The 72089-nt window shown below is 29.0% G+C and overlaps 7 protein-coding genes across 24 annotated transcripts in view; 4 read left to right on the forward strand and 3 right to left on the reverse strand.

The window, feature by feature from the left end:
* The window catches only part of LOC106687979 (sphingomyelin phosphodiesterase), a 117790-nt gene extending 105778 nt beyond the window's left edge, over window positions 1–12012 (forward strand). For 5 of the 7 annotated variants that reach the window (XM_067045853.1, XM_067045850.1, XM_067045851.1 and 2 more), the window contains 9 exons: window positions 1–109; window positions 349–521; window positions 2040–2231; window positions 2755–2925; window positions 3328–3520; window positions 4510–4694; window positions 6426–6611; window positions 9752–9861; window positions 11347–12012. The exon at window positions 1–109 is cut by the window's left edge and continues 119 nt beyond it. In XM_067045853.1, the coding sequence (XP_066901954.1) occupies window positions 1–109; window positions 349–521; window positions 2040–2231; window positions 2755–2925; window positions 3328–3520; window positions 4510–4694; window positions 6426–6611; window positions 9752–9861; window positions 11347–11360 (1333 nt within the window). In that variant the 3' untranslated portion in view covers window positions 11361–12012. The remainder of the gene's footprint in view (window positions 110–348; window positions 522–2039; window positions 2232–2754; window positions 2926–3327; window positions 3521–4509; window positions 4695–6425; window positions 6612–9751; window positions 9862–11346) is intronic. The other 2 variants (XM_014432214.3, XM_014432215.3) reach the window with 2 other exon arrangements.
* Window positions 12013–14005: 1993 nt separating this feature from the next.
* On the reverse strand, window positions 14006–25339 carry LOC106687986 (F-box only protein 5). The gene is made up of 4 exons (XM_014432230.3): window positions 24949–25339; window positions 21634–22521; window positions 18579–18716; window positions 14006–14787 (listed from the first exon to the last, which is right to left on the reverse strand). The coding sequence occupies exons 2-4, from the start codon at window positions 22519–22521 to the stop codon at window positions 14542–14544; spliced, it is 1272 nt and encodes a 423-aa protein (XP_014287716.1). The 5' UTR covers window positions 24949–25339; the 3' UTR covers window positions 14006–14541.
* A 144-nt stretch (window positions 25340–25483) lies between these two features.
* LOC106687987 (tumor protein D54) lies at window positions 25484–40533 on the forward strand. 7 transcript variants are annotated; one of them, XM_014432236.3, is made up of 6 exons: window positions 25484–25689; window positions 29276–29385; window positions 30254–30402; window positions 32862–32921; window positions 35972–36134; window positions 39822–40533. In XM_014432236.3, exons 1-6 carry the CDS (start codon window positions 25671–25673, stop codon window positions 39954–39956), a joined length of 636 nt encoding a protein of 211 aa, XP_014287722.1. In that variant the 5' UTR covers window positions 25484–25670; the 3' UTR covers window positions 39957–40533. The 7 variants fall into 7 exon arrangements, with proteins under 7 accessions (XP_014287722.1, XP_014287723.1, XP_014287718.1 ...); XM_014432237.3 differs by lacking the exon at window positions 25484–25689 and adding an exon at window positions 27955–28078; XM_014432232.3 differs by lacking the exon at window positions 25484–25689 and adding an exon at window positions 28085–28730.
* A 3364-nt stretch (window positions 40534–43897) lies between these two features.
* Window positions 43898–51764, forward strand: Rpn13 (regulatory particle non-ATPase 13). Of its 2 annotated transcripts, none has more exons than XM_014432240.3 (8): window positions 43898–44189; window positions 44263–44379; window positions 46269–46368; window positions 46440–46545; window positions 48512–48648; window positions 49245–49394; window positions 50071–50216; window positions 51380–51764. In XM_014432240.3, the coding sequence occupies exons 1-8, from the start codon at window positions 43986–43988 to the stop codon at window positions 51614–51616; spliced, it is 1197 nt and encodes a 398-aa protein (XP_014287726.1). In that variant the 5' UTR covers window positions 43898–43985; the 3' UTR covers window positions 51617–51764. The 2 variants fall into 2 exon arrangements, with proteins under 2 accessions (XP_014287726.1, XP_014287725.1); XM_014432239.3 differs by having other exon boundaries at window positions 43899–44189; window positions 50059–50216.
* A 7926-nt stretch (window positions 51765–59690) lies between these two features.
* Window positions 59691–72089, forward strand: part of AGO1 (protein argonaute-2) — a 45309-nt gene continuing 32910 nt past the window's right edge. For 2 of the 5 annotated variants that reach the window (XM_014432218.3, XM_024358540.2), the window contains exons 1-3: window positions 59691–60056; window positions 60840–61037; window positions 61939–62023. In XM_014432218.3, the coding sequence (XP_014287704.1) occupies window positions 61945–62023 (79 nt within the window). In that variant the 5' untranslated portion in view covers window positions 59691–60056; window positions 60840–61037; window positions 61939–61944. Of the gene's footprint in view, window positions 60057–60839; window positions 61038–61938; window positions 62024–70931; window positions 71071–72089 lie in introns of those variants that run through there. The other 3 variants (XM_067045856.1, XM_067045857.1, XM_014432219.3) reach the window with 2 other exon arrangements.
* LOC106687983 (uncharacterized) lies at window positions 61176–61512 on the reverse strand. Its single transcript, XM_014432221.3, has one exon. The coding sequence runs from the start codon at window positions 61510–61512 to the stop codon at window positions 61321–61323; it is 192 nt and encodes a 63-aa protein (XP_014287707.1). The 3' UTR covers window positions 61176–61320.
* mRpL53 (mitochondrial ribosomal protein L53) lies at window positions 61477–62268 on the reverse strand. The gene is made up of 3 exons (XM_014432220.3): window positions 62067–62268; window positions 61793–61905; window positions 61477–61703 (listed from the first exon to the last, which is right to left on the reverse strand). The coding sequence occupies exons 1-3, from the start codon at window positions 62210–62212 to the stop codon at window positions 61519–61521; spliced, it is 444 nt and encodes a 147-aa protein (XP_014287706.1). The 5' UTR covers window positions 62213–62268; the 3' UTR covers window positions 61477–61518.

Raw genomic sequence — 72089 nt, forward strand, 5'->3', positions numbered from 1 at the left:
TCCCCAGAGCCCGGGAGCAGCAGCTGGTCGTTGGGGAGATTATAGGAAGTGCGATACTCCTAAAAGGACCGTCGATAACATGCTAACTCATATCACTGCTACTCACCCAGTAAGTAGAAACTGTGATATTAGCTAAACTGAGCTTAGAAATTGTATCCTAATTTAAGACTTTACATTAACATCTGTACTCATGTTTTCAATGCACATTTTAAATTTATTTATAATTAAATAATCTTACCAATGTTGAATATAGTTGTCATTGACCCAAAAAAGTCACATCCAAATTTAATTTAATTACATATAAACATTTCTATTTCTAATCATCATAAAATTAACTATAATTTCCAGGATATAGATTACATATTATGGACAGGAGACCTTCCTCCCCATGATGTATGGAATCAAACAAGAGAAGAAAACTTGATGATTTTAAAAGAAACAGTAAATCAGATGATTACATTATTTCCCGGGATACCAATCTTTCCTGCCCTCGGTAATCATGAGGCTGCTCCTGTTAACAGGTACACATTTTAGATTTACACTGTTTGTTCCTGTTACAATTTAAAAATAAACCTATTAGTTGTTCGTTCAGTTTCCACTTGAATCAGTCAATATTTATTTCATGGCAGCCCCAAGAAATGAATCTTGACATTCCCTCTCTGAATCTTTTGGGTCATAGGTCTTTGATGGAAGACATACCAAAAAAAATTTAATTATGCTTCAAATGACCATCTGAAATGTATTGAGAAACTTACTCATAAAATAAGAATATAAACTTCATAATACCATACCTTTACTAATACTCGTTAACTCCTTCTTTCGGTTTTCCTTGGTGCTTTCAAAAAGTTAAAAGGCTGGCCTCAGAACAAAAAAACGTTTTAAACATTTTTGTACAGTGAACCAAAAATTCTTTGAAATATAACCCTTGGAGATCAACACACCGCTGCCAGTATTTTTATCATTGTTTATAGACACCCTGTAAATATTATTGTCATGGTGAAGAACCTGATTGTCTTTGATCTCTTAGCATACTTGATCCTTCAAATGGTGAAGCAATCCAGTCCAGAAATAATCGTTGCATAGATAAACCTATGGAGAAAAATGCTTTTTTGGACTCGGAAAAGTCTAAAGCTGCTCATTGAAAATTTGACCCAATTACAATACTCTCATTATCTAGGTGCTAAGAAAAGTAAAAAAAAAAAGCTCTAGATTATGGGAGTTATTTGTGCCTAGACAACAAATCTTCAGTCAGAAATAGGCTAGGACAAGATGGCAGGAGTTTCACAAACATTTTTGCTGAGACATCCTTTTAGAGTAAAATCTGTATGAACATTCAAACCTATAGCCAGAGATTTAAGAAGAGTGCTTATATTGCTTTGCAGTAGTGCTCTGTTATCTGGTTAAATATAATATCCCTCTACTGCTAACAACCCCAAAAGGCAGGAGAAGGTAAAGAATAAATAAATTCAGATCTATTTTGGTATTATTAATGAATATTAGTTATATATGAGATATATTTTGGAATGAATTATAAATATTAGTTTGCTTATTTGTTGTTATAGAATCATATCAAATACCATTGAAAAAAAAAAGTCAAGTGTTTGTCTTAACACGATATATCATTACTTAAGTTTTTATATCCAATAAATCTGAAGAAATCTTTATTAAACAAAATCGTATCATTCCAGGGACATCTCGAAAGAGTTCATGAATTAAAAAAAAGTATATATCCTATTAAATTTTGGTTGAGACAAAGTATCTCTTTAGAATGTTGGGTTAATTTTTTTTTTTTTTAATTGAATAAAAATCGTATTTCTTGATTTATGAGGTGTCATGCCCGAAGCGACAATATCATGGTTTATTCCATACTAAAAAAAAATAAGAAATGGAAAACTCCCATTTTTGTTTTATGGTATTCTCATTTTTCTCAAAGATCTTCATAATTTATATATATTGTGTCCTTTCATTGTTTGTTATATACATATATATATTATATTTCATTTTAAATTGATAAATATTTTATTTAATTTTTTTTTTAGTTTTCCACCTCCTTTTATTCAGAATGAATATGCTATAAATTGGCTGTATGATGAGCTGGATACTCAGTGGCGTAAATGGTTACCAAGCAGTGTATCTCGGACTGTCAGGCGTGGTGCATTCTATTCTGTTCTAGTTAGGCCTGGCTTCAGAATCATATCACTCAATATGAACTACTGTAACAACAAGAACTGGTAAGAACCAATTAATCCTTAAAGATTTAGGAAATAAGAAAACAATTTTTGTTGCTTCCATTGATGCTTTCCACTGAACCAAATAGAAAACCATAAAAATTTAAGCAAAACCAATATCACAATAAAAATATTAAATTAAAAAAAAAATGCTCATTACACTTTTTCGTAAATTCACTTTCTTTTTTTTCCATTAGAAGTCATTTACTTATTTTGTTAAGTCCATAATGTCACTGTTTTTGTTATTAATTTTACTTTTATCTTTTATTAAGTATTATTATTTTAATCTATTTATTTTATCTTAATTTTTTTATATTTACATCATTGTAAATAGTTGGGGGGGGTCTTTTGTTTGATACTATACCCCCCCATAAGAGGCACATTTTTTTTTTTTTAACTATTGTGCCTCTTACATTAACCATGTAAGCCCCACCAGGTCGATCTAGTATTAAATAAATAAATAAAAAATGTTCATTATGAATAATCTTAAAAAATGATTTTTTGTTTAATTTCTTTATTTAAATAGGTGGTTGCTGCTAAACAGTACAGATCCTGCCAAAGAACTACAGTGGTTCATTTACGAACTACAGAGTGCTGAGTTCAGTGGAGAGAAAGTTCATGTCATTGGTCATATTCCTCCTGGTCACAGTGACTGCTTGCGTGTCTGGAGCAGGAATTACTATACTATCATTAATAGGTATCATTTATCAATATATATACAAATAAACTAAATCATAATCAATTTATTTTTCTGGCTTTTATTATACACCAAAATGATGCGAAGATGAATTATGTACATCAACACAGTAACCTCATTTTACCGTTTACCTTTACTCAGAAGTAAAGTTTTCCAAGTTGAAATATCCTTTTAACTTCATTTCATAAATCTTTTGGCTAAAGATCATTCCTTCTTCTGTTTTCTTATTCATGAAATGTCAACTCTTCAGTTTAAGATCTTGGCAAGGCTTGCTAAACTTTATAAAATTATTTACGTTCAGTGTAGGTTTTTGTTGCTGTTATTTGTATGGAACGGTTTACCAAATGCCACTTTATTTCCTATTATCAGCATTTTAATCCTGTTTTTTTCTTTACATTTCAGATATGAAAATACAATAACATCCCAATTTTTTGGTCATACCCACTATGATGAATTTGAAGTATTTTATGATAAGGAGGACATGAGTCGTGCAATAAGTATTGCTTATGTAGGACCGTCAGTAACACCTTACTTTGACCTTAACCCGGGATACAGGATATATTATGTTGATGGAGATCATGAACAAACAACAAGGGTAATATTATAATTTATTTATGATTTACGATTCATTCAGGTGACATTGAATAATGGCCCATCAATTTTACCCTAAATTCTCCAATTCCACTACATAACCCTTGTGGAATGGTGTCAAAACTGGATAATTAAAATAAATTCCATTAGATTGTCTGAAGATAGTCAATAAAGGTACAACATAGTTGATAAAACTATTTAATGTTAACCAACATTTCGCCCCACTTTGCTGGGCTTCATCAGGGCTGATGCAATAAGGTCGAAGACTGTGAATGCCCTGACGAAGGCACAGAGTGGGCCAAAACGTTTAATAATATTAAATAGTTTTCTTTTACTATTTGTACCTTTATTGACCGCCACCTGGACTGTTTTCCTACAATCTACTTCATACAGTCAACTTTCTTCTTCCATTAAAATAAATCCCACCAAATCACCTCTACCTATGACTTACAGCCCCTACATTATCCTTTAATAATACTCCTCTTATCCCTGTCGAACAGATACGCTATGTAGGACATCTGGACTAACAACTAACTTGGAATCCTTATACAATACTGAAGAGACTGAAAACTGCTCGTAGAGTCCATTATTACTAGACAAACAGTCTAAACTAATAATTAATTACAAGAGACTCATTTTCATGACAATATTAAGGCCTATTTGAACTTATGGAGTTTAGCTTTGAAGCTCCACTAAACCATCAAATTCTTCTTGTATCCATTCCTTAAAACCCACAGTCCTTTGTAGAAACCTTAATGCTCCTTTGTCACTAATAATATCATCCATAAGGACCTCAATATTCCATATATTGCCTATTTGGCCATAACCCGAAATCAATCCTTCCATAATAAACTCCCTAACCACTCAAATCCACTGGTTTCCTCCACTTTAATACCTGATAATCCTCCTTGGCATCTGAAAACAAGAAGACCTCCAGACCTGACATTTGAAAGTTGTGGGCAAAAATAATAGCAGTAATAAACTTTGTTTCAGGCTGTTGTAGACCACGAAACATGGGTCATGAACTTGCGGGAAGCCAATCTTTATGATTACCCTATTTGGTACAAGGAATACAGCACTCGTCAAGCTTACCAGATGCCTTCTCTCACTCCACAAGAATGGGATAATTATCTTTACAAACTTGCAGAGAATGATACTGTTTTTAATACTTACTACAGGTAAATATTTCATCAACATACAATCATAAAAAGGAACATAATCATTACATAAAATGGTATGGGAGGTAGGGGTTAAAAGGCACCTTGGCTAGCCCCATTAAAGCGATAAAAATAAAAGAAACTTAATATCAAACTTTTTTAATATTGTATTTTGAATAATTTAACACAATAAAATGATCAAAATATTAATATATTGTTATATTTAAGATTTATTTAAAACGAACAAAAGGAAATTTAAGATTTTTCTATTTATTCTCAGATCTAAAATATAGCTTTGAAGATGACAAGGTTAAATGAAAAAATCAATTACTAAATAGATATGAGAATTTTATTGAATCTCAGGGCTGGTTTTCTAGACAATTAGAACACAATGACACTTGACTAAATTAATATCTACTTTTACAAATATATTTAAATTCTAGGTAGAGCAAACTAATCAATTGCATAATCTTCTTTTGATGATTGATAGTTCTTGATGTCTTCTTTCCCAAAATGCTAAATATAACAGTCAAACAAAGGATTCCAGTCACCTCCGCTTCCAGGAGATGTCCTCTCACCAAGCGATCCAAACAAAGAGTACCTTATTTTTCTTGGATGATTTTTGATGTCTTCTTTTTTTCTTGAAGTCTACCACTGACGTCTCCAGAAAGAGGTAGCGCCTCTTTCTGGAGACGTCCTCGTTTCCCAGACAGTCCAATACCCCCACTGTCCAAACAAACACTTATTATCGACTTATATTTTTTCTTAAACCTACTGTAATTACAATCATGATAGGAAGATAAATAAAGTTGAAAATATTTGAATCTGCTCAACATGACACCGATTCTCCCGATTTCAGAATGGTACCACCATCTTGTCTTTTTTAACACTGTCTTTCACTCCATATTTGTCTGAATAAAATTGGTTAGCTTGCTTTTTAATTCAATAACATAAGTGAACAATATAAACTGTTAGCTTGCTTTTTAATTCAATACAACAAACAAACAATACTGAAAGGATACGTAAAATAAATCATACTAAAAACCATTTATATATAAAAAATAACTATTTACTCAAAAAGAGGATATTGCAATATATAAACTAGAAAAAAAGATCTAAATAAAACTTATGACTATTACAAAATTAATAATCAGGTTAAACAAAAGAAAAGAAAAATTAAATAAACCTGATTCCGATCAAATATATATAAATATTCTTCTTAAAATTAAAATATAAAATTGAGCAAACTGACTAAATTTAGTATTTATAGTGTCATTAGTGAAGTAAAAATAAAGAAAACAAAAGTCTTCTTAGTATCACCTTGGGTGACTGTAAGATGGGTAGATGCTTCTTGTCCACGTAGAGGATGAACCAAGGTTAAAGACAGTCCGTCTACCTTGTCCACGTAGAGGATGAGCCAAAATCGTAGAAGTCCATTCGCTTAAAGTGATTAGGAGAAGATGAAGTCGGCCAGACTAAGCCTCATTGTGTGGTGAAAAATAGGACTATCTATTCTCTGTAAGCAAAATTAGCCGTAGTAGCCTGGCAGATAAGCACCATATTGTATACGTGAATTTTACATTTACATTATATAAAGAATGTTATAAAATATTTATTATAAGATGTTGGTCGCAACATGGGTCAATACAAAATAATTCATTTTGTTTGTTTATATTATTTTATAGTTTTATTTACCAAGAAAAAAATCAAAATGTTTAGAAAATCAAATACAGTTGAAATTTTTTTTACCAGGTATTACTGGAAAAGTTCACCAGTGAAACCGCCATGTGATGGTGAATGTAAAAAGCGGATGATATGCGATCTGAGGTCAGGAAAATCAAATGACAGGAAGTCTCTCTGCCAGGAATTGGAAAGTAGGATAGACGCCCAAACTAAGACTGGGTGGACACATTGGCTTTACAAGACTTTATCATTATCGTATGTAGAATCTGTTTTTGGATAGTAACAAAGCCGCTTCTTGGTTGAGGGGTCTTGGATGGTGATGGTCTCCATTGTAAATATGAATCTGGAGCGAGCCACATCTAAGTGGATGTTTTTGTAAATATCACACCATAGTTTTTTATTTTTAGAATTATATTGTAAATTTTTTTTAAAAATAACTCATTACTTACAAATATCTCTAACCTTATCTCTTAAAAATACTGTAAATAAAATTTAGTATCTGCTAGAAGATCTAACTATAATTTATATTAACAAACTGTTATATTGTTCAACTATAGTTTTGTATATTTAATTTGTAAAACTATGAATCTTGTCCATCCGTATATTTTCTTTTTCCCTATACCGATAAGTTAATACTTTAAAAAAGTTATGTGTCAGAATTTTTTTAATAAACATTTTTTTGTGAGACTAAATATCTTTCATTTTTGTTATTTGTTTATCAATTCTAAGATTTTTCTAATCTTATGCATTATGATAATTCTTAAATTATAAGCAAATATCATCTTCAAAGGGGGCACAACATTTTCTGAAGGCTTCATTATGTTGTTTTGGTCATTATTGTGTGCAAGAGACCATACTCTGTTGTTTTTTTAAAACTATTTTGATGGAACTTTGTCAAAATTTTTTATCATGTGAGTCATTTAAAAGTTTGAATAATGAACATGTCATTGCTGTAAATGTTCCAAGTATCATATTTTACTTCGAATTAGATAAATTTATTTCTTGAAGAAGTTTATCGGGGGGTGTGGTCAGCAATAATAAATAGATCACAATAGATAAATTTAATTTATATTCCATTCTTTTTCATATCAATGGAGAGCCAACCCTCAACATAAAGTGAATTATCTTTTAAAAGTTTTTTTTAGTATACTTAACAGAACCTGGTTTATATCTATCGAGGTTTTACCAAAAAAAGAGACCCCTTTTTCATAGTCATTACCAATTACCAAACAGAAGCTGTTAAGTAATAAGTTAAAAGGAGAAATTTCAAGAAAATGCCATCTCAGTGGATGTTAATATAACTTCAAGCATTCCGCTAAACAGATTGTTGCCTGAATCAAAAGTGAAAGGTAGCAGCGCAGGTTTGTACACTTTTATTTGTCATTTATTGGTACATTAGAAAGTAATGTCAATTTTTTGTTTAAAATTTTAATAAATAAGTTTTAACCAAGAAGAGAATATTATTCCTCAAACCACACCTGTTTTAATCTGATAAAGCTATAATACTCGAATTCAGAAAAAATTTAAACAACTGTAATCTGCAATATGGTATACCGCCTGCCTCTCACGTTTATTATTTTTCAGGTTATTTCAAACTAAAGCTACCCCTTTGTCTTCCAAGAAAAACGTTCACCTCCATCACTAGCACACTAGCCAGATTGATCAGATTTTTCTGAGCTTTACTGAAATACAACATTAGCATTAGAAAATATCTGGTTTTATAAAACGAAATGTTTCTCTTTTTTAACATTTATTTATTTATATAAGCTGAGAGTTGAAATGGAAATCAATACCTGGAAGCCATATTGTATCACAACGTCATTTTCTAACACTCCACTTTTTGAAAATGGTTCTGAAATCTTAAAAAGAGGTAATCGGTGACTAATTGGTCTAGTGGGTTTTGAAGAATTTCAATTTAAGCCTCAAACAGATTACTGTGCATATCTTTCCCTCATAAACTAAATTAATACCTCCTAACAGTCTTTTTCCTAAATAATTTAATCTTAAAATATTATTCAAAATAATATATTTTATTTGCTAATTTTCATATAACAACTATGCATGATTGTTTAACATTCATTATAAATTGCTTAACCGAAAATACATGTAACATTAATATTTCTATTGTACTGTTTAATTCTAAGCATACTTTTTAATTTTATTTTTACAATTCTATTGAAATTTTATTTTTTTAGTTTGGTTTTATTTAGTCAAGCCATACTAATGATTAATTTTGACTATTTATGTATATTGTAAATTGCTTTATTACCCAAAAATTTCTTGCATTAATTAGTGCTTTGGATTTGTTTAATAATATCCTTGTGCCATCGGTAGATCCCTTTTTGGGGTGGCTCCAAAGTAGTTAGCCAAACTTTGAGGAAATTCAACAATGAATAAAAAAAAAAAAAAAAGGTGCAATAAACATGGACCCACAGCACATTTCCTGGAAATATCTTGGGAATAATTATAAAACCAATTAAGCAGTCAAAATGCAAACAAATACTAAATGGGAGGTTTGTCAAATCTATCCCAGTGAGAGTGAAATGAGTCAGCTCTCCTATTGTAGATTTAAACTGGTTCAATTCTAACCTAAGGCATCATGTTGACTTCATTTCATTTTTTATTCAAAGCTCAATCTTTTAAAAAATTATAATAAATCAGGATTCATCTAAAATCATGTTTGTCCAAACACAATAGATATTTTTACCTTCATAATTAAGGACGTGATGGCCATGCGGGTTGTGGCGTAGGTCCCTGAAAGCTTGGTTCTGAACGTAGTGGGTTTAATTCTCACCTAAGACAGTTAATATTAATTTTTCGGCAGACCCAGGAAATGAATCTTGACACTCCCACCTTGATTAGTACACAACGGCAACTCTGGTAGCCGTCAGGGGTTGGAAAAAAGGATCAGGAGGCCCAGTTGCCAGACTAGTTCCCTCCAAATACCAATACCCTAATAATGGTTTGATTAACTGATTAAGCTAGTATTAGTTGTATTTGACAAACATTCTAATACACTATACATTTGATATAAAATTGTTTTAGAGTAGTATTAATGATTTGAATTTATTTCTGAAATAATGTCAGTAAATGTGTTTTTTTGACTGAATCATTTGAAGAATACTTTTCTAATATAAATTTTATTATTCTACTTACATTTTCAAAAACAAAATGATGTTTGTTTTACTTTGGAGACACATAGTACTCATTTTAATGTAAATATAAGCGTACTAAGTTCTAATTTCTTCTTTATATATGTATAAATATACTTGTTATTTTTAAATTTTAGTTAAGTTTTCTTACTTTCTCTTTCCATATTAATTACTTCTGTTGGAAAAGACTTAAGGTTAACTTTTATTAGTTTATTATTAAGAGTAGATATTTTAACATGATAGAATGGTACTGGAGTTAGTTACATTTTTATTTAGACGTGGATTGGCCCGAAATATAATGGATTCAGTGGTGTGTGCTCTTATAACTTGGTGGAGGAGTGGAAAAGTAATGGGTAAGTTCATTATTACTTAATAAATAAATATTAATTATTAATCTAATTATAAAATTTATTAAAAATATGCATACAAATGAACAAGATTTTTTATAATTAGTAACATAAATCTTTATTAAAAAAAAAAAATAGTTGAGTTTAATAGTTTATAAATGCTTCAACCAAGAAAGATATGAGAATAACTTATTTTTAAAAATCAAGATAACTCAGGAAATATTTTTATTCAAGATAAAGGAGCTTAGCATATTGATTACAGCTTTACAAGATAGATGTTTTTAACTTCAAATATTTGAGCAGCTATGATGAAATTAAGAAATATTTTTAAGTATGGTTAGCAAGTCAAAAAAAAAAAAAAAAAAACTATAAGTTATCTCACAGTTGGCGATCAATGTGTTAAATCAAGGGAATTTGGGATCCAGAGGTAAAGCAAGAATGTATTGTATCCTGATGCAACGGTTATATTTCTAGCTAATTTAGCACTTAAATGTGATTCTCAATAAGTTCTGTAACATACCAGCAAAAAAATTTCGTTTCCAAACAATACCACAAATTGGTTTGGTGGTTGGTTGGATTTCAATTTAACTGTTGAAACTATATCAGTAGTTCCCAAGTAGGTGGTGTAGGGGACATATTTTTGTGAACATTGATTGTTAAAACTATTTTATTAATTATCTTTCCTAATATTCATGTCAATTGAAAATTTTTAACAGGTGAATGCACCATAAAAATGCACTTTTAAGCAAACTAATTATCAAATATTTCTCGAGGGGATCCTCCCTTCCTCGTATAGGTGGGCCACGCATGGTTTAATTTCTGACGTAGTAGTACACAGACCTCTGTGGGTTGAAACCACTGTACTATATAGTAATGATAAAACAAAATTAAAATAGTGATAAACCAATTTACAAAATCCTGCCATCCTTAGTTGAGGCATCCTCCAATTATAGGGGCAGTAATGATTTTAACAATTATTTCTTTCATAGAATCCTTAGAATTGAAGATGTAATAAATCATTTGCCCCTTTGACTAGATATTATTTTTATGAGTTATTTATAAAATAATTGTTTTATTTATTCATTTTTAACTGAACTAGGTTTTATCAAATGATCAGAACTATCAAAATTACTATGTTATTTAATCAATCTTTATGTCAAAACAAATTTTTTCTTAAAAATAGAAATATCATAATTAATATGTACAGTTTAAAAGCAAAGCTGTTTTCCTAAGGTCTGTGAGGTTAATACGTCTAAAGTGAGGACATGTTTTTTTTTATTATTAGAAATAAAAATTAAGTAGATTTTTTAGTTTAGTTTGTAGAAGTAAAACTTTATCAATTAAAAATAATCACATATATTAGTATAAACTAAGCAAATTTTAGAAAATGTACATAGTTATCATCAGTAAAACAAATGAAATATAAATATAAATATTTATCTGCTTTTGATTTTAATTATAACCATAGAATAATACTTTTTTTCTTTACAGAATGTCTGTCATAATGGCGATACCATCATTCACATATGAAATACCAAAATTCGTGATGGGCTTTGGTTAGAAGAGATTCAAAATAAAATGTCACACAGAAAGAGGCTGTTCATCGCTTACCTCCGACGATGGATCTGACAGTTTCGCGAACACCTAAGCCCTTATATAATGAGCAGATAGCATCCTTCCCAAACAGCTGGGGCTGCTGCTCTATCAAAGATAAAGAATGTTAAACTAACTAGGTCATGACCAGTTTAGTAAGCAAGATTACTTTTCTGTGATTATTAAATTTAATTTTATTTAAGAAAATGTATTTTAAGCTTAGAACCACTAATTGTAATGTAATCACAATATGTGTGATCTTTGTAAAAAACATTTGTTTTTACTACCTAATGCCATGTAATATAGACAATTGTTTTGTATACTAAAGCTAAGCATTTAAGATAGGCCAAACTGTACTATTTAAAAAATCGTTTGTTTGAGTATAAGCATTTTTTATTATCTTTTTATTTCCAGTGAACTATTTGCTATTAAAGTGATTACTTGTTAGAGATGGGCAGTTCCTTTGTAACTGCCCAACACCATTACTGTTGTAAGGTTAAAAACTTTGAATACACATGGGATTCACATATGCCATTGCTGCTAATGAAACAACTTATTTATTTATTTTTTCCTTTAAATGCTTGGGGATTCATTTATTTTTGAAAACAATTGTAAGGTTTTACCATGGTGATGGTTTTGCACCTTGTAATCGCCCATCTGTCTCCATTACCGGTTTCAGAGATGCTGTGGGACTCCTCTCATTGCCCATTGCCCAGGTTACCACTTACATTTCACTGTATCTCTTTCACTTCTCATGCAGTGCCACCTTAACAGGTCCTTCTTATCACTTTGCAGTCTGGGGGAAACTTCTCTATTCTCTCTTTACTGCACCATATGCCAGTTCCTTCTCGCACCTTGCGATGGTGTCCATATTCCTAACACTGCAGACATAGGGATGGGTCAAGGAAGTCCCTAATATGAAGGTTCCAGTCATTCTGCCATGCTATCCATCAGCGAAATTGTGGTCCTCACCTTCAGGTGGACCTCAACCACCCAGTATTATTACTTATTCTATCAGTATTATTACCTAAACAGTAGTATAAGTAATTAAAATTAAATTAAATCGGCACTGCTACAACCCATGAACATTGTCATGCAATTCTCTAACATCAACCTAATTCTCACACAAACTCAGCGCTCCAATCAATTGTGATGGAAACGGCTGTAGAGGGACAGACACAAAATGGCAGGGAGAGGGAAGAATTAGGTATCCAAATTAGAAAAGAAAATAGTTGAAACCCCCAAATGAGGTTTCAATTCTCCAACATCAATAAAATTCATATACAAACTTCCTACCTTATAAATCATGAGGGGCTGTAAACAACATTAAAAACACGAAAAAACATTTGAACATGATTAAATTTTTAATTGAATTCATCTCTACTTTTATGGTATTTCTGCATAGAAAAAACTATTACCGAATTTCAGCTCATCTGATCCAAAGAAGGGTGCTGGAGACAGGCGGGAAGGATGCTGTATATGTAAAAGATATTCTCTGAAATCCCTTAAACTGTGTTCTAGGGCTTATGAAATGGATATTGTCTTTTCATCCCTTCCAAAAGACCTTTATACATGCAGAAGTCTATTATTTTATAGAGAAAATATGACAAAATAGTTAATCATATTAGAGGTAAAATAGGTTTTGAGGTGCATTTACCCCGTAATGTTGCCAAAAACATTTTTATTAGAAAAATTTTGACACTGGTATTGGCCAATAGCAACATGTTTACGTAGCTATTTTTAACAAAAATTTTGATAGCATTTTGATGTCTACAGTGAGTTGACATGGAATGACTCATTCTTAAATTATTTCGCAGAACCTATGGAAGAGACTCGTGGAATCCCAGTTGGGAACCACTGGTCTACAGTTTAAAATGGTCAAAAGCGAAATGTTGTGAACTAACATTTCAATGAATCGGTTTAGAAAACAACAAGGAAATGACATTTTTAGCAAAAGCCATATTAAGTGATAAAATCATAGCTGAACGAGGTATGATTATATTTTCCGTATTACTCCTAAAAACACACAAATAATCTTTAAAATAGTAATGTAATAGTGTGATGTTTTACACTGGGTTTTTTCCTCATATTTTCTGGCTTTATTTACAAAATGTTTACTCGCATTTTTCTCGGACCATTCAGCTTTTAATGCCAAACAAATAGATTTAAATATATAAAATATTTTCATAAAATTATTTCATACTTATTATTAAAAATTCTTGTAATCAACAAGTGTGAATTTGTCATAGTAGCATGTGCACATGCAAATGTGGGTCCCTTTTTTCTGTTTTAACTTATTATATAGACATAGCTAATGAATTCATTTCAGAATATTTCTTGCACTTCTGATTGTGAACCCGAAAATATGGAACCAATTCCTAGATTGCTAGATCTTTTGAATCTTTATAAAAAATCAATCAAACTTCCAAATATAAATTCACACAAAACAAAATTAAATGTTGTAAAATAATAAAATCTGTATTAATTTCAAGAAAAAAATTTAAAAAATCAAGTTTATAAAGGAGCGATAATACAATTGAAAAAACACAAAATTAAATAAAGGTTCAAATCTTTATTATTTATTATTCATTATATACAAACGTAAGTACAAAAGTATAAAAACATACATAGAAGACATAAAAACTTTATTATCACTTAAAACTAAAACACAATAAAATAAAATAGAGAGCAAATTTTTCATCAATCAGATATTGGCTGATTTGTACTTTTCGTCTTTCACCAATTCCGTTTTTTTTTTTTTTTTTTGTTTTAAATATATATATTTTTTTATCATACTGTGCATCTCAATTCATAAATACATAATTATATACAATTTTATTTAAATCTCAATATATTAAAATTTCATTTTAACAATAAACATCTTATTAATTACAAATGAGGACAACCACAATGTGATGGTGATGCACAGATATTAAAGTTTCAACAAAAAATGGTGAACTAGACACAAAAAAAGAAACACTGAGATAAAAATAGGAATACTTACATAACTAAGGCATGAGCACTTAAATTGTACTATTTAAGTAGAATAGTTGCAAGAGCAATTAATCAAACTTTTCCAAAGGAAAAATACTATCACAGTCTTCTAAGAAACCTCTTGCTTTCCTTACTTCCAATCCTCTTCGGCTTTTGTGGGCTGATTGGAGTAGATGTTGTACAGGGTCTATGGCCGTGGTATGGTGAACGGCAGGAACAACAGAATTCCATACCACAGCTTATTCGAGAACATCGGCCTAGCCTTGTTGATGGACTACATGTCGAGGGAAGTGAACAACTTGGGCACGCCATCAGTATTTCATCTTCTTTTAACTTGCTTGCCTCCTGTGAAAGATATGTTCACTTTAATAAGTCTACTATGGTTAAAATACTAGTTTATAAAAGAACCACTGTAGCTTAATGAGAAAGAACACGTGGTGGATACAGCTATTAACATTTAAAAGTTAGGTAAAATAAATAAATATTCTCGACTAAGTACAATAAATAAAATATTAAGCATTACTGGAGGAGGATAGTCACCCGGACTATCTTCCTCCAATCTACTTTATATGGTCAACTATCTTCTTCCAATATGAAGTATTATTATTGAACATTGTCTTTCGCAAATAGTTTTACATTAGATCCATTGCAATAAATTTGTTTACAATAAATTTTAGGTTAACTAGTAATTTTACTGGATTATGCAAAGTAAAACAGGCATAATTAAATATATACAAACAATTTTTTTATTACTTGCTTAACTATGTACTGGTATTGGCAGCTAGAACTAGCCAAACAATCGACCCCTGACAAATATTACAAGTTAGTGGGAACACTAATAATCTTTTTGTTAACACTCTTCAAATGAATTTACCCGGTTCACATGTGCTTCATTAGTTCCAGGGGTTGTGTTGGGAGAATTTCAAGGCTAGAAAACATCTGTTTAAAGATAAATTTATTTTCAGGCGAGCTAAAATCAATAAATATGAGCTAATTTAAGCACCTATCCCTCTGGGCACAATGAAGATTAAGACAAACCAAACCAAATTGTAGAGGCTTCAGTCATGAAAAATATAGTACCAGTCAGTGAGACGGAATGTTCCTCCAGATTGTTTAGGGAGATCATGGTCCCACCAATATGTTAACTAAAAGTTTCTAAGCTACCCTAACCAGGTGAGGAGTATTAAGATCAATTTTGTGGGACCGGCACAGAATAAATATTACCTGGGCCAGGTGAAAATAGAACCCAAACTAGTCAAGAGCTCTTTTCTTAATGCACTCAAGTCATTATGACTTCAATTATCTATCAACCAAAGATAGAACAAGTATGGCAATCTGTAAACAATTTTCTGTGATACCATTCATTAACTTTAGATGTCTGTATTAAAAAAAGTGGTATTGAAAACGTTTTTATTTTTATGTTCCCTAAATCTAAGTACCCTATCATTCTTCTTACCTACTGATGAACCAGTTAGAAGAATGAAGAAAGAACTTAAGTATGCAGTGGTTAATTCAGAATTGTGAGATAATTAAAGTATAAAAGAAAAAAATAAATAGTTGATTAATGGAAATTATTGCAGATGAAAAACCAAAATCTAATTACGAGAAGGCTATAATAAATAAAACTATTTATCGGTCAATAATAATAAAAACCAATAAACAAATGTAAAACATTATAAGCAAATAAATTCATGACAAAAGTAATTATGATGTTTGTTTAAATCTATATAGGTATAGATTTTTTTTTTTTATCTATTTGTATTTATTCTTGTTTTCTCATTATACATACAATGGGAAAACAGGAGTAAAAATATATAAAGTATGTATAATATATAAACAGGAGTAAAAAATAAATAAGTAAACATAAACTAAAAAAAAAAAATTGTGGCTAATAAAAACTGATAATATGGAAAACAAATAACTTAGGCACTCCAACAGATGAAAAAGGTAGAGTTTATGACAGATTATTTAAATTTCTGAGTAATCTAACATGTTGTGAAATATAAATACAAATTCTTTTGCATGTTTATGATTTAGACACAATAAAATAAATCAATGTACTATACCTCTAACAAGCTACAATTATTTTTCAACTTAAACAGCAATTTAAAAAGAAGAAATAGATAAACTAAGGTATCACAATGAAAAAATGTTATTGTTAGTAAGATAAAGAGTATAGTATCTACAGAACAACAAAACAAAGATAACGAACAATGCTCCTGTATGATGCCTGGCCTTCCTTATCTCAAAACATTCCCACACTACTGTCATAACTGACTCATACCTTTCACAGGCACCTTCCAAAATTAGAAGACTGAGGACTTTCTAAGGGGACAGGCACAACATAACCTGTAAGTAACTCTATTTTTTTTTTTTTTTTTTTAAATAATTTACATTAAAACCGGACAAATATTTTATCATAAGATATAATTAGGACTTAAAATAAGTAACTGGTAGGCAACAACTTAACATTTAAGCACAGTTAAAAAATAAAAGCAATATTCAAATCACAATTTGTTCGGTTACATTCCTGAGGGTGTGGTGTCTGACTAAGACGGGGTTGAAGATGGGAAATCCTATACTCATGTCATATCCTATATGTACTATCATTCCGCAAAAAAGTTTATGACAAGTTTTATTTGATTAAGTAAAAGATGAAAAGCATAAGTTAATATTTTTTTTTAATCTATTATATCTACATGTATTAGGTGTACTGTAAGTATAGAATAAAGTTTTTTTATTTATGTTTGTATTATATTTGTATTTAACATAACACATTGTTAACAATGTTTACTTAAGTAAACATAACTAAAGCTTTGATCATCAGAGCCTACCGTTTACCACATGCTATGCGTTATATTAAACAAACAAATCAAGAAATAAATTATACTACTAGAAATAAACATTATATTATATAATACAATTTTTAATGACTAATATGTGACTCAAATTGACAGAACTCTTGTAATTTATTTTAAAATAATATTGATCAAATATTGTTAAATTCTTTTACCGAGCAAGAAATATGATTTCATGCAATTTAACATTATTTACTGAATACTGACTGACTTTTACTTTCTAATAATACAGTAAATTTATCATCATTAATGTACCTTAATTAAAATATCTTTTTTTTATATGCAGTCAAAATATTACAAGTTAGTGGGAACACTAATAATCTTTTTGTTAACACTCTTCAAATGAATTTACCTTAATTAAAATATCTTTTTTTTATATGCAGTCAAAATAGGACATCTAACGATGAATTGAATGGCGTCTTCAATTTCTTCCGTGTCACGTTCATACATAATTAATATTCAAGGTGTTCAAAAGTTGGTGTCTTGCTTTCGCAGTCCACTTTACATCACTTTTGTAGCTGTTCCAATTAAAATAAATACTTATTACATTTTCCAAACGATGAAAATTTTTATAGAAGAAATTTATTCAATTTGTGTACCTTTTCTAAAAATATTTTAGTTAATTCCACACAAAACAATTTCCTAATTCGAACCGATTTCTGTTCCAATTCTGCAATTTTATAAACTTAAATACCCAATTAATTACTAATAATGGGGGGTTTACTTTGTAAGTAGAATGAAGATAATTTCTAAGTCAGGGAGATTTAACAAAAATCGATCTAAATATAATGATCATGGTGTACATTATTTTTACTAAAAATTTGACTAATTTAATTTCTTTTTTTTAAATCACAGGAAAACTAAACTATTTATTACACTCTTAATGCAATACTAACATAACTCAAAAATCTAAATATTGAGAAAATGGAATTCTTAAGATTTTTATTTTATATTATAGATCATTTGTACTCGAAAAAGTAAATGAAGAATACATCATTAGGAAGTTTAAATCAATAATAAATAAAATCTTTGAAATCCATTTAACCTATCTTTGAGTTATGATAGTATTGCATCGAAAATTTAATATGATTATAAAACAATTGACAACTCTATCTCTTAATATTAATACTATGAGAACAATCAATACTAAAAATTGTTCAAACTGGACGCACACCGATTTCATTTTAATTGACTTGATCAATCACGTTACTTCTATTACACGAAAGTATAAAATATAAATGAAAATATCTTTTAATATTTATATAATAATTCTCTTACCTTCTGAAACAAATGAAATCGTAATTTACTAGGGCTAACAGGTGGACTCAAGGGCTGCCTTAATTGTAATGGTGTACTGTGATTTCTATTAACATTATTCACCAAGGGTGTTGTGGAAAGTTTCTGCTTACCTCCGCTCTAAAATAAAAGTATAAGTTTAATTATTAGATCTACAGCCTTGAAGATTAAATAATTAACATAAATACAGATAGAACAAACAATCAGAAAAGAATGTTATTAAGTTGCATTTAAAAACAAGCAAACAAATAATTTACATAAAACATAAACATGCAATATTTACAACATTGTAGGCATTTTGGGTTAAATTTTCCTGATGCGAAAAAATATAGCCACTTATATTATTGGTATTTATTCAATTAAAACTGTAATAATTTTTGTCTAATGCCAACTTCTGACGTACTATATCAGAATAACCAATTTGTTTGAGTAACTTATTATCAATTTTAAGTGAACTTTTTGAATTTAAGTATCAATAATTTTTAGATATCAACATGTATCTATACATGTTGACCAATATCAAATATCTTTAACCACAAAGCGATAATTTTTTTTTTTATAGATATAGAAAGATAAGCAAACTTCTCCATAAGTTTTTTTAGTAAAGAAAATATATAATAAAATATTAAGATTGAAATGGAAATAAATGAGAAATTTGAAAAATATTCAAGTAATAGAAATAAAATTGCAAGACAAACAAAAAAAGTTCTGATTTGTTTCTCTAGCAAATCTGACCAGCGAAAATCAGGCTTGAAAGGTATAACAGTGTTCCCAATAGAGGTTTTTTAAGGTTTGAATTTTGTTTAGCATGATAAAAGTTAACTTGGAGAGAAAATAATAATAATAGAATAAAGCCCTGGTTATAAACCAGGTCCTTTCGAGTCTTCACTGAGGGTTTGGTATAATATCTATTGTTAAGTAAGCATTTTCTGTATTAGCTGATGGGTAGGATAAGTCCAATGTGGTCAGATAAACAGGCATTGAGCCTTTATATATACAGGCTGAAATTAGGGTATATGTTTAAGTAATGTTCCCAAATTTTTGGTAAATAATATAAATTTCTCAACAACTTTTTTCTTCTCCATTGGTCTTGTTTACTCAATTGGTGATTTAATTTCTATGAATATATACGCATAAAATCCCCTTCAAATTTTCATCATAATTTATTCATTTTATCTAAGACTTATCGAGCTACGTTACTTTCCTTATCACTTCATTTGACTGACTACAATATATCAAAACAATTACGTTATTTTATTATTCAACATTTTATTTTTACACACTATATTATGACAAAATTTAAACAATCCAGAAGTTCAACAAAAGTAAATGGTAAAATTGTTAAAAATAAATATAGTAAATGTAATTATTTATAGTGTAAATCACTTTACACGAGAAATAAAATTATCAATACACCTTAAAACCAATGATACAAAAAGCAAAATAAACAATGAAGATTCTATTCATTAGTTAGTTACTAAAGCATCGGAGGCTAGTACTATGTATAATTCAAAACAGAAAAGTGATTCACCCAAGTATAATTAATGAGGGATGAATACAGAACATTACAGTGATTAAATAATTGATTAAGTCGATAAATATGATAGATAGATGATAATATTGTCAGAGTAAAATGATTTATAATGAATATGAACTTTTTAATGAAGAGCAGAACAATGCCAATAATACATAGTCAGCAAACCATTTAAAATAAATTGTTTTGTATATTTATCATCTTCCAAGAATTAATTAAAGCATATGGTAAAAGGATGAAGGGCGGTCTTATGATACACAAACAAACCAATTTTAATGCTTCCAAATATCAGATTCAATTGGTTACACAATTTTTTATCTAAATTTTATTGTAATGGTAAAAGAAGCTTTAAGATCTTTTGCCAACAGAACCAGTTAGGCTGGCTGGTCTTGAATTTTGAAAGTGTCCCTGATATACAGTGAAAATTATATTATACAAATTTATAAGGTACAGGTAAAACAAAAAATAATTTATACAATTTAATTAGAAAGCAGACCCTTTTTTTCAGTGTTTAAATTGAAGTATTTCTTCTAAAATAATTAAATATCAATAAAGGGTATCATTTAATTGTTTCCTGAGAATGAAACTTTTTTAATCAACTTACGACAACGGTAGTTGCATATTTAGTAGAGATAATATACGGATTAGTAATAATGATGGAGATTTTAAACAAATTTATATTATTAACAGATGACTTGCACTCTTGGTAGAAGGGGTCCTTCTAAATATAATCAAGCCATGAAATAAAAATTTTTATCCAACCATCAACGAATTTCAATGCACTAATCACTGATATGCACAGAGGAATTACAGGAATTTAATGGTATAAAGCAATACATCGGATGAAAACAGAAAATATTTTTCCATCCTAACAAATTAGTAGCAAGTGCTCAGAGTTACTCCAAGTGCTTTACAGCCAACAATGAAGCATTTTAAAAAATTCACATTTTACCTCAAACTTTATCGCATTGAAGTTCTAATCGGGTAAGCAAGAACTCCTTTTTCACCTTGACAAAGATTTGAAGAAAATCATTATTAGAGTAGCAACTAATTGTTTATTTAGTATCTACATCTACTAAAAGTTGGTTTTTAAGAATAAGTATTAACAAATTTTGTTTTTATTCAGTGAAAATTCTGTTTCCAAAGCCAAACACTGGGAATGAAACAGCTTGCTATCCTCAAATACACAATATGGTAGTTCGCTGATTTTAGAACTCTTGGCGCATGCTAAATATGTATATATATTTACAATCCTTTAGAACCAAAATCGTTAAACTTCAATATTTTTTGTAATGAAAAGAAAACGTTTTGTACACTGTATGGAGTAACTAATATTCAATTATCAGAAATTAAATTATGGCAGTATGATTAGCAATAGCATTAGATTCAGGTTACTATATTATATAAGAACCTGAAAACATAAATAGTGAAAATTTGTTGATATGGAGCCCTGTACTTAATTAAAAATAAAATACTGGATATGAAGTATAATAGTGTACTTACACAATGTAGATTTTCCTTAAATTCTTTTCTTTTGGAAATATATTTCAGCCATCTATCTTTTGCTTTAGGATTACTTAAACAAATATTTTTCCAACTTTTTGAAACCATTGTTACATTTGATAAATCATTATCAGACAAATAACTGAGAATTCTTTCAATTACAGGATTATAGGTGGATTTTTCACCAAGTTGATAAAGAATATCTATTTTTTCAAACCCGGTCAAGAATTTTGGTCGATGAGTCTTCTTTTTTAAAGGAAATCTCTTTTTTCTAGGTGATGTATAAGATGCTTTAATTGGTGTTAAGGGAGTTTTGAATAATCTGTCAGCATAAATTTTTCTTAAAGGAGTAATAGGCTCTGAACAAATTGAGCTAGCATCCATAGACAAGTCTACAGTAATTTTTTTCGATACTTCACACATGTCTAAACTTTCTTCAGGTATAATATTCAACTGCGGTGAAGTTTCTACAACTGAAATATCCATGGGCTCAGTATATAGTGATGCATCCATTAAGAAATCAGAGTAAGAATCCATTTCCCCGATTGGTGGACTACCTAAATATTCTGAAGATTTTCCTTCCTGAGAACAATGTAATAACAACCTCTTACAATCTGTTTTTACTTTCAAAGCTGGAGTATACATAACCTCTCCTTCTCTTGAAACAAATTTGGTATCCTTAGAAACATCTGGAGTATCACCACCTGAATAATAATTACTGAATGTTCTGCTGACAGAGGCAGGGCTCACACTGTTGTATCCACTATCATTATTACATTTTCTTTTGGTTGAAAACTCTAAATCCCTTGGTTGACTCAAGGGAGTTGCCCATGTAAAGATTCCATCAGTTGGAGAACTGAATTCTACAGTGCTTTTTGAAGCCGCCATCTAGGAGAAAAAATAAAATGAATTATATCAAAAGAATGCGGTACTAAGAATAATGTACTATTTTATGTATTTTTATTACCTACATAGTCATTTATGATAAATGGAGGGCGGAGGGTTGGTTGTCTATAGGAAACCAAACAGGTAAACTTATTCTAACCAGAGTGAGGGGATCATGGATTTAAAAGGATGATCAAAATTCTTTCGACAATAAAAGGTAAAACAATTAAAAAATATTCCTAAGTTTGAAAAACTGCATTTTCCTTTATTATTTTGGGTTATGAAAACGTTTAAGGAGTAAGGACTCTCAAACAACAAAGGGACAGAGATGTAAACCCATGCCTCTGAATGTTCGAAAGGTTTGAGGCAAATACTACGGACAATCTACAGTCCATAAATGGTATGGAGTCTGAATAATATGTAAGAATACTGAATTAACAGGACTAACGGTATAAAGATGTTGTAGGGGTAATAAAAGTGGGACAGAGAGGAAATAAGGACAGCACTCCAAAATAAAAAATGAAATAAAAATAGGGGGAAAAAAAGACTGAGAAAAGAGAGAAGACATCACAAAGGAAGTAAAAGTCGTGTCATTGAAAGGAAAATGAAAGAATGCCAATTCCACTAGTTTGGTCATTGGTGTGCAGACCTGGAACCACGTACATGCAGTACCATGAGATAATTAGAAGACAGAGAAGAAAAACTATTGGCCATATAAAAAAAAATGCCCATACAAAGGAACGAATAAAAACCCTGTACTGAGGCTGGGACTCCATGCTGAAAGGTACTGAGGTATCTGCAAGAAGAGTCAAAGTTTTTAATGCCCTTCCAATTTATGGTTCGTCAATTAGTCTAATCATATTTCAAAATAACACTCTACGATGTTAAGTAGACATAATTAGAAACTCACAATAACAATAATTTATCTAGAATAACAAAGCTGAATTAATGATCTTACAATTATGTCTTCCTAGTTGATAAATTATAAATATATTGCAACAAACTGAATAATAAAATCTTGTATATGTCAAGATATGATCATATCGGAGAATCAAGAAAGAGGACTTATCAATGAGTTTGCAATGCCGATCCAATCTAGGAGTAATTGGAGATCATTTCCAAAAATTGGGTGGAAACAATACTGTGATGTGAAAGTAAAATTCCCTATATAATGTGGTATTAGGAAAAAAATAAATAAAATGATCCAGCCATAGCTCAAACTTAGTTAATGGAAGAAATACTTGAAGGATCATTGATTCTTTACTATACAATAATAGAGAGAAACATGAGTAGTCGACACCAGGTTTTATTAATAATTGTCAGAGTTTTAACTACCTAATGTCAGGTACTAAATTTTATAGGGCCTAGAAAAAATAAGCCAAACCACAGCTCCCATAAAAAAAAACAAAAAAAACAAACTAATAATGAAAACATAAGGGTATAATTATAATCCAGGTTAGGTACATGTCAAAGTATATGAAAATTATTTCTAAAAAACGAAACCAAATGCCAACTCGCATTACAAATTCAAGACCTAACATAAAAAATGAAGCTAGAAACTCATTTATAAAAGCAAAGGTGATGAATATAGCTTATTTAATTCATACTGAATTTATGACACTATAGCAAACCAAATTTATATTATAATTTACTGTCACGCTTATGTACAAATTCTAGTTTGCTAAAATATTTTATGTTTGTAGTGAAACAATGAAAATACTTCAAGAATTGTAAACAGATCTGAAAAAGCATCTACACCATTTATAACAAAAACATACTTTTAGCCATATCCCTTTAATCATGGTTGCTATATTTGTAGGTTTCTGATAATTATCACATAATAAAAGGAAATAAATATCTTTGACATAATCTAGGAAAATGATTTTGTAAACAAAATATTAATGATTTCATTATATCTGGTCAAAAGTCTCCGTAATTATGTGAATATGTATTATATTTTGATAAATAAAAACAATTTTAAAAGTTAAAAAAATAATTAAAGCAGCAGCGCCTAAGATTTTTTCTTTTGTCTCAATACCTCAATGGCCTGATTACTCTATTCATGTTAGTAAGAGATACTTTACAGAATGGATGTAATATTTAGAGCTAGTTACGTAATTCAGTTGAAAGGAAATAATATCCAATAATAAAACCATTTAGCAAAAATGAATAGTAAAATTACTTCTTAGAGTACATAGTACCTAACATTGACTATATGACAGGCTTATATTACTTATAATTGAGTAAACAAAAGTTTCCCACAGTCTCTTCTTTCACACAATGGGTGCCTTGTGTTAGAAGTAATTTATTTTGCATTTAATTTCATAATGAAGAACATAATATAACAATGCCACATTACAAAGCATATTTCAAACAATGAAAAGATTCATACAATGGAAAAACATATCATAGCTCAAAAATAAAGCTTACCTTTGATACAGCTTCAATATTTCCCAGGATCTATTTAATAGCACGTAAAAATGAAAAAAATCTGTGAATTCCTTAAAGAAAGAAATCTATTCTTATAAGTTTATTAACATTTTGAATTAAGACAAGTACAAGACTTCTGACACCTGTTCTATTCCTTCCAAAATAAACGAATTGCCGGCTACCCGAATTTCCCTTCCCACACATAAGAAAGAAATCCAATACTACATTTCTATTTTTCGCTACTGAAAATCCATCCGATTCGGAAAATAGCTCTTGTTTATTGTATAAACACACAAATATTCAAACACAACGGACTCTAAAAGCTTCCCACATTTTTGGGCCAATAAGATCTTGAGATTAGTTTATTTTGAAGTTTTGCCGTTTTTCAATGCTAACATGATATTTCGATTTATTAATTCATTTATTTTATAGATGACATTAAAAACGAATTCAATAGCACCATCATGATGTTTTTATTAAATATCTATATATTTTTTTATAGTTTTACATGCGCTTAATAGAGTATTAGATGAGAACAATAATACATTTTTGTGATATGTCAAATCCAGATCATTGTTGTGTTGTCACGTTGAAGTACACTGCTGAATGGCAAAATAATCTGTTTTTCTTAACTTGGTGTTTTTTTATTTCCTATAGAGGAATTGGAGAGAATTTAAGAGACAGCCAAAAGTTTTTAATTTATTTTTATATTAAGCTTTACAATGAGCGAGCTTTCACCAGGTTAGTGTGTTATTAATAATTTTACGTATTTGCCGGCAGGATTTAACCTGCTAAAACTTTTATCTAACATAATGATACCATGTTTATTGATTGTCATATTAATTGTAACTAATTCGCTTTTTTTTCACTTAATGTAGTGGTTATAAGAGTCAATGTGTTGTAGATTCTTAATGCTCTGCCAGTGTTCAGATCCAAGTTTTTGAAGTTTAATAATTTAAATTATCTCAAACAGTTATTCAGCAATTGATTAGAAAGAATCTTGTTAGATAACACCATAAATGCATAGAAAATTAGTGTTTTCAATGGTTTTTGACCTTGGATTCTTTATTGTTGCTATTGATTAAAGTTGTATGGTTATTTTTGGCTGATCTCTAGGATATTTGTTTTTGAATTGAATGGTATGTGTTCTCTCTATTGTCTCTGATGTTGTAATTTCAAAATTTTAGGTAATTTTATGGATTTCAAGTTTTCAAATGATATTCCAATATATTTTATTTTCTATTAATTTGATTAAATCAACTGACTATAGAATGTAGAAGCAAAATTTTGTGATAACTTCCTAATTCTAAAATATTGTGTAGGTGTTGCACTTGCCTAATACCGCTCCCTCCTGTTAAAAGTGTATATTTTATGAATACTTATAACTTGGCCTATTTTGCTTCTTTTTTATTTTTTAAATCATTCTAGTAATCTGAGAAGGTCAATTGGTAGTTGAATATGTTTTCTATTTCAGTCCTTAACTAATTAAAAATTCAATTTATATATAATTTTATCATCAGTTAATTATCATTATCGAGAAAATAATAGTTTGAATTGCACAACATTATAAGAATTCTGTTAAGGGTCAACGGTCAACACATTGATTTTTATTTTTTAATCTTTTGTTGTATTTTTAATTTACTAATTATTAAAATTAATTTACATATTTTTATCATTACATACAAGTAACATTATAACTGCTGCCTTTCTTAAGATTATTGATAAACTTTGAGAAATTGCCATCTGTATCAAATATAAATGGTCAAGTGGTTAATTGTTAGTTATCTTAAGTAATTCGATAAAATTGAATTTTATTTGATCATTAAATGAAGTATCTCTACCTCATTTAAGCTGAGTTAATTTAGAATAGAAAGTATTGAATTTTTTCATTATTTATCATTGCATATAAACTTTCAGAAAGTATTAATTCAGATCTTGATTTTACATAAGGATTGGTTTTTAATTCACTATTATTACCTATAAATTTTATTTATGTAACTTAAAGAAATCTAATGTAACCATTTTTAATGATGTTCCGTTTTAATAGTATTTTTAAATGGAATTTATTTTACTATCCAATTTAAACATTCTTATTTATTCAAGTGCTGAATTTAATACGTATGTTTAAAATTTATTCATTCCAATTATTTTCTCAAAATTTTTATAGAGTTACAATTGACTATTAAATGTATATGGACAGGTTATTTTTTAAATTATTTTTATTTTTTAATTTATTTATTTATATAAACATTCAAGATACACAATTTGAGCTATATAATTCCTGGATTTAATTCACATGCTTGTAAGGAATTATTCATACGAATTATATTCTTAAAATATTTATATGTGTAGTTCAAATTTATGATTAAATAAATTTATATAAGTATATTTATTTAAAAATCAAGTCAAATGCTATATGTGTTAATATGATGTATTTAATTATAGGTTTAATGATTTTTGTGGTTAGATAAAAATATATTCGACATTCAACATTTAGAACTACAAAATAAATCTACTTTTAACATCTCGTTAAAAAGATTGGCACTTTTAATTTTATCTGATAGGTTTAAAAATAAATTGCCTTGATCCCAAGTACTTTTGATTGATTTATGAACTACATAAATTATTTTAATGCTTATATACATTAGTCAGGGTGTTTACTTAGTTTAAAAATGTTGGATTTCTAAATGGTGTTCTAGTTATATCTGTTCCTATGATGTAGGACAAGGTACTGTTATGTTCCATTTACCATAAGCTTTAGTACTTTTTTTACTATGAATATTTTCCCCTTTTTTTAGTAATTCCTGTCATTTTAATTGTTTTTTATTTTTTTATTGTATTTTTCTGTTTCTTCTTTAAACATTATATTATAAAAACAATTTATTGCCTCTTCATTCTTCAATAACAATGCTAATTCTTATTGTGGTTATTATTGAAAAAATTTGTTTTTTCTTTCCTATTGATATTAGATTAACTAAAAAGGAAAGAAAAAGAAAGAACAGATGATGGGCATGACCAAATAAAATAAAAACTATAGCCTGTGGGTGGGGGTAGAGACCTTTCTCCAGCTCTACACCTCAGCAAATCTGCTCTCAACTGTAGCAGTTACTTTTCTCCTTCAACATGGAGGGTACAGTTCTCCTACATCTTTTTTAAACACATTTTCTCATTTAAAAAAAAAATTTTTTCCAAGTGCTGTGACCTATTTGTTGTTCAATATGACCTCCAAAACTTTTCTTAGTGTTTAATTTTTTTTTTCTTAAAGAATGGAATTACTAATTATTTAGGCAATTTTGTTTTCTTAAATTTAATAAGTTATCTGTCAAAGATTCTCTTGTGTTTAAAAATTTCTAATTGAAATGGTTGTAATTTCCACTGTTTCATCAAAAGAATTGTTGTAAACAATATGTCCAATGCTCTAGAGGTCAATATTAGATTAAATGAAGACGACATAGAAGATTTTACTTCACTTGAATATGAAGAAGATTGCTTCTATGCTTTAGTCTCCAAATCTGAAACTCCTAGTTTTGATATAGAAGAGAGTGACTGGGATGAAGAGAATGGCTCAATGTTTGTTCTCGTTGATGAAGAAGAGTTTGATCCTCCTCCATTAGATTTACCGGAGCAGTGTACTGTTGAAACTGAATTTTATAGCAAAAAACTTGGAAAGAATAAATTTATTAAAGCCGTCCGTGTAAAATTTCAAGATTTATCCAAACCTTATCTTGCAAAAATTACAAGCCAAAAAAATTATACAAAATTCTTACAACTGGTGAATGGAGGTTGGTTCATGTGTTTTCCAATAATTTCTTAAAATTAAAGTTGATAATTCTTTTATTTAATATAAACTTAGCTTATCCATATGTTTATCTGATAGTTAATGTTACTTATTGAAGGGGAATTTATGACATTAATTAATTATTTCATTAATAATTATTTCACATTTTCCATTCACAGATAAATTTTTCCACTTAATGTAAAAAAAATCTCACTATATAAACTTCATCATTGAAGTATTGTAGTAGTCACTGATAAACATCATAATATTTAATTTAAAATTTTATATATTGTTCTAAATTTGTTTCAAACTTCACTTATTCTTCAAAAAAGTAATCTTAGCTTAAGCACCATAATGTTCCTGTGTTTGCATATGTACTTCAATACTACTCACAATTTATACTGAAATGCTAATTAAAATTGGTTGGCTGATTGTCAAGCACTGATATAATATTTTAATAAATTTATGATTAATTTTAGATATGTAATTACCTTAAATAACAATTCGTATTAATGTAATTATTCATGCATTGGTAATGTTTGTTTATAGAAAAACCACATGGTGATATGTCCCCAGATTCAGGTATCAACGAGCTTGCTGGCTTGAGCCCCGAAGAACAGGAAAGACAAAAAAAAGAATGGGCAGATGAACTCGCAAAAGTTAGTATGTTCTTCGAAAATTGCATTGTGTTTTATTTTGTTTTTGTCAGATTAGATTGTGTTTCAAACTGTTTGTTAATTTCTACTAATATTTCCAGTTTTTATCTGTTATTGTTTCTGTTACCTTTTTTTTTTCTATATTTTTATTTGCTTATACTCTCTGGTTGTATAAGTATTTATCTTCATTCCATCAAGCTTGTTCGTTGGAACTTTGGCTTTTAATTTTTACTGTGTTTAGGTCTTCTGGTTGAAATAAGTCCTTATAGATAAAGGTATTTATTTAAGTAAATTAAATCCACTTATATCTCACATTTTCGGAACCTAATCACATTTATTACCTCTGATAATTTATGGCAAATTGTTATTGAAACTCCTCTCACAGTATACTGTGATTTAATTTATTTAAGTTTTTTTATCAATGACTGAAAAACATACATGCTGGGAAATCTGTCATTTTTTGGTGAGTGCATTTAACTAAATTTGATAGGATATTTTTAATCGTAACAAATTAAACCAAAACAAACATAATTTTAATAAAAATTCATTATGTGGATTCCATATAATTGACTTGTCCAGTGTTAACCTCTATTTTAAAATTTATTTAATAAAAAACATCAAATTGTCTGTTACATGTTATCAGGATTGTTATACATCTTATTGGTTGTAAAAAGTATGCTGTTTCTGCATTTCAAAATAAGTATATTTATTATTATCTCAGCTAGTTTTAACATGCTAACGGTTCACTGGAATAAATTAGTCTAGTCATAGTTTATTTGTTGAAAACAACTTTATTAAGAAATAGAGTAAGTCCATTTATTACCATTTGTGAAAATGCATTGATTACATAAATTTAAATGTTTTGTTGTAGGTCGAAGAAGAAATACAAACATTGAGACATGTTCTTGCTTCAAAAGTAAAAGTATCCCATGAGCTGAAGCGCAAGCTTGGGTTCAGCGTTTGGCGAGAATTCCAAGACGATATGAGCCAAGGAATTAAAAATGTGAAGGAATCTAATGTGTCAGTATTATTAGTTAATACAATTTTAAGTTAATTTTTTCATTATTAAGTTAAGGCATATGTTAGCTCATTGGAATTCTTATTTGAATCTCCGTTAGTATATGAATTTTTTCTTATCAGAAAATTGATAGTGGAGTCATTCCAACTCCATAAAAAAATAGCTGTTTCTAGTTATGGTGTTGTTCTCATTTTTTTAGTATGTGGTTGGAATATACTGTACTTAAGAAACAGACATTAATATTGATATTGATTCAAATATAAGCCATAAAGTTTGATTTTAGCTGATGCTTCCCACTTTAGCGACTGGGAACGATTGCTAACTGTGGGCAACTCTTTGAGCACCTAACCTATAACAGTTTCAAGTACTTTAAACCACCATTTTAGCCATAAATTTAATGTTATAGCAAGGGCAGAAATATGTACAGTGCTGGAGGTGCAATTTAATTTGATTAATAGCTCAGTATTATAACATCAATAATAAGGCTGTAGAATGTTTGTATAAAATATTGACCATAGACTTTGATTTTTTTTATCAAGGAATAACATGTATTATGTTGGTTAACAAACTACATGTCGTAGTCAGCACATTAAAATATAGTTTAAAAAATCATATTTTTCTATTTCATTTGTTTTATTAATTTAACCAGAAGCACTCACAATCAGACAAAATTGAGTACTAAGTACAAATCTAGGTCTCAGAGAAATAAAAAGGCCCAATTATTTGAAATGGAAAGTTAATAGTAAAACATAAAACTTTAAGTCCTGGTTTGATCCCTTGAAAAGTATCCATATTAAAAAAAAAAAAAAATTGTATTTCTTTGTTCGAACTTGAGTATTTATCTAAGTTGAAAATTACAGTAATTTTTAAACATACAACATTTTGAACTTAAAGCGGTAGTATAGTTTTTTATAAAAGAAAAAAAATGGTTTTATTTTATACTAATGAATTAGTAAAAATTACTTTGTAATATTTTATATTACCAATAAAAATTACTAGTGTACCCCTGTGAGAACTCTCACATTAAGTATGTTCCCTTCTCTTTAAATCATTTGAAATATAAACTATACGATATCATGCTCATTCGCATAAACAATATATTATCATGGCATTACATTCAAGACACAAAATTGGTAAATCTGCATACATTATAACGACTATCTTTAGGTTAAAGTTTACGTAATAAATATTTACATTGCCCCACTGTTAAATATTACTTCAATTTAACATTAAGAATCAGCTACCCATAAACTTAAATAAAACCTTGTTGTTACCCTTCTGGGTTATACTTAATGTTGAGTGGTGACCTGGCTGCTAAATGTAATTTTGATCAAGTACTGCACTCACGGGCCTATAGTGCGATATTTATATATAACAGTTGAACATATCTCCAGAAATGACTGTCTTGATTTCTGAAGTGAGTACAGTTAGTACTGATAAATAAATTGACAGTTATCAAGTTATATTTCTAACTAATTAGCGTATTTCATCTGTACCTGGTTCTTATCAGTGTTTGTTTTTCATTTTAAATTCTTAAGAATGGTGTTAATTCTCAATTTTTGTATGCTATGTGCATTTAAGTATGTAATTATGTTTCCCTTCACTAATGATCTGATTGACCTGTAAAAATGTGTCTTTTTTTTTTTGTTTTGTTTTTAATTAAAAAAAAAATTTAAACAATAGTTAGTTAGTTATTGTTGAAACCAAACTAAACTAAAATTTTAACATATTATAAATCTGAAATTAAATGCTTAATATTTAATTTCATATTGTTAGTTATATTCATTGGTTTGGTGTCTTTTCTGTTCTTCATTTAATTTTTTTATTTTGTATTATGTATTAATTTAAAAAATAAACAACATTGCTTCGAGATTTTCCCTGAAGTTCAGATTCAATTTTATATAATCTGGGGCTTTCAAGAAAGTTACTAATTATAATTAATTTTGAATTCGTTATGAAGCCGTGTTACTTTAGCCTTCTTATATCTGAAGCATCACAAGTTCAAATTTAGACTGGATAAAATACAATTTATTTTGTCACAACTCTAGAGTAAATTGTGACCTTCCACTCTAGCTGGAATAGGTTGGTAGATCTGAAGAATAACCCTTCCTTTCTGCCCTAGTTAATGTACTTGAGGAGATTAAACTCCAAATTAATTTACAAACTTCCAAAATCTATTGCTAAGCAAGTTAGCTGTTTTACCAATATTAAATTTATTTTTATTCTTTTTGAATTGATCTATCAACAAGAATAGAAAAACTTTATTTACGTTTTAATTGGTAAGATTGTTAACAACACTTAATCAATAATGTGCTAATTATCATTTTTATTAATTGCTTTATTTACTATATTATTCATTCTTTCTTTCTTCCTTTTTTTTTTTTTTTTTTATAATTTATGTTTTCATTTTCTTTATTTTTTGTAAATAAATTATTTTTATTTTTTTTTTAATTGGTGGTAGTTACCAGGTTGTGGAAGAAAAGGTTGGTCAGATTGGGAAGGCAGTTAGTGAAGCACCTATGTAAGTTTTATCCTCAGTGGGATATCAATTCTACTTATTTATTCTGCCTGTTCATTTATAGCATGTGGTATATAGAGGGACAGTATTTTTATTGATGACTATTGGCTACTGTTACTGGTTTTACTTCTTTATTCATTTCAGCTATGTAGGGTGCTTTCCATTTTGAGTGCTGCAGGAAATTTTTTTTTAATTACTAGTGTTTTCAATCAAGTTGTATAATTTTGTTTTGTTAAACATTAACATAAAAGTCCTGCAATATTTTATATATGAGATGTTTACTTATTGATTTTATTTTAAGTAGTTTCTTAGGATGAGGGGGGGAAGGGGTAGAGGAGGAGTATAATTCAGCCTATGAAGTTAGAACAGGTTTGAGGTAGGGAGATAAATTCTCGCCATTACTGTTTAACTTAGCCCTGGAAAAAGTAATTTGAAGAACATTTTCATATCTTTTTCATGATTACTTCTTTTAAGTAAATTAATAATTTTATTATATTTGTAATTTTCTATTTTCATGCTTATATTTCTTGTAGCACTCATGGTTCATTTAATTCTGAACATAATTATGTGGTTTTCTTTCATTTCTTATGTCACCTGCTTTGCTTTTACCATTTTTAGTGTTAATATTTTTTCTTTTCAACATAGTTTCAAATGCTTGGGTGGGTTGATGCGGTGTACTTCTATATAGTGAGGTATGTGTGATTTAAAAATTAAGGTGAAAATTAACTTGCTATAATAGTTTTAGTTTGAAGTGGAGGTTAACATTGTCATCCATTTTGAAATCTTAACGATAAGACATAATTCTGGTTAAGAGAAAATATTTTTGAGAATAATCTTGAGTTTGAGTTTTCCAATTATATGTATCATCCATTAGGCTGTCAGGATATATTTATCTATATATAAAAGAGAATGATTCAAATCCTGATACAATAAACTTTTAAAATACTGGACCAATTTATATGCGGTGTATTTAGTGACAAAATGTTCCATGTCACCGGGAGAAGGTTCAAAGCTACTGAAATCCCTGATTTCTCTGGTAAAAAAAATTTATGAACAAAATTTAACATTTTTGGTGGATTGGTCAGCAAGTATAAATTTGTTCACAGTTATATATGGTAATCAATTTGTCTCTTTCTGAAAAATGAGAAAATCATAATGCTGATTCCATTAAATGATTTTATATTTACAAAAAATTGTAAAAACCTAATGAGGCATAAAAAGTAAAGTAGACCAACGAATTTTGGTTTTGTATTATCTGAAACCCTTATATACCATTTTTCAAAGAAATTAAATACTTTTCAACTTGATTTTTATTTGTTGAATTAGATCGAATCTATGCTATTTGGTGTGGTGTATATGGCCCTTAACCTCTCCCAAGATTTGTGTAGATTGGTTGAATCGTGTTGAATTTATTGATTTTTCAAAAGAAATCATAGGCAAAAATTTTGAGCCAACAAATTTTATTATCAAATTTATTCGAAAATTCATATTTAAAGTTTTTTTTGAGGTGCTAAAAACAGAAATCAAATTTGTTTCACTCCTACAAAAAATGTTCCCTCTCATATTAAAGAACAGTGAGGTTATCATATAAGAACTATTCATATTTTGTATTATATATATATATAACAATATGATAGATAATCAAATTATCTAAACAAAGAGAAAAAAAATCATCTAAATCGGAACAATATTAACAATGATACAGCAAATTTAGGTTCTGTTTTTATTTTCAATGCATTCTCAAAAGGTTACGATAGTAACCGAATTCTCTTCTTATCGCCTAATCTAGATATATTAAAGGGAATGGTTCGAATAAATGGTTTGTCCACAATAAACTTTTGAAATACTGGAATTTTTTTTTTTATGATGTTATTTGAATGGTGATATTCCCTGCAAAACAAAACAAAAAAAAAATTCATTGAATTCAGAAAACTATTTGAGAAGTTACAGCCTATTGAACCTTTATCCATACTTTTTAAAAAGTTGTAGAATTTAAGCAGGTTCGCTTTGAATTTTATTTATTTTTCATTCTAACATGAAATCTGTACGCGAACGAACATTCTAAATGATCATTTTAATGATAGTTAACTGCCTACTTAGATTGTTATTGGATTAATATTAAGAATGAGAGATGAAGCAGTTTTTTGGAAACCCGTGAGTAAAGAGTATAGAGACACCAGATATTTTATTTACCGCTATGAACTAAATATGTATAATTACCAATTAATCCAATGTTTAAATAAAAATAATAAAACTTGAAGAAGTTTGTCGGGGGGGGGGGGTGCGGTCAGTAAAGAACAACATAAATAACCATATTTATTTATGGTTTTGTTTATTTATGTTGTTCTTTGCTGACCGCACCCCCCGACAAACTTCTTCAAGCATTAATCTACGGTCAACTATCTACACCTCATTAAAAATAATAAAAAGAAGATGGTCCATCCGGATGCGGTCAAAAAGAAACTCAAATTTTATTAAAAAAACAATGTGAAATTTTGGTCTTTATAAATAGTTTTTTATTTTGTTCAAGTTGCTTTTTGTCCATACCCAGACCATCCTTTTATTAATCATACACAATCAGCAATCTTCCATTAAATCTAATGTTTAATTATTTTAAATAATAATGTTTTGAAAACTTTCAATTGTGTTCAATTATTCTATATTCATCCTCAAATCTAACAACAGAGAAGCATTGAAGGGTCTAGTATTTGTATATAGTAATAATTAATCAAATTAAAAGTTATGAACACTGTTTTTATTTAATTGGTCATAACTGCATTTTACTTTATTGCTTGATGTTTTCATTTTTGCATGTACTCATGTGACAACAACTAACATATATTACCTCAAAATAGCAGTAATTCTATGTTACTAAAAAAAACTAACACATATGGGTTTATCAGTGGGTCCTGTTGGTAAATAAGTGTTATTTATTATTAGGTAATAATCATTTAATAATGTATGGATTAGACTGGAAGTATTTATTATTTTTTATTGGGTAGTTGATTATTATTATTAAAAATTAAAATATTTTGTTTTTGCATGTTTTCTAGATACCAGAAAACTGAGTCTGTGATCAAAGCGACAACAGAAAAAACATCCTCTATTCTAGGTGGACTAGGATCTGGAATCTCAAGTAAAATCGGTCAGCTAAAAAATTCGGAATCTTTCCGCTCATTCGAGGAACGAGTAGGAAGTGCTTATGAAAACGTAAAGGTTTGTTATATAATATATGTTTGGTGTAAGTTTCATGTATGGTATTAATTATAAAAATCAAATATTAAAACATTTTACAAATGACACCATCTACATCACTAAAGAATGAAGAATAACAATTATCTGAATTTTCGCATGTAGGCTCTAGTTCTGTCATAATTATTTCAGAACCTAAGCTTACTTAACTTAGTTATTCATTCTAAGGGGTCTTCTTTTTCTCAAAATTCAATTTAGTTCAGAAGTTAAATGTACTTTTGTTAAATAGATTGAGATTAGGATTTTTTAAATTTCATGCCTATTTTTATGAACAGATTTATATTTCAATCTCTCTTAAAATTGTAAGAACGAGATTCATTATCTCATCAAAACTTCATTATTAACATGTGAGGAAATTTTAAGTTATAGGACAACCAAAAACAATTTTATATAAATTGAAATTACTGCTCCAAGTTAATACGTTTTATAGTTCGTTTGTTTTCCCTTTGAGAAGTTTAACATTTTTGTCCGTTACTTTTTTAAATAATTGGCTGGTGAAAGGAGGGGAACAATTAACCTCAATACATCTGTTTTCCCCATTAATCATCAACTTTTTGTTAAGTTCCATTAAGTTTCCTTTATTTGAAAAAAATTCTAGTAAGTTCATTCCTGTTACTGTATACTGCATTAGTGTACGTACAGGCAACTTCCATGCTTCAAGAACCTCTGGTTTTAAGTGTTTTAGCAGAATATTATAATTACACAGTCCTCATTATGAAATCATGAAGCACAACTTAATTAATTGGAATTAATGTTATTTCTGATTAAATCCATTTCTTATTTAAGTTCAGTAGTGTAACTGTTGATTTTTTTATTTTTTTACAGAAATTAAGAAGAAGAACTGTTTCAACATATACATTTTGAATTTCCAGATGTGATTTTATCAATTACAATACCTCTCGTCAGCAATTTTATATGATACAAATAAATTTATAAATTTGATGGTTTAATTTTTTTTTCAATAAGTATTTCTCAAATGATATTAAAATATTTCTTTTATCGAATAAAATTATCAAAGACAGTAGAATTTGATTTCATAAATTGTACAAATAATATTTTTAATTGCAGTTATATTAAAATATTTTTTTTATTGAATAAAATTATAATAGGAATTTGATTTCATAAATTGTACAAATAATATATTTAATTCCAATTACTTTACTTATACTACTTCTGAATTCTTGTTCAATAAAAATTAACAAAAATATAGGAATTAAAGAATTTAAAATGAAGACAGACGTATTCAATGTTTCTGAGTTCTTGATAATGAGAGATTAATGTATGCATGATTTTTTTTTCATATCTGTTTGCTGGCTGGCCACCCTGCACTTTGTTAAAATAATTAAAATATTGATATCTTTGGAAATCCTATGCTACTGAATGACTTTTGTTTTTCTACCAAAACAAACTGTTTTTTCTTATAAAAACAGACGGTTTACAACATGTTAAATTTATTAATCATAAAAAAAAATTGTTTGTATGATTTTTTTTCTAATTTTTAATATGAGGTTGGAATTGGATTTCATCATTCAAATTAATTTTTTTTATTGTTTCCTATTCATTTTCATTTATGGCTTTTTTCAGATTTCTCCTTTTTAAAAAATTAAATTCAATTTTTCTGGAGATTTCATTGCATCAAAATCCAGTCCCTGATTATTGTAGATTCACTTATTTTTGTATCTGTCATTAATATAATTTTTTTTAAAGATACTAATTATTATATTTTAATTTGTTTTTAAAAGATTCATTGAAGATTATTTTAGGTATGTTTAATACAATAATCTAATTTGATTGACTATCCCTCTATAAATTACTTCAAAAGTTTTTTTTATCATTAGAATCACCTTATAAATTAACTAACTTAACCATCATTAGGAAATTTAACATTAAAATATCGTATTTGTTCATTTATGAGTTGGCCTCCCTATATTCTTGAAAAGACTTGAAGTTTGGTCAAACTCAAATTTTTCTAGATCTACTTCCAACATTTGTTTAACCCTCATGGGGGAAAATTTCAGAAAAAAATCTTGAGCTATAATAAAGTATCATTTCTGAAGATTATACTTAATTAACATCTCCATTTTTGAGATTTATGATTTTACATTTAAAAATTATATAAAATAAATTAACCAATCCCTTTTTTAGATTGAAGAAAGTAATTAGATGCATAACTGCAGTCACGACAGTCTATTTAAAACAATAATTATCTTAGATTTTTGAATTATTCAGTTGAATAACTATGTTGTATCTTTTAATTTTGTGATTTATCTAATCCTATTTTTCCAGGAGCTTATGTTAATTACCTATTTTTAAAATTGATATATTTTTAGAAAGGAATTGTGAACCTCATTTCATTTATTCAATGATGTTACGGATTTAATGTCCTCATCTTCTACCATAAAATATTGCATACAACATTATAAAATATCATTCACATATAAAAATCTATCAACCTAGCTGGTGAGAATGAAACTGGCATTATTCAGTATATATATTGCAAGACATTAAATATTTTGTAAAAATGCTTAATTTATTACTTATTAAATAATTTGTGTAAAGTATACATACATCCTTGAGAATGTTTACAAGTCTTTCAATTTTTCACTTATAATGAAAAGTGACTGATCCTACTGGTCTAATTATTCAGTACAATGATATAATTTATGTTAAATAGGATGATATTAGTAATATAATAATAATAAAGGCCTAACGAACCCGAAGGATCACTCTCTACTTACATTCGCCTAGTGACACCCGTCCAAATCCAAATCTACGCAATTTATTAACAAAAAAAACTTATTTATTTATAAAAATATAACTAAGAAAAAGCCATAACCCATTTTAATTTTTACACATTACCTTCTTTCAATTATACAATCAGTCATCTATTCATGATTATAAAAACATCTTATTACTTTTTATGTCTTCATGAAAACAATTGTTTCAGACTACTTGATGTAAAAATTAAAATTCCTATAATTTCAAAACTTGAAATACATCTTCAGGAAATTGGACAAAATTAAGAATTCTTTTTTTAAAACATGACCATAAAATTTGGGGTGCATAATCATTAAAAAATAAAGTAAATTCAAAACCAACAAAAATAAACCAAATTTTCTACAAAATTAAATCGCAAAGAATGTATGGATGAAGTTTTCTAGGTGAGATTTCTCAAAACTATGAGAACTAATCATAATTTTTTTTTAATCGAGAGTTAAAAATTCAATAATTTATTATGACCATTAAAAAATTGCAATTATATAATTAATGAGGTTTTTGGTCCTTTCTTAGTTATGTTCTTAGAAAAAAGTAATTGTTGTCCCAATAGTCATTTGTTAATATCTTTTTAACATAAACTATATAATTGTATTAAATAATTGTTTCATAGTGTCAATGCTATTTTATAATGTTGTGCATGATACTTAGTGTTAGAGGACTTAAAAGTGGGCACATAAGTCCAAAATGTTGTCAAATAAATGAAATGAAGTTAAAAAAGATTTAACGCATACTTATTAAAAATATAATAATTTTAAAAATTTACATATCCTTTTCAAAAAAGTTTGAATTTGTAATATTAAAAATCTTGATTACCTTTTTCCGAGTATGTTTATTGCAAGTTTTCAATGTTTTGTGTTTTAATTTTGTGTGCAGACTAAAGTATCTACGTCTCGTTCAAGTTCTATGCAGAGCTTTGACGATGCGCTGAGAGATGTTGAAAGAGATATGGACAGAAAGTTGAAGAGTCCCGTTACAACCCCGACTATCAATGAAGAACGCCCGTCTTAAAATTAACATTCTTTTCTATTGTTTCTCTATGATGTTTCCATCCAGATACTTTCATGCTACTGTCACTAAATTGGCATGCCTTCCTGCATGTATAAATTTTGCAAACATGTAAAATTTATAAGTTTGTAAATCACTTAATGATTTCTGCTTGTTTCATTGTTTTTGTCTTTTTTTTTTTTTCCTGCTTTTTGTGTGTTATACACAACTTTTAGTGAGCTCTAAAATCTGTTTATTGAAAATAAATAAAAGGCTGATCAGTGACTAATATTAATAATCACTGATTAATTGAAATAATTTTAAGTCAATTTGGGCTTACATGGCTATGTTTATTATCTGAGCTATATAATGTTATTATATTTTGTATAAGATATAAAAGTATTCTATCTAGTTTCATAATTACATTGGCGTCGTTGGTATGTAATAAGATATTTTTCTTTGTTAAAAATTTATTTTAGTCCTAATTATTTTTATTTACAAAATATTTATTATCTCTATTGAAACATGATTGCACTTTAATGCATGCAATATTTTGGTGTATAAGTGTATTTATCTACTGCAATATAAAAATATAACATTATTATTTTATTTTTTACAGTTACCCTTAAAATCATTTATCCACAAAGTAAGGTTTGTTTAAATGGAATCGATACCAATAAATAGTGTTCTTCATCTAAATCGGAATATTGAAATCAGTTAATAGCATTTATTTTTTCTATGTATTATATGTGTAATTTGCATATATTACTGTTTATAATAAATTATTAATAACTATTAAAAGTAATGAATGTTTTCTATTCTTTTTAAAAACATTTTTGAGTTCCTTTATGTTTTAAATCATGAATTGAAAATATCCATAGTAAAAATAACACTTTGAAAGGATTATTAATTTTAGTTTATGATGAAATGGGTAATATACTTTGAAATTAATCAGACTCTTATGAAACAGATTTTTCTGGTATTAATGAAAATTGGTTTGTATCAATTAAATAAAATGTATACTATCCTAAGCCAAATTGGTAACAGATATTGATTCATTGGAGAGGAAAGAGGAGGGAATACCTACAACTAAAACTAAATGATGAAAGGAGTAAAAATGCATCTGCTTTATTCATCAAATGAATCACCACTAACCTTTGTCATTATTTGGATCCCAACTCATAATATTTTGGTGATCAATTGTAATGAAAATCTTGAATTTGTACTGAAACAGTTACATTATTCTTACTTAGAAAGAATTCTTGTACAAGTGTAATATTGATTAATGTACTACAATTTTACTACAAAAAAAAAAGTAATGATCTAAATCATTTCCAGCAACACCTGTCATTTTGTTTTTACTTTCACTTACTGATATTGAATATATGGTAAGTATTGCAGTCAAGCAAAATTTTAAATTAGAGTTTTCAACAGAAATAGACGTTTAGAGGTCCCCGAGTCCATATAAAGCCTCGCTAAATAGTCTATACCTTTTTGTTAACATCAACCAAACAGATGTGCCACTTAATGTAATTAATTTTACACTTTATTAGGATTTTCTCTAAAATGGCTCTGATGATTTTGATTGAAATCAGTATAAAATTGAGTAGTATTTAATATCAGATAAGTGTTATCCTTGTTGAAATAATCCGACAGGGCTAAAATGACTAATTTTGAAATCTCTCTTTAAAGTACTTCTAACTTTGAAATAAATAACCAGTTCTCATTAATGTACAATAGACAAATAAAAAATATTAAAGAATTTGATGAATAACTATACGATAAGTTAAGACTTTTCAAATTGGAACTTTAATGTTTCGTTAACTTTTGTTGTATTGTTGGCAGGAACAAAGTTGATATTTGTTATTACCACCTTGAAAAACACTAAAATACAAATTTTTATAGCAACAGAAAAATATAAGAAAAAAAAATCAAGTCTAAGAATTTCTGTTTTTTATTCATGGCATAAATGTTAAATTTTTAAGTACATTTAATTTTTTTTATGTAAAAAAATTAACCATCTCTCATTGTTCGTATTAGTAAACAGGTAAATACAAAATAATTTGATAATTAACTAAAGGAGAAAAGAGATATTTTCCTATTTCCATGGTTGTGTCAATAGTCATCTTACTTTTACTTAACTATATATGAAACATTTTCATCCTGAATAATGATGAGCTACTGAAAGCAGTATCTGTTTTAAAACAGGACTAATTTCATCCCAAAGCAGGGTGGTAAGTGAAAGTTGTGTGATACTTGTACTGCACCAGATTTTTACTGAAGGTCCTATTCATTATTATACCAAAATTAACTCCGTCATTCATATGATTATTGTTTATTTACTATTGTAAATGTTAAATTTTATATCATTTTCTTTTTATCTGTTTTATGATCTATTATTATTATTTTTTTTATTACTGTATATCGCACAATTGAGTTGTTTAGAGACAAAACAAACTCTTTTGGTATATTTGATACTAAAAATGATGATTATGCTCTCTTCTCTGTAGGATATTGCAGGTTTTAAACGAAATAATCCCGAAAAAAAGGAAATATATCCCACAAGATAAGTTAAGAAGACTTCTGGAGGCAGTTGTATTCATAAAACATTGCGATTGGTAAGCCTACAGTGAAAAGATTGGCTTTACTTCTACTTCTCTCTGTAGGTCGGCATTTCCCAAATATGATCACTTAAAAAACAAATACAAAAGCCAAATTCCCCATCTTCAGGCCAAATCAGACGATCCTTTTTTGAAATACAGATGTGCCATGTAAATTACATTTGCTCATAGGAAACCAAAAATACATACATAAATGGTGGAACCATCTTGCACTGAATGCCTCCTGCAAAAGCCGCAGTTCTCTATCCTGTGCAGCAACCAGTTACTGAACACAGTCTGTGAAGGAAAATGTGTTTAGGCCCTACGTAACTGAAAGTAGTAGATGGACTTCAACTAATATCAGATGGGACTATCTACATGCCTACCTGTAAAATGGTGGAGCCTTGCAGTAAAGGGCCAGAATATGTATGTTCATAGCCCTATGGCTCCCAACTCTTGGGCTGTGGAAGAGTCCAGCAACAATTTTTGTCAGGATTTACTGTTGGGACTATTTAATTAATTGTATTTCTTAATTCTATTGTCCATCAGTGGATTTGGCATCATTTTCACTAGACTGGCACGATGTATATCAAGTCTGGCTATCCACTACATAGTAAACTCTCCAACCATTCTTGCTAATCTTATAAGATAAGCACCAGCCCAAGGTAACATCTAATTTTGGAAATGTGGCTGTTTACTTGGTTTTATTCCACTACTAGATTCTGGGTTTATATTGCCAAAAATATATTTTACTCTGGATTGATGTTTATCCTGATAATGGTAATTCTAATTCTGAATAATCATAATCTTCCTGGGAATCTCCATTTTCAAGGCACTTGGCAACATGAAAACTCAGTTTGCTGATTTCTTCTTGTTTTGTAAAACCAAATCGTTATTAGTTAACATGGAATTGATGAAAGTGGACGTCATTAAAAAACGTATTTATCTATTCTATCGAAGTTCATTGATATTGTTCAGGAAAACAGATGATTCCTGACTTGAGTAAAATGGAGAAAGGGCAAATTCTTGCATTACCGGCGGAAAATTTATGGAATGAAGATAAGCATAACTATGGTTGGAAATTAAACATTACTTTATTTTATTACAACAGAGACGATTACTGACACTCTTCAAAAACTAATATAAAATATTTGAGAATGAATCGGGTAGGGGGGATTCTAAACGATCATCAAAACTGGACTTAATTTCAGACCATTGTTTTTTTTTTATTTATGAACTAGTAAATGTAAGTTAATAATTATGCATTAAACAAACAAAAAAATAATTGAACCTTTCAGACACGAAAAATAGTGTATGGCAACCCTGAGTTTCTTTCTCAATTTATGCCACATCATGTTCAGTTTTAATGTTTAGATGGCATTGTAGTAAGAATAGGAGAGGTTAAAGATCGTTCGTTTGCTAACTTGGTTGCGTTCTGATTTTAAGCTTTACAATGCCCGGTGGAACAGCACTATTCTCCAATTCTTCTTCAAGAAGCCAAAATAAAAATTTAGTAGAATTTAAAGCAGGCAAAATGACCATGAAAGGGAAAATGGTTCATCCTGACAAAAGGAAGGGACTTGTATATATTTACCAATCTGAAGATTCTCTTATGCATTTTTGTTGGAAGGATAGAACAACTGGAGTTGTTGAAGATGTGAGTTTTTAGCTTAATGAAGTTTAGCTAGATATCCTTATCATTTACTGACATAGGCCTTATGATTTTACAGGATCTGATCATTTTTCCTGATGATGTTGAATTTAAGAAAGTCCCTCAATGCACCACTGGGCGAGTTTATATCTTGAAATTCAAGACATCCAGCAGAAAATTCTTTTTTTGGATTCAAGTAAGTTGTCATGTATACTTCGCCAAGTTTTCCTTCAGGGGTCTTGATTTTGCTATCAAACCAAGTTAGGAAGTGATTACTAGGTAGCTATAGATATTTGAAGCCCTTAAAAGTGGGGTGAAACATTGGTTAATAATGAGTAGGTTTTTTATTCACTATTTTGTACTTTTCTTGACTGCCACCCTACTATTTTCCTAAAAGCTATAGATATTATTATTGTACTTCACTGTTAATTATAGAACTTTATTCAGTAGTTCTAAATTTTTTATGTCAGTTATAAATTTGAATTTCTTGTTAAATTAATGTGTTATATATTTTAATTAATCATTGCCTATATCTAATTTATTTATTTTGCAAGTATTATCCTCTTGCTCTAATATTAAACACGGTGTGCATTTAGGTATGTTATTCTTAAAATGTCAGATATATTTATTTTAATACTTATTATCATCATATTGTCAAATTTCCTTAAGAGTGATTAAAGCTTATAGCATTAATTTTTTTCCTGATGGCAGTACCATTTTTTAAGTTTAAAATTAAGTTTCATTAGTAACATGAATCAGCTTATTTCAAACAGGGTTTTGTCTTTTTTTTTTCTTAATTCTTTTAGATTAACAGTTTCTTTTCAGTATCAATAGTACATGGTAATGGATAAGTGTTATCATTATGGATTGGCTGTATTTAGCCATTTTAAGTTTACATGTAAAAATTATACTTTGAATTATTCTTGCTATAATAATTAATAATTTTAAGATCAATCTAAAAGCTGATTGCTCTATTTTTAGTTCAAGTGCATTGCCCTGCTTTGCAAGAACATGTTATCTTACAAAAATCACAAGCTACTGCATTGCTTATTGGCTAACAATTTGCAAGGTCTAAAAATACTGTTTTATAAAACATTTTAAATTAAGTAAATAATTGCATTTACTGTTCTACAATAATTTAAACTAAAAAAGCGTTTTTTCTGAACATAGTGCAAAATGTGTAAATTTAAAAAATGAATTTATTTAAATAACTGCATTCTGTATAATGAGGTCAGTATAGATAATAATTTTTTTTACATAATGAACCCTTAGCTCAATTATGAAGCGATTTGTTTTCTTACCTAATTTTTATCATCTTCACTTTAAGATTGTCCCTCAAGGCTTTTTTTTTGTCTAGTATGGATGGTAGTTCTCAAATGTTTTTACTTAAATTATTGTAATTCTCTATACAGCCAATCAGTATAATTGTTGTGGTACAACACTAAAACCTTAGAAATTAACCTGACACTGAGCCATCTAACCTGTGGGGCAGTTTAGGTGGAAGAAATCAGTAGGAAAAAAAGATTTACATTAGTCCCAGTGAGAACTAATTGAAAATTCGTTTTGGAAGATTTGTTTTCTGGAGAATTTTGTAATATCACATCTTTTGGAACTTGTTTTGGCCATCTATCTGATTCATGAAATAAAACATTGAATGAACCTTTGAGCACTTAATGGGGTACACCCAAAGCTTTATTTTCATTTTTTGCTTTTTCTTGGTTTGAACCCTGACAGCTAGTACATCAACCTCATTCATTCTTACTTTTTTATAAATGTCTCCTTTGTTTAAAAAAAAAAAAAAACAGTCTGGTATTTACTTATGGCTTGTAAACCAAATTAGCTCATAGAGAAAATGCAGGAAACATAGGTACTTTTTTATGTCATATTCATCTCTCATACCAATCTCCTGAACCAGAGGTAATGGGATCACAGTTTGTCTTAGTGTTCAAAAATATCTCTTTAGCTTTTGTTCTTCTATAATTTCTATTGATTTTGAGGTTAATTTCAAGTTAATTATATTTCTATTTGTAGACTTTTAATTTTTATAAACTACATCTTTAAAGTTGACCTAGTGTTATTTACTAGGAGGCCAAAACTGATAAAGATGAAGAGAATTGTCGAAAAGTTAATGAAGTCTTAAACAATCCACCTCTTGGATCTCAGCGGAGTGGGGGAGCTACACCAGGTTAAATATTCTTTCATGCATAAATTAGTGTCATAAAACTTTTAAAAAATGTGATCCGATTTTGATTTTAGATGGTGATCTACAGAATTTGTTGAGTAGTATGTCTCAACAACAGTTGATGCAGCTGTTTGGTGGTGTATCAATTGGCGGCCTCTCAAACCTTCTTGGAACGTTGAAGTAAGACTACTGTCATTATTATACTCTATTAAACTATTAATCTCAAAGCTATTAAAATAGGACTGGATGTAGTATTCTACTTTTTATATCACCATATTTTCTTATTATCTTGTTGAAGAAAAAAAAAAGCAGTATTTTTAAGATCCATCATTTAGTGTAAAGGAATAGCTGGTATTCATTTATTTATTATTACCTAATGGATTAGTATAATATTACATTTTCAGACTAGTGACAACTCCTTTTTAATTAATGTTTTGGTTTGATACTTGGCAGAGAAAATTAGTATTAAAGCGAGAATTACAATGTACATATTATAAGTGTCAGAAAATAGTTGAAAGATTCCAAATACAAAACCTTGAATGAGTATTTGGATGTTGCTGAGTGACGTGTCCCTTGAACTGCTGATATAGGTTGTGTTGCATTTTATTTTATTTTATGTTATTTTTCATCTTGGTGATTCCTAAATTGATATCACATTTATTGATGAGTTATTTGTTGGGAGTTTTGAATCTTAAAGCTTCATAGTTAGAATTTTCCAATTGTATTCTAACAGAAAATTAGTTTTAAATTATTGATCGTTTTGGGATAAGAGAGGTGTTACTAAATTTGAATTTTGAAAAGTTAAAATCTGAACATGTTAACTTGATGTGTTCAGTTTTTTTTGTTCTCCTGTAAGCTATCATAGTTTGCTTGAATTGTGTCATAGTTCTAAAACAGATTGTTCGCACCCAGATTTAATTATCTTCTCTATTACTTAAAAAGAAAATTCTTGCAGAACGTGGTATGGGAAGTTCATGTGATATTTTATTGGAGATTAAGAAAATTAATTAGGATGGTCCTTGATAATCATTAAATTTTTATCAGGTTTATTTGAAGAAGGTTCCTTTGGTAGGTTGTTCACTTAGTCAGAATGATAAGAGATGGAGTTTCCTTGACCATTATTAGGTTTCATGGAATTCAGGACTGAACTGGGTTGCTATGATTGGTAGAATTAGAAAACTTGAATTTTTCAATATTACATCAACCCTGATAACATATAGATAACGTGGAACATCCTAATTATTTTTTAACTCAAAAATGTTTTGAACAAATTGACTGGACTAAGAAGAAAAAATAAATAATATTAATATATTCAACAAGTTTTATCAGTTTTATTTTATTGGCTATTTGTTCAATTTGGAGATTGTTGCTAATTATTTGTACTGATTAGCATTAAGTATTATCTTCTTAATGTATTTTAATTTATTTATTATTTTCTACTGTGGTTCCTCCATCTGTTAAAACTAAAGTAGATGTGAAGAATCTAAAGAGAAAAATTTCCTACTTTTATGAAAAAAAATTCAAATGAACTTGTTTTGGCAAATTTTGATGGAGTTTGATTAAAAAAATATATATAAATATTCAATTTTTTTTTTCATAGAGAGAAATGCTTTATTTGGCCATGCTGCCCAAATACTTTCGGTTGCCCATCAATCCATAATGGAACTTATATACTCTACAATATATTAACATTTTTCAAACAATAATCATTATTAATACACTAAATACAAAACACTTTAATACATTTTTTCTTCTTAACAAAAAAAAATTGTTTTTTTCTTTCTTTTACATATATTTGTTTTCCTCCTTTTCACACAAGGCCAAATAATAATTTACCAATACATCCAATACATTATTCCCCTGTTTCACTCCTTCATACCAATCCTCTCCAGTGGTCAGCAACAAGTTTGATCAATTAAGCAAATTTACAAAAATCATAAATAGATAGCTACCCAAAAATAAAACATAGCAGTAGAACAGTTTACTAAAAATAAATTTACAAAGAACTAATACATTAATTTAAAAAACATATAAATGAATAAATAAATTAGAACACACAAATAATTTATTTTAGTTTGTCATTTGTAAGCATTTTTTAAAAATGGAGTATTTTGATTTGAAATAAATTTTTGTTTAATTTTTTCAGCCAGGGTAGCTCCAAATCATCTTCTGTTAGTGCTGCAACGACTACGCCTATGAGTACTCCTGTGGTGGCTACGCCCAAAACACCAACTTCACCTGCCAACACAACAAAGCCCTTCAGTACACCTCAAGCACCTAAAAGTCAGTGTCCTGTTACTTTTTATTTTACCAGCATTATTGTTTTCATTACTTCAGCTGTGGAAAATACTTTACTCTTGGATCATTTATCATAACCTTTCGACAGAACTTGTTAAAACTGATACTGAACCATTTTTATAGTAATCCACAGCTTGCCTCTAATTTTTGACTAAATCATATAAGCTCCTCATAATGTTTTCTCTACATAGGTGTTTCAAGGAAAATATGTTTGAGCATGCATAAGCACAAGTAGTAAATGAAATTTGATAAAATATATTGGACCATCTAATCTTATCTAATTTCATCAAAATCAAATAATATGTAGACGTTATGCCTGCCATATGGATTTCACTACTAACAGGCACAGAACCCTTGATATCTGAAATTTAAATTAATAGTGTAAATCTTAATCCCGAAAACAAAATTGTTTTTTATTCCTTGCAGCAATACCAGGCTTACATGTCTAATGTAGTAGGAAGCAGTATTATCAAACAAATAATATCAGTAAAAAATAATTATTTATAAGAAATAATAGTTTACTTACTGCCTTTGTTAAATAACTTTTTTGAAGTGATAACCTGTTATATGTTATGAATTAGAGTCAACAAATGGTGCGGGATCGACTTCTTCATCAAGTACAACTGGTAGCACATCTCAACCAGACCCTATTATGCTTAGTCAACTTCAAAGCTACCTTCAGAATATACAGCAAGATGGCGGCCTGGCCTCATCCACTCAACAGCAGAACAGTAATCTTTTATTATTAATTTGTTATATATCTTTTATACATTTAATCAAATTATTTATCAAATTTTCTTAAGATGGTTTCTCATTAAAATGTTTCCTTTGTTAATAATTATCATTATAAAGTTTTAATTATTATTCTTTTTTAGATATAAGCATTCAATTTTTTATTTAAATAAAACAAATTAGAAAATGGTATGATGGTGGCTCACCATCAGGTCATAATAGCCTAGACCTCTTTACCCATTACATTACATATATTAATGCCTTTCCTATTTTGGTTGTATAGATCCAAAGTTTTAGGACATATATTTTCATCTCCATTTAAAATTCACATAGAACGGTTCTATATTATATCCTTCAAATAGAGTTTGAAATTGAAGTTTACAAGCATAAAGAAGTGTTTAAATATTGTTTGTCTTACATGTGCGTAATGTATTTTCATAGTTAATATAATTTGAAATTGAATGTCAGTTTTTATTTAATAGAATGATAAGATATAGAATCGAACATTTGTTTTTTCAAAAATTTAACATATAAAATTTTATAAATTAATAAGGATATATAATTTTAATATTTAGTTTGTTACTTTTAACTAGGATCATTATAAAATAATTTAAAAAATAGTAGCACTTAGTTTTTCACTTAGTTACATATATTTAATTTCAGTTGACTTATCAGCTGCAGTTAACCCTGAGAGCCTCCAAGCAGTCCTGAATAATCCTGAATTCGTCAAGGAATTGCAAAAGCATTTACCGTCAGTCGGAAGTGATGCACCTACTCAAGATCAGCTCAAGTCAACCCTGCAATCCCCTCAGTTTCAGCAGGTTTGATTTTTTTTTCTATTTATAACTAATGATAACAATGACTCTAAATATAATTTTATAACATCAATTCTTCAAGGATAAGAAAATTTGTTTTTATTTTTTTACAATATTAGTTAATTAGTCAAAATAATAGCTATGTAAAAATGGCTTAAAAGTTAATGAAAGAGTGGCTAGTGACACGACATTGCTGTATGGCTATACTTGTACTTTCTTATAATTCAGATAATTTATCATGCTTTAACACGATAATGAAAGAAATGTATTTATTTTATATTTTATGAATAATCTCAAGAAAAGAACAAAATACTTTCAAAACTTGTTCATTGTCAAGAACTTAAGATAATTATAATGCTCGTTCCAGTTTAATTTTTATGAAACAGCATCAAATATGCAATGCACAAGCCTACATCACACTTTTGGCACCCTGTTCTTATTGGAAATTTACAGTCCTCCTCTCTTAACTCGATTTCTTCTTGTATTTTCACTAGTTTCTCTCATTAAATAATCCAATTGATTGAACCTGATATCTACTTCCATAAAGTGAGCCAGAAGTTGACCTACCTGTTGATTTAGATTTTTCTGCAAATCTTGTAATTAATCTCCACAATTTTTTCTCCTGAATTGTATTTTGATGCACCTATGACCTGCATGCTTGTACAGGATCCAAGCATTATTATTGGCCCTATTTAGCATCAATGTAAACAATGGTATCACCAATTTTTTTTTTCTCAGATTAAAATTCTATTTTAGGTGATCTCTTTGTCCATTCTATTTCTGCCTCCAGTGTGCTTATCATAATGCAAACTGCTAAGCTGAGATATAACTTTTTTTTTTCATCTTCTTATATTTGATCAATTAGTCAAATGATTGTTTACATTCAAATAGTAAACATGTAAGTAACAGTTTGTTCGAATCAGAAGATATTTGGGCCCATAAAGCTGAGACCACTTTCACTTTCCCATTTCCAATAAAATTCTGAACTTCAGTTCACACTAGTACAATAGTAGTACCTTTTCATCTAACATGATCCTGAAGATATTATTTTGATCAATAATTAGTAAGAAAACATATTTTTAAGTACAAATACATTATCTTTATAGTATTTATCTATTATAAAAATGAGATGAGTGTTATGAATTTTAATTTTTTTTTTTTTTTTCCAGGCATTGTCAATGTTCAGTACTGCCCTTCAATCTGGACAGCTCGGACCTGTAGTGTCACAGTTTGAAATGGGTCCAGAAGCAGTAAATGCTGCCAACTCTGGAAATATGGAGGAGTTTGTAAAAGCTCTTCAATCTGCGACCATATCCCAGCAGGAAGGTTCTGGAGAATCATCGACAAAGAAGGAAGACGATAAAAATAAAAAAAAGAATGATGACGAAGATATGAATTTAGATTAATATTATCGCAGCTAGATTTTCGAAATACCTCGTTATTCCAGTTATATCCATAGCCGATAACTTTCAATATTTTCGATGTGCTTTTCATGGTTTTAGAAATCATATGTTTTTAGTATAACATAATTTTTGAATAAATATTTACTGGATAGCTGTGACCTTACTTATTTAACTGTCAAGTAATTTAAGTATGGATGAACTGATATCTCATCAGATGAGTTGATGTTAATTTTTTGAAATATACTTCTATATTTCAAGATTAAAATATTTAATTCAGTTTAAAAGTTTTGGTTTTATCTGAACTATGAGTTATTATCGCTTATTGTTAGTGAAAGAGGTAATCCAACATTTTACAACTAATATTCAAGTAACATTTGACCAGTTTTGAAATAATAACATATATTTTATTTATGAATAATTAATATTGATTTTGTACTTAATCAATAACTAATCAAATTATTTATGGATAAATTATTAATATTATTGATTAATTGGGTTTTGTTATTGGAATTATGTTTTTTGTTTTTTTACCTTGTTTCACAATATTTTTGCTTATATATCAATTGGTTCCCTTATTTTTTTTTTCTCTGGAGTTTTTGTTATTTTGATCACATTATTCTTTTAAATTATATATAAGTAAAAAAAAAAAAGTTTTATTCTTATCCAAGTCCTTAAACATTATTTATCTTTCTTTTTAGCAGAAAGTAGGTATCTGTGTACCCTTCTTGCTCTCTAAAAGATATGAGATATTTTTATCCTCCTGTTTGATACTTCAAAAAAGTATTAAATTAAAAATTAGCCCTAATGACAAAACAGATAAAATGAAAAATAACTATTTCTGAAAGATTTAATAAGTAAGCATGAGTTGTTGAGATCATATTCCGGAAGCCTAACGGCTTACATTTGTATACTGGTGCCAAAGGCCCAAAGAAATTTTAAAATTTCAATTATGGTACAATGTGACTAATCAGTGTTTCGTTTGTCAAAATATTATAAATAATTATGCAGTTTTCCAACAAAAGATTCTTTCAAACTGAAGTGATTCCCAAGAGTCAAATCCCCTAAATTAAGTTCTTTTATATTAATGATTGAATAAATGTTTATTTTATAAGCTTGTATAGCTTGGTTAATTTTTGGTGTTGAATTTGAAAATTGAAATTCTTTTAAATTAAATCATTTGTCCAACAAATTAAAGGAAACAGAATGCCACACTAACCCAAAGATGAATAGTTAGTGCCTGTTTTACCAGAGTTTCAGCTGAAGTGTATTATTTTAGTAATCTCTCTAATTTATAGCTTGACATTAATTAGTCGACTTTGCGTTATTATTGAACATTATTACGCAATGTTTGTTATTTAAATAAATTATTTATTATATAAATAAAATAACAAAAGTGATTTAAATTCATTATATCAAACCTTAAAATAAATATTGTAAAATTATTCGAATGAATTTTAGTATAATTTGATTTAAATTGACTTTGGTATAGTGATTACAAAACACCCGATATTTTTCCTTTATCTTCATAAATGGACGCCTGAAACCTCTAATCCGCTGATATTTTGAAATGAAATTGTGGTTTAACGAGTTGAAAGGATTATCCTGATATTACATGGTATGTTTTTATTGGATAATGATCCAAAACATCTATATGAAGTCCAATATGCTATTTTAAATATTTAAAAAATAATTATTTTTACTAATAATGATTCAATTAATTTTAATTAATTTATGTTTTTTTAGATTTACCATGTAATATATATTGTTAAGATTTTCTTTTGTTTCTACTTTCTGGAGTTTATTCTATATACACAAACTTAAACAGCTTTACAGAGAATACTTCAGCTAAGTTTTATTGAAATTATTTCAGCTGTTTTGGTAATTTGTTCTATGGAAATTGGGAATTGTGTACAGTATTTTGAAACCTAGTAACTTATGCCAGCAGAAGTTCTTGAAAACTTGGAAATTTGAATTAAAATTATAATAAACCAAATAAGTTATTTTCCTATCTAACTACTTTTGTCTTAATCCATGAACTATGAAGATATTTTTAATAAAGATTTAATAGTTGACTGAAGATATTCTACAGGAAGGTGAGATCAGTGAAGAATACAAATAAGAAAAACTTATGTAATAGTGTCCGAACAATAAGTTTTACTTATTTGTGTTTTCATTGGCTGCACTCCCAATCATGTGATATGGAGGTATCTTAAAAAAAAAAAAAAGTGGAATTAAAGGTTAATATCTTGTATGAGTACTGTCACTTTGAGGATTTCCTCTTTTTCTACTCTTTTAACTGAGCAGTTAGTATAATCAAGCTAATATTTATATAGAGGCATACATTACCTGCAGATTAATTGATACATATCATATTGGTAATATTAGATAAAAATACTGCTATTTAATATTATGGAGATTCCTTCCTAAAAGCCGTTATAAAAAAAGTTTGCATTTTATACTTTCAATATTTCCGTAGTTATTTTTGTAAAAATTATTTTTAAAAGAAAAGTTTTATTACATGAAACTTCTTTTGTGCAATATCTGGTAGAAAAATAAAGAATTTCTTTAACAAAATGGTATAAATTTTAGTCCAATTAATTTCATTTAAAAAGATTGGATTTTTCCATCAAAAGATTTTTCCACAAGTTTCTAGACCTGTTTTTTTATATTTTGTTAACTAAAAATTATTAAAGACAGTGTAAGTAAATAATACCTCTAATACAATTGTGTAGACATATATTACCTATTAATAAATAGATTAATATTAAACTAATTATATAGTATTATTGTATTATAGATAGTTTTTTGCTTAGTTCAATTAATAATATATTACGAAGGAATTAATGTGAAATAACCATGAATTTACCGTTTTAGGATATGCTCAAAACGGGCATGAAATATTCAATCATTCTGAAAGACTTTAGTACTAGTTTCATTAAATAGGGAGCTCTTCAATTATTTATTTATACTTAAAAGTAAATAATCCCTCTAACAAAATTATATAGACATATATTACCTACAAGGAAATGAGTACTTAAAAAATTAATATTATTTGAGAAGATATTGCTAAATTTAATTCATTATTTAGTGAATTCATCCCCCTCCCTCCCAAAAAAGGGTTAAAAAATTTTAAATATGAATTTATACTAGAGCTGAATTAACAGTACTAGGATATTCCGCAAGAGGCCAGCAGTACCCAACTACACGGAAAAGTAGTAGTTTTAGTAAACGTCGGCAGATAGCAGCACTTCCGGGTCAAAAATACTATAACACAATTAATTTAAAAGAAAACGAATGTTGTGCCATCATTTGGGATTTTAGTCCGTATGAAGTTAGGAAACGTTAATATTTATATCAGTTTACATTAGTATAACATTTACACTCCGAGAATTACGGTTGCAAAATATCATACCTGTTAAAAGGAGAGGTTCCGCGCCTGGAACTGTTTCTATTTGCGCATGCGCAAATAGTGCAGATTTTACTTGCGGGTCCACTGAGTTTAAAATCTTCGATTTGTATTAGGAGATTAGGAACTATAAGGAGCTCAATTTCAGGCCTATCTCTCAAGTTCAATAGTGCTGTCATCTAGTGGTAGTTATTGGAAATACGATTTTATCTGTTTTGACCTTCTTTATGACTCCTATTGGTTCCTAATCTCCTAATACTAGTCAAAGATTCGCACTCACTTGTCTAGCCCGGTAAGTGCTCTTCTATCGACGGTTAAAAAATTACTAATAAAAAGTGTTGGCCTCTTCTACAAATCTGAATACTGTTTATTTAGCTTTATTGCATCACACTTTTTAAACTGTTTTTCTGGAAAAAAAAATCGACAAATAATAAATCATATTCAGTAGTATTTTCCTCTATTATTAATTTAATAAGTACATACTTACTTGCATATAAAATAGATGTCTATATAATTGTGTTAGAGATTATTTACTCAAACTATAAGTAATTCATTGAAGATTTCATAATTTTTCTAAAAAAAGTTATAATAGAGACTATTATAACTTTTTTTAGAAAAATCATCTCTTTTTAAAATTAAATTACATTTAAAAAGAGATGATTTTTCTAAAAAAAGTTATAAGTAAATAATTTTTCATTATTCTTTACATACAGCACTGTATTCCTTGCAATGCCTTGTGGCAATAGAAAAAGTCTTTGTATGTGCATTAAGTTTTGTTTGTATATGTATGTATGTATGTATGTATGTATGTATGTATGTATGTATGTATGTATGTATGTGTATATATATATATATATATATATATATATATATATATATATATTGTATTTAGTATGTAAATGAAAATTTTAGGAGACAAGAAAAAAACAAATAGTTTTGCTTATTTTTTTTTTTCTGTTTCTAATATTTTCAATGTTTGTTAGTTTTTTAAAATAAATTCTTACCTTTGCAATATTATATTTTATCTTCTTTTAACATCATTTCATAATTTCTTGCTATTTTGTTTCTTTGTTTTTCATTAGAATATGGTTTTATCTTATTTTTTTTGTTCTCAACTCTTATGAAGGCCAGAAAGTTATGTTGAAATATTGGCACAAATAAAATAGGTTTTACTTCTTTGGATTTATAATTACCCACACCCCCATCCATCTTTTCCTCAGATTGAATCTACAGCCAGCAATAAATACATACTAAAGAAGTTATAATTGTAGAACATAGTAAAACGATTTTCCAGTACAAAATATTTCTTTCGACATAAATCTGACATGTATCAGCAACTAGGATATCAATGCATAAGTCCTGAATCCTAAACAAGGACTGTTATGTGTCAAAATTGGAAATATGTCAATGTCAAAATATGTCAAACGTAAGATGGCTTTTTCTTATCTGAGAAAAGTTTTATGAAAGGTCAGATATAATCTTTTTAGATGAAGCTCTTCAATTATAATGTTTAGGTTATTTGATAAAATTGACAAAATAACTGAAACTGACAACCAAGTTTTTGTAACTTCACAAAATAATACATATAATGACAAGAATGGTTAAGTTTATTATTAATTCATTACGGAGATATTTAAATATAGGAGAAAAAATCAGCTATTTATTTATATAAGAAATCTAATTTTTTAAATAAACTACAAACAACTTAAAATTTAATTATACAATATAAAATCTTCATTAATCTCATAAATTCTTGGTTTTTGGAAATTTTACTTGAAGTTCACTGCTTGTTGTGATAACCACTTCGTAATGAATCTTCATAATTATTTTCAACTTTATACTCAAAATAGCTTTAAAATATTTTTTGTTCAAACATTATTTCACTTATTTGATCATGATGGTTTATTTATATAGTCTAAATTATCATGTCTCCCATTTAGTGATTTTTATAACTATTAAATAACACTTACACTGAGATTTGAACTAAAATAATTTTCTCTGCGGAGACTGATATTGCCTCTTTTATGTTTACAAATAATTGCTAATTAATTTTTAAATCTTCAAACTCTTAATCCACTTTGTATATGTAAAACAATACATTTTACAAGTTCTTATTGCTATTATGCATTGCTAATTACAAGTTTATGGTAATTAGCACTTGTTTTAAACAGCATTGTTTCGGTCTCTAAATAAAAATCATTCTAATATTATCTGGATCTTTTAAATATCTTGGCACTAATAAAGACAATGTGTTGCTCAGAACCACGAGCATAGTCAGGAAATTTATAAATATCAAAGATTAAAAATTAATTTGGCAGTTGGATTTCAAGCTAATAGCCCTGATGAAGGCTAGATACTCTAGCCGAAGCATTGGTAAGTTAGTAAGTTACATTAACTTATTTGTGTTTCATTTTGACCGCACCCCCAACCATCTTCTCCTCGTACAAATCAAAGAAAAAACTTTTCTAGCCTCATCCTTAACCTAAGTCTGAGTATGTGAAATCCAAGAATGCAGGAAATTCTTAAATAATAAACAAAATACAATCTTCACAAAGTGATTTCTTATAAAATTAGAAAACATCAATATCTGGAAGAAGAATTACACCAATTGTAGATGTTTAGAAAAGTCAGAATTTAACAGCTAATAATTTCTACAAATGGTCTAATTTCTGATAAGACTTTGGCCAGCATGAAGGACTTGAACATCCTGGAACATATGCAGAAAGCAGTTTGCATCATTAGAAAATTTAAAACCATCAAAGATTAAATTTTTACTAGCCTCACTCTTGACCTGATCTTGGGTAAATGCTATTTCTGGCAAATGCTGAGAATAAAAGAAATGCCTTAAATAAAATATAATGTATTTTTGGAATTATTACTATCTATTATTTTGATACAATTTTTATTCCTATTAAAGTAGTTGGCTTGTTTTGTTTTTAGCCCTGATGAAGGCTGGAAATCTAAAAAAAAATAAAATAAAATAAATTTCATTTATTTGTGTTCACTACTTCCTACTGACTGCACTCCTGATCATCTCATCACATTGAATCTAAAGTCAATAATAAACACATTATTTTTAATATTGTGTATAACCGTATCGGTTTATAAGCAAAACTTTACATTTATCTCATTAATACTTTTTTTTGAATTACAGATGAAGGGTAGAAAAACCAAATGATGGAAGAAAGTCATTTAGGAAGTGAATAATAAAACATAAAGAAGTATGATGTGTTTTTATTAAATTCCTATAAATTATTATGAAATAAAAAAAAAAAATGGAAACAAAATTATTTAAAATTTATAATAACTTGCTTTCAGATACCCCTAAAATCTGAAAAAAAACACACATTTGATGCCAAAATCTTAGGGTGTATTTCACTTTCGTATTTTTTTTTACAATTAACTTCCTTGTTTCTCTAAAAAGTACATTTTCATTGATTTTTTTAAAAAATATAAGTGCTAATATGTATGGACCTCCAGATATAGTCCTACTTCTTTTTACCTCCTATGGAAATTGAAATGGACATGATAATATTTCAAAATAATAAAGATGATTAAAATGGAAAGCCTAATTATATTATTTTAAATTAATTAATCAATATATTAATTACTAAGAAACATTGAAAAACAAACTTTATTAAGTAAAATTAATAAATACCAAACTATATCAATTGAAACTAATTATTAATATTTATTATTATGAACAAAAATACTATGTGATAGATTCTGATATTTTATATGTGTTGGAGAAATAAAAGTTATTCTACATTAGTTTATATTCATAATTGCCACTCATCCCCCCCTATAAATGAGAGTGTTTGCATGAAAAGAGATAGTTCACTAAAGTGAAGTATTGGTCATCTAGAATTTAAATTTTATAAAAGCATATTAACTAGAAATAAAACCATTCATAAAGTGTATACTTGGCTGTAGTATTTTTTTTTCATTGCAAATTGACTTTTATTTTTTAATATAAATCCGTTTCAACTACGACAAAGACCAAAGATAAAATGTGGATTTTGTATTATTTTAGAGATTTTCCATAATTAATTGTCTGCCAACATACATCAGAAGGTAATTATGTTCTGTGGGAGTCATTTTCGCGGTAAATATGATTAAGATTAACCCCAAACATTTTTATAATATCGATAAGGCTTATTTGTTATAGAACCAACAAAATACTATAAAATTAATGAATAAATTTGGAATATTATAATGAGCGTTAGGTGAACTAGAAGACAACTGGAGCCACCAAAATGACTAATCGAGGAGATGTGAAAACCACTTTCACTGTCAGCCCCAAGGCACCTTGACCTTGGGGCTGAAGATACTACTGATACGCCCCAGTAAGAGCACCTTTATCCAGCCCAATGGCTCCTATTTATTGAATATCAATTATTACATGTATAAATATGATATTAAGGGCTTTTTTAAAATCTACAATGTCCTTTGTTTGTGTTTAATGAAGAAATTTAACTGTAACAGACTGGGTGGGGGTCGTCAAGATAAATAAACTCATGTGTTTGTTGACGTCACGGTACCACGTGCTATGTTCCAAGCTCCGCCCCCAAACAGCGGTTTCAATCCAACCCGGGCTGGATAGTTTTAATATATCAAATTTTCAATATTAACTATTCATATACATCAAATAGATATTTTATCTAGTTTAGGATTGACATTGCCGATTAGCGATATCAATCATCTGTCGTAATAACAGTCGACGAGTGTCATTGATAATCAAAAGTTAGTAAACAGTGCGGTCCGAGAGTTGTTGCATTAATAAAATTTTCATATGAACACTTCTTCACCCCTTCAACTTACTCGTATTGTCATACAGACGAGTTACCTGAAGCTCGATATGAATGAGAAACCGAACGTAAACAGATTCCTATGAAGGTGCTGTTAACTTATCGATTTTACACTCAACTTGCAATCTGCCTCGTAGTTCTCCGCTAGAAACATCGTAATGGATACAGAACATTTTCTTCTCATATCAGCTAGTATGCCGTAGATAATACTGGATAATAGCCATAGAAGGTAAGTTAACTCTTGGGGCTTTACCTTTATCAACAACGATTTAAAGGGAATGGCGTACCGATGTTTGACCTTGAATTTCCAGTGACGTAGGTCGTGGAAAGTAATGTTTTTATGATGATTCTAAAACGCAATATGCGTTTTTAAATGCATTCTCTGTATAAAATTAAAGATGTATTTACTATTTGAAATCAATTAAAAATGATTCTTCGTATTTCACCTTTAAAAAAATAAAGTCAAAACAATTTGTCTGAATTTATTCCATTCATCTATGATTTTATCCACTATGATTATCAGCTGTTTTTATAATGCAACGCTATCAACAAATAATATTATCTCTGAAGTGATTTGGTACCACTTATGAAAGCAAATTGGTACAATTAGTTTGTGTATACTGAAATAACTTATATAAATGACAATTTTGCTGATAATTAGCTCTGAAACTTTATCTAGTATGGTTCTTAAGATATACCAATATTAAGACTAATATTGATATAGGGTGTATGTCTGAAGGTAAACAATCATGAATTTTTCAGCAGATATTTCATTTACTAAACATTTGTAATCCAATTATTTGTCCCATCAAAAATCTTTTTTTTTTAATATAAAATAAGTAACTCTCACTTTGACGATAAAGTTGGAATTTAGTCATTATTTTTTTTCGAAATCATTATTTAATCAATCCTTTAATAAGGTGATTTAGGTTTAATATAACGCTCAATAATAGGAAATTATTGAAGACCCTTCTTGAAGTATGTTCACAAGATTTTTGTTTTTAATTTTCAGGGCGTTTGGTATTGTTTGACAAACCAATCTTAATATTCCAATTGTAATATGTAATCTCCACATTTAACTGGGAGCATGCTGGTTCCAAGGATTTATAAAAAATTAAAAAACTTTATCGTTAGGAGTATATACAACTAGAAAATTTATTAAGATGAGGACTTGATAATTAACTACGAGACTGAGTAACCAAGAGCAAATGTAAGTAATTAAAATTAATAAAACAAATTATATACACATGTTAATACATCTTTTATTCCGTCACTGTTTACTATAGCATTAACATTAAATGTATAACAATGGTAATATAGTATTGACTAAGAGAATTGCTTAACACACAAGGAAACACTCATATTTTACTCCTTTAAAATAAATAGGAGTACCTTTAACTAGTTTAATAGTAATGATTTAAATAGCACACGTAAAACACTAAGCACATCCTAAAACTCTTACTTCAATAAACTCTACCAATATAGTTTGTAAGTTACCACTCTACAGGACGTAATGTAACAAACCGTGATATAATGAACACTAAAACAAAGGTGCCAGTAACAAAGTAAAAAACGAAAGTGTAAAATGCATCTTCATCATCAAATATGTCCGTGAATGCTGGAATCTGACTATACAAGTCTTCAACTACTTTAATGCTGTAGCTGTCTTCTTGTTTTTTAGGCATCTTGCTTTACTTTTTCGATTTTGCTTTGGATTGCGATTTAATGCCAGTTGCCTTTTTTACAGATTTAGTTGCAATAGTCTGTGCAGTATCAGTTTCTTTAGGTGCAAGAACAGTTATATGTTTATTATAAAGCTTGAACATCTCCAGCGCTGACAGATTAAGAGATTTAAAAATCACTTCATCACCATTAGCTAGAATTAATTTAATAAATGAGCATCATTAGAAAAGAGATAATCCTAGTATATACAGTAATCAGAAACTAATCAAATTATTAAATCACCTAGCTTGAATGTTACTGAAGGATCTGAACGATCACAAACAACTTCAGTCTTGAATTTACAAGCTAAATTAGTTTTCTGCACTTTAGGAGCAGTAATGTAGTGCATAAAATATCTGAAAAGCAACATAAAAGTACTTTATTTACAGAGAGAAATGGCAGTACCATTCCAAGAAGTGGCACATATCCATAGGGACACAGTTTCCATGGTTGGAAAATCATTTGCACAACCAGGTAATTATAAAAATACAGATCTATTTTATAAAAGCATGTTTACCTTGTTTCCTCTATCTTGTGATGGAAGGGATCAAATTTAATGGAAACCTTATTTACTGGCTTTAATGTAAGTGATTTTAATTGTTTTACTATCGCAGCACTTACACCTCCACTTCTTTTTAATGTTCCTTGAAAGGGAATAGACATCGTGATAATAGTAACCTTACCGGGACAGCCATTTTCTGTTGTTCTATCTTTGTAGCAATCGATAACAAACTAATCGCAAAATCGATTCTCTGTGCTCTTAATATTTTAAAAACAGTTCTGTATATTTTTTTAAAAATAAAAAATATACTGAACTGAATTTAATTATCTAATAATGCTTATTAGATATATTAACTATTAAATAATGCTTTTTTGTATTAAATAAACACTTTATCTTTTGTTTGCGCCCATAAATTAAACAATTAGGTATTTTAATCGTTTAAAAGGTCTCTATGTCATTTCTATTTTCTGGTCGCTAGTAAGTTCATCAGATAAAATCCTGGTTTAAGAAATTACTTATATTTAATTTTTGGTTTGATATTTTACATTGAATATTATATACAGTTAATTATTAAATATATGTAACTTCTTGAACCAGGGTTATATTTGGATAACTTCCCAGCGGCCTTAAAATAGAAACAAAATAAAGGACGGTCTCTGTCAGCGGGGGGTCATGCATAGATACCCCCCCAGACTCTACTTAAAAGTACATCCCCGTAATTTCCTGATCAAGGTTCCTCATGATTTTAAGATATTTGTTTTGTTTATGTTTAGATCAAAATTTGATATATATTAAATTTATTAATATGTTTATTTCTTCAATTTGTACAAAAATACCTCATCTCATGTTGATTTGAAGCCTTTTCCACATTGAATTTGAATCAATTCTGAGAAATGATTTGTGCTTTGACTTCAAAGACAGGAAACAATTAATTAAAAAGAAACTTTTTTTTTCCTTGTGAGGACCCAAGATAGCTTATGTTTAGAGAAACTTTCCGTACTAGTTATAAAATACTAGTAGACCCTACAACGAATGTTTCGCTCTTGAACCTAGACATAAACTAAACAAACACAATTTAAAGTATGAATATCAAATATTGTATTTGTTCAAAATTAAATATTCTCATATAATTTATTATTTTTACATTTTAATTATATACATTGTAGTCTCTCTTTTATTCAATTTTATGTTTATTAAAGTACTCCTTGATATACAAATGGTTTTCGTTATTTTATTCAGCAAATCCCTACTTTGCTAGAATAGTGGCACATCAGACAAAATAAAAAGTTTTTATTTATATTTTAATTGAAAGTATTTCAAAGATATTATCATAGCCTGGGCTCACTTTCCCTACTGGTGTCCGTCAAACCATCCTGAAGCTTGTAAGGTTGTCACAAAGTAACCTGTTTGTCGTACAATGTATAAAATACGTTAAGTAAAATTTCAAGTAGAAAAAACACTTCTATGTCAAATGCGCCACTATTCAAGCAAATCATTGATGTATCAAAACAAACCCCCATGATTTTCCTAACCTGGAATATTGGCTTGTAATTCTCAATAATTGAACTGGTACCAACAAACGAAGTCGTTTGAAAGGATGTTCCACACATTTTTAAATACAAAAAATACATGTGTAAATAAAGAATGTAAGTGGTCAGACCTTCCCTTCCTTCAACATCCCAAAGCACTGCCTTAAGGCACAACAGACATTTAACAGCAACTTCTTTTTTAGACAAAATCCTGAGGATTTTTAAGTAAAACATAGCATGTATTATTCTTTTTTAGATAAACAAAACAATAACAAAAGTAAACAGAATTTTAAGGGAATCTGCTGAAGTACTTAAACATTGGTAAAGCCATGCTAATAATACTTCATATTAATGAATCCATATATCAAAATTGAAAATGGACTTAAATTTAGTTATAACTATGAACTGATCACTACTTATCTTAGTTTTATATATAAAACACTGGTATAGTTGAAAAAAACTACAAGTACTAAAAAATATAGGATGAGGCTAGCTTTTTAGGACTTAAGATGATGTGTTAAAAGAGATTCAAAAAAAATTGTTTTGACTGAATACTCTATTTAACGTGCTTAAAACGCGTGCTGATAAAATGAATATACAAATTAAAGCAATCTCCAAATGGAATATCATGAATACGTTTAGCTATTTAGTTGAACAAATATTGTAATACCTTGTGATTCAACTTGATAACCAGAAGATAAAAGCCCAAAAGTAGTATGAAACTAGTAATACTAGCGCATGCTATCATATCATTCTTCTTTGAGTTTTGCCTGTAATGATATGAGTCATTCATATAAATGAGCATATCCGTTGGATCAATTGCATATGCTTTGTATCAAAAAAATTGTTTTTCTAATTCAAGTTTATTTCATTCTGTCTATATGGAACATATTGCGACCTTAATTCCGAAACTAAACTATTTTGTTTCTAAAGTTTTAAGTGAATAAACTATGATTCATATTGCACACACGTAAAATCATATTCGATTTGTTTCTACATTTTTTTACGATGTTATTAAATTTTAGTTGTCAGTTTATAGGAGCCTACAACATACGACTGAGTTTATCCATATGGGCACCACGTCTCATAAGAACTCTGGCCCACGAGAACCATTAATTGTTTTAATTTGGTTTTCAAAGGCTAAAGCCTTAAATAAATAGCTTTCTTTAATTTAAAGAAACAACAATCTCACTTGTTCAGCTAGTGAGGTACATACCTCCTTTTCTAAAATAAAACAATTATATTGACAGGTACCAACAACTGCCCAGTTGGTTACTCCTTCAGCGGCAATGGTTGAGTATAATTTTAGAACGCATTCAAAATTAACACCTCGCATTTTCATTCGCTAGATTGATGGCATTAATTAATTTTTGGGACATTGTTGGATCCACTGTTAACAGTTGCACACATTTTGTAACATGCCAAACCATCCCGTACACGATCAACAAAATTGCTCAAACGTTTGATCATATAATGAGGTTTTCAGTTTCTTGTTGCCTAGTCATTCCCTTTATGTCTTATTTGCTATATGACTTGTCTGATTAGCTATCCTTGTCGACATGCATTACTGGGATAAGATCATCCCAGTTTGATTTGATACACTTCAACATTGTTTTAATTGATATATCAATCACCAACCTGCCTACAGACGTTCACCACGTCATGTTGACTTAAAGGATAATGATTAAGTCTATCTCCTGTGGTACCTTTAAAGTTAAAACCTTTAGAAATATTGTTTTTCTTTTTTATGAAACCTGCAAATCATGCGTTCCATAGGTTTGCTATTTTCGGGCGCCTAATCTTGCTGTTCTGCTAACAGCGTGGGAACAGATTGCTAAGCTGTCCTCCTGTCCCCTAAGATAAATTTAAATATAAAGATAAATTAAAATAAAAGGTAATAATAATAAATAGAGGTGTATCTATATCTGTATATATTTTATTTTATACCAGATCGGCCTGGTGGGCCTTACATGGTTGATGTAACCGTTATATTATATATATATTTTTTTAACAGTTGATTATGGGGGGGGGTATAGTCTCGTACAAAAGACACCCCTAACTATAAACAATATTATTATTAAAAGAAGAAAAATAAAATAAATAGATAAGAATAATGCTTCTTAATAAAAGAGGAAAGTTAAATTAATAACAAAAAATAATGATATTGGCACACTTAAATAAAACAAACAATTGCCCTCTAATAGTAAAAAGAAACAAGTTAATTTGAAAAAGGGACGAGAGAAGAAAATAGAAAAAAATTAATAATAATGAATAAATAAAATGAGTAGTAATAAAAAGTTAAATAAAGGTAGTGTGACTATGAATTAATTTTATATTTATTAAAATTTATAAAAGAATGTCCTGCAGCAGTCTGGGCTTCAGTCTTCGGGTCGAAGTTGGGTTTCCCAGGTTGTAGGTCACTGCTCCTCTAACTGTCGGCAACTGGAAGTGGAACTTCATGAACCGTTTTTTTTATGCAATCTTCTATTGACTCCATATGTAATTCGCGATGCAATTGGCTATTTCTTATGAACCAAGGAGCATTAACTGCGATTCTTAGGATTTTATTTTGTCATTTCTATATTGTAACTGCACGCGGCGCTACCAGGTTGTGTCAACAAGTATATTTTGAACTTGTTATTTTAACTTCCTATCTTCCTCATTTATTTTCAACCACAAGTTCTTCAGTCTGCTGCACTTCGCTAGCATAACCTTATCTTTATAATGTTTGGATACTGGTTTCCTCCAGCGTTGTGGTAACGTTGAAATACAGGTGCCCTTTCAGTTACCTTTCCACACTCCCTTCTCCTAACCGTCTATCCTAGACTATATCTCATTCCTACTACCTGGTGAAACTAAGAATATGAATGAGCACGCAGTATCAAGGCCTTCTAAAAGAATATATTAATTAGAGAATATTAATTGTCTCTGTTCAAGCGAAAGTTTAGAAATTGAGATTTGATCAATAAAGTATAATGGATAAATAGAAAAGATAATCATTATTGTCAGGTGTCAACTTTTATAACTGTTGAATAAAAAGTTTAAATTCATAAGAGTTATGAGTATTAGAATACTAGTAAGATAATAAACCCACTAACCCTGCGTTGGACGCGGCATCTGATCTGACAGGCACAGGATTCGGTTTTTTGGTATCTCTTCCAAAAAAGCGCCGAGTGTGACCCTCTACTTCCCAGTAGTTTCCTAACTTTGTGAGGTGGTTCCGATCCGCCCAGTCAGTTTAGCTTCTGCCGTCAAGAAAGTACGTCACGCGTGTTTTGATCTGACAGGCTCACCGCGCCCAATTACGTCACAAACCTAAGGTCATTTTTTTCACTTTAGATAGGAAATTCAAGTACTTCACTGTTTTTCGAAACTTCGTATTAGTATCATTTTCGTTAGGTACCATTACCGTTTATGAATTGGCTCACCGAGTCTTTCAGGTATGCCTTGCAGGTTCATCGCCCCTCTTTCCTTGATTTGTTTTATGAATTCTTCAATTCGTTATTTCAGTATTCATTTGCTTTTAGGGAGGCCACAATATTCCGGCCTTTTTTGTTTCAGCAACAGAAAAGTGCTGGCATCTTAGGCTCCCATACAAGAATAAATGTGTACTCCTGGTTTCTTCATACTTTTTTACGTTTATGCTCGAAACCAAAGCTATTGATCAAAGTACTTGAGAAAAAAAACCTGAAGTCATTACGTATTATAATGCTCACAAAACTGGAGCGGGCACTAAGACTAAATGTGCCCCACATACAACTTGCAGCGAAATACACATCGATGGCCAATGACAGTTTTCTACAATGTGTTGAACTTGGAAGGGGTCAAGTCCTTAGTTATTCACCTCGGGAATCAATTTGAATGAATTCCAAGTGGAGTTTTCCCCAAAGAATTGTCACATGAACTGTGTATCGGACAACTTCAGCGAAGAAGCCGACTGAAATCCGGCCTTCACACCTCCTTGAAAATTCGTCTCTAGAGATTCCTCCCGGCTGATGATCGCCCAAAATTAACCCCACCTCACCCCCAAAAAAGGTCCAGATGTTGTGATTGCACGTTGGAAACATGACTACGTCGGCTAACGAACTATTCCTGTGTGAAATACAACCAAGGAATTTGCCCCTCTCATGCGAAACCACTCTACGCAACATGCTTCGGCATGTTCTTAACGATCCTTCATCGTCTTTGATGGGCGACGACTCCGGCTGATTTCTGTCCCCATACTTTTCATCTTCATGTCTAACTCGGTGTTGAATTTTGTTTCGAGGATAAAAGATCCTATTTTGATTTACATTGATAACCATGATATGCGAATGCCGCATTTTGACTTTTTTTGGTTTCTGTACCCAAATAAATAATAAGAAATGTTTTAAATTTATTTTATATTTTTCCCTAATTGTCTTCACCCTCAAGATGATTGAGAAATTTCGGTTTAATTAAAGAAGGCGATTTAGGGACTTCACGAGTTTTTAGGCCTGTCAGGCTCTCCGCGCTCCGATTTTGAGAATCCTTGACCGCGCCCTACGAAGGGTTTAGCTGTTGAATCAGGTATTGGGATCAAGCGTATGCATGGGTGCCACAAGTGCATGTCATTCTCAAAGTATTACACAAAAGAAAAACAATTAAAATAACAATTTTACAGTGCATTCTAATTTACATTGTTTTTTCTTTTTCCTAATTACTCAACCGCTCCAAGGATAATTGTTGGGACATTTTTATATATTTTTAGCACAAGGGTGACGCGAAATGTTGTTAACCCAATCTAAGTTCCGCTAAAGGTTTTTTTTTTATCCCAAAAAGGATGCCGTTGCAAAAAAAATTGCTGTTTTAAAGCATCCTCAATAAATTTTGAGGATATAAAGGATAATAAATGGATTGGTACGTCCTGGACGTTGGCTCATATTTTATAATCCTCTCTGTATTCTTTGGCTGGTTTTCATTAGTAATATCTTTGTTTCCTTATCATGTATATTTATATAAAATAGTTAATACCGAATTGATGTATCATTAAATGCAATTCACTGACAGTTCCTGCAATTTCCAAATTAATATACTAGTACGGCTTTTGACGTCAAGATTTACTGTAACGGCAACTAAGAGCAAGTTCTACCTCCCAGTCTCTTGTGGGCTCTATCCTCAATAAATCAATTTCGTGGAATGAATTGGTACGTCCAGGACGTTAGCTCATATTTTATCTTCCTTTCAATATCCTTTGGCTGGTTTTCATGAGTAACATCTTTGTTTCCTTATCAATATTTATATAACATAGTTAATACCGAATTGATGTATCATTAAATGCAATTCACTGATAGTTCCTGCATATTCCAAATAAATATGTTAGTACGTCAAGATTTACTGTAGCGGCAGCTAAGAGCAAGTTCTCCCTCTCAGTCCCTTGTGGGCTGACAAGGGTGCTTCCGCCAGGTTATGAAGTATTTTTGGAGTTATTTTTCTTGACTATCTTTCTATTCCCCCTTTCCCAAAGATTTGAAGATCCTCTATTAATACCCCAAAGGCTGGTTCCCTCCGCTTGCTCTATTTTAGTTCTTAACAATGACTGAAGGCTGGTTTCCTCAAAAGTTGAAGCAATGTTGGAAAGCTGGTTAATACCTTCTGTGTGTTTTTGTTCATGGCATAACTTTTTGTGTTGACTCACACAATATTAGCTCTTTTTTGTGCTTGGCCATATCTTTCCTACCTACCCTCTAAAAGTAGTAATAATTGAACAAGTAGTATGAGACCTGAGATCTGAAGGTTTGGAAAATTATTCAATTAATAAAACACAGATAATAAGAATATCTATCCGTTAGTAGTTCTAAAACAATACGAACTAAGCACAAACGTGTGAGTGCATCACCAACTCTTCCTCAAACATCCTTTGATTTGTTTCCAAAACCGTCGACGAAAAAACCCATCCACGCGCTTGCATATGGGTCATTCTCCGATTCCGATGCTATTTCAGTCATAGGGCTTTTTAACAATGATAACTATATGAATGGGAAAATTTTGTTTTCTGTTATTATCCTTCTTTAAGCCGACATTTAATTCTGCTTTTGAAATTCCAATAATTACTGGCTATATAGTTATAGAATATTTGACGCTAGTTTTTTCATTCTTCAGCCCTGTCACAAAGCTGAGTTTAATTATCAATGACACCAGTTTCTTAGTCTCCATAAAAATTTTTGTCCTCGAATGTAGACTCCCTATGCACAGCCTTTTTTTTTATTAATCCATTTCAATAAAACTACGATAGTGTGCGAGTGCCTGCTTCAAGGAGTTGTCAACGAGCATTTACTGGTAGTAATATTTTTTTTTTAAAATGGAAACAATCGATTTTTATTTTGAGAGAAGTTTAGTACCTAAATAACATCGATTTTGAGAATTCACCACAGTTTGACAATTTTGTAGCAGCACCTTAATTGCTAATAGCGCTTTGAAAAATCGCTCTAGCAAAAGTTAGGACCTTTTCTGAGATATTTTTCGGAAACACCTGTTTTTACATTTTCGCGATTTTCTAAAACAGTTATTAATTTAACATGAAACTTTATTCTAATTAGGCACTAACAAAAGCCACAACTTATATTCCAAAACAAGTTAACTGAAAACTAAGACAAAGCTAGTTTACACCTCAAACGTAAAGAAACCATTTTTTGACACGCGTATGAATTTTTTTTCACTATGTTACTTTATACCGATTTTTCCAACTATTTTTCTCCTAATTATGACGTTGAGGAAGTGTTTAAAATTCAAAAAATATACTGTCGTTCCCGGATATACGACAATAAAATGTTTAGGCGATAACTTACTGCATTTTTATTACAATAAAAAAAAAATCAAGAAGTTAGAATATACATTTTTTATTTAGAGTATTAAATTACAAAGTTGAAATATGAATTCTTCATTAAGTTGATTGTCAGAAGTGATTATTAAAAACATATTAAAATTACAAAGTTGAAATATGAATTTTTCATTAGGTTTAATGCCAGAAGTGATTATTATCAGTAAATTAAAATTACAAAGTTGAAATATGAATTCTTCATTAAGTTTAATGCCAGAAGTGATTATTATCAGTAAATTAAAATGTCTTTAGTGTTCATGATAGAGATTTTTTTACTAACAGTTTATTATTTTTTCAAAAAGGGAATGTTATTCCAAAATGCATGCGAATAGTTTCTATAGAGATAAACATGAAATATCTTAGATAATTATATTATTGGTTAGATTTCTGGTTGAACTTTCCTCTTAATCCTAAAAACTGAGTCCTAAATTTTCCCAAAGTATCTGTTTGGGATGAAGTTTGTATATGACGTATCAGCTCTGGTAGATTAACCTTATTTACTAGACAGTGGCGAATACATCTGTGATAGTGACGTCAGTGGCAAGCAGCCATGTTGATAAACTTTAGGACCTGTATATTTTAAGGCTTAATATTCCTCTATAGTTTTCTTCCTACGTATAGTGAAATATAATTATGTATCCTGTTGGACAACGTAAGTAGACTTTTATTGAAATCTATTTATTCATATTATGCATTTTTCTACACACGTGCTTGTCATAGTTAGAGCTTTATATAGTTTCATTACCTTCATAGTTAACGTAATTTATTGTGTTTATTTGTCCCTCTGCATTTAACAGCATTAAGCAAATATTTCTTTTCATTAATTCGTTTTTATCCGATAAGAAAAATTATCTTTCTGTTCCATTTAGGAAAGAACTTGATTCCATTTCGTCGCTTAGAGGTTAATGACCCGAATATAATAGTTAAAACTTTTTACTTTAGTTATCTCTAATTATAATAAAAGTATTGAAATGCCTATTTATCATAATATTTATTAGGTTTCTATAGTTATTAACTAACTTGGAGCTTTGCTAATGCTATCCCGATGTTTGTTTATAACCTACTAATTAATGTGTATGTTTCCCCATTACGTATTAGTTTCTTATCAAATTGTTATAAATGCTATTGATTGAGATATAAGGTTTCTCTGTTAATATTCATGAATATACTCTTTAAATGTTCAATTAAATAGGTTTCATTGATTCAATAAACATGTAATGCTTCCCTTTGTGTTCTTAAGTGTGGGTCCCTTTCACTCAATAATACCTTCATTCCTTTTATTCTTATAGAATTATGATTACATATTTAATTTACAGTTCCAATGCCTATTTATAGTTTATGTTTCAGTTATTGTTTTGTCTATAATTGATTAATCTTATGTATTTGATGTTCGTATTTAACTACAGTTGAATAAACAATCTCATATTCCATGTCTCATCATTAGTAATAGTAACTGGGCTAATAGTTAATTCCATACTTCATTAAGAATTCATTATTATATTTGATATTGTTGGTTTAAGATTTCTTTCAACTTAAAACTCTTCTGTATCTTGGTTGTGTAGAGTATGTTAAAATTAAAGGTTTACTGTTGGCATAATTGAATTATAATGGGGGAAAAAAAAATTGACAATTATAAAAGGATAATTGTGTCAATTTTTTTTCTGATCGAAT

The sequence above is a fragment of the Halyomorpha halys genome, unplaced genomic scaffold, assembly GCF_000696795.3.
Source record: "Halyomorpha halys isolate HHAL.00 unplaced genomic scaffold, Hhal_1.1 Scaffold1035.1, whole genome shotgun sequence".
In the NCBI taxonomy this organism is placed as follows: Eukaryota; Metazoa; Arthropoda; class Insecta; order Hemiptera; family Pentatomidae; genus Halyomorpha; species Halyomorpha halys.

Bases quoted from the DNA above. Each gene is read 5' to 3' on its own strand.
- LOC106687986 (XM_014432230.3), bottom strand. From the start codon at position 22,521: ATGGCGGCTTCAAAAAGCACTGTAGAATTCAGTTCTCCAACTGATGGA. The intron at 18,717-21,633 runs GTAAGTACACTA...CTTTTATTTTAG, and splicing joins TTAAGGAAAATCTACATTGT to AGCGGAGGTAAGCAGAAACT. The intron at 14,788-18,578 runs GTAAGAGAATTA...TATCTTTCACAG, and splicing joins GATTTCATTTGTTTCAGAAG to GAGGCAAGCAAGTTAAAAGA.
- LOC106687987 (XM_014432232.3), top strand. From the start codon at position 28,355: ATGTCCAATGCTCTAGAGGTCAATATTAGATTAAATGAAGACGACATA. The intron at 29,386-30,253 runs GTTAGTATGTTC...GTTTTGTTGTAG, and splicing joins GGGCAGATGAACTCGCAAAA to GTCGAAGAAGAAATACAAAC. The intron at 30,403-32,861 runs GTCAGTATTATT...AATTGGTGGTAG, and splicing joins AATGTGAAGGAATCTAATGT to TTACCAGGTTGTGGAAGAAA.
- Rpn13 (XM_014432239.3), top strand. From the start codon at position 43,986: ATGCCCGGTGGAACAGCACTATTCTCCAATTCTTCTTCAAGAAGCCAA. The intron at 44,190-44,262 runs GTGAGTTTTTAG...ATGATTTTACAG, and splicing joins CAACTGGAGTTGTTGAAGAT to GATCTGATCATTTTTCCTGA. The intron at 48,649-49,244 runs GTCAGTGTCCTG...GTTATGAATTAG, and splicing joins TACACCTCAAGCACCTAAAA to AGTCAACAAATGGTGCGGGA.
- LOC106687983 (XM_014432221.3), bottom strand. From the start codon at position 61,512: ATGCCTAAAAAACAAGAAGACAGCTACAGCATTAAAGTAGTTGAAGAC.
- mRpL53 (XM_014432220.3), bottom strand. From the start codon at position 62,212: ATGTCTATTCCCTTTCAAGGAACATTAAAAAGAAGTGGAGGTGTAAGT. The intron at 61,906-62,066 runs GTAAACATGCTT...GTTGCTTTTCAG, and splicing joins CACAAGATAGAGGAAACAAG to ATATTTTATGCACTACATTA. The intron at 61,704-61,792 runs GTGATTTAATAA...AATTAATTCTAG, and splicing joins TTCAGTAACATTCAAGCTAG to CTAATGGTGATGAAGTGATT.